The sequence below is a fragment of the Notolepis coatsorum genome (assembly GCF_963971535.1).
Source record: "Notolepis coatsorum genome assembly, chromosome: 14".
Taxonomy (NCBI): domain Eukaryota; kingdom Metazoa; phylum Chordata; class Actinopteri; order Aulopiformes; family Paralepididae; genus Notolepis; species Notolepis coatsorum.
In genome coordinates, this window is record NC_140178.1 from 65,802,597 (window position 1) to 65,863,544 (window position 60,948).

General features: G+C 44.4%; 5 protein-coding genes across 5 annotated transcripts; 2 read left to right on the forward strand and 3 right to left on the reverse strand.

Moving 5' to 3' along the window:
- Positions 1-8,640: 8,640 nt before the first annotated feature.
- LOC311240932 (protein VCF1) lies at positions 8,641-11,531 on the reverse strand. Its single transcript, XM_084329554.1, has 3 exons — positions 10,908-11,531; positions 10,525-10,642; positions 8,641-10,079 (listed from the first exon to the last, which is right to left on the reverse strand). The coding sequence occupies exons 1-3, from the start codon at positions 10,922-10,924 to the stop codon at positions 9,828-9,830; spliced, it is 387 nt and encodes a 128-aa protein (XP_084185680.1). The 5' UTR covers positions 10,925-11,531; the 3' UTR covers positions 8,641-9,827.
- Positions 11,532-12,114: 583 nt separating this feature from the next.
- hid1a (HID1 domain containing a) lies at positions 12,115-46,289 on the forward strand. Its single transcript, XM_084328161.1, has 19 exons — positions 12,115-12,233; positions 13,063-13,212; positions 17,433-17,603; positions 19,204-19,323; positions 22,634-22,740; positions 22,859-22,972; positions 24,914-25,121; positions 26,187-26,243; positions 34,993-35,133; positions 35,499-35,589; positions 35,830-35,981; positions 37,322-37,400; positions 37,607-37,771; positions 37,904-38,131; positions 41,911-42,062; positions 42,164-42,250; positions 42,409-42,500; positions 44,363-44,521; positions 44,831-46,289. The coding sequence occupies exons 1-19, from the start codon at positions 12,168-12,170 to the stop codon at positions 44,892-44,894; spliced, it is 2,403 nt and encodes an 800-aa protein (XP_084184287.1). The 5' UTR covers positions 12,115-12,167; the 3' UTR covers positions 44,895-46,289.
- Positions 46,290-48,042: 1,753 nt separating this feature from the next.
- LOC311240549 (proton channel OTOP2-like) lies at positions 48,043-51,067 on the reverse strand (the record flags this gene model as incomplete). The annotated part of the gene is made up of 7 exons (XM_084329127.1): positions 48,043-48,213; positions 48,334-49,127; positions 49,245-49,357; positions 49,432-49,490; positions 49,575-49,711; positions 49,804-50,198; positions 51,015-51,067. The coding sequence occupies 7 exons, from the start codon at positions 51,065-51,067 to the stop codon at positions 48,043-48,045; spliced, it is 1,722 nt and encodes a 573-aa protein (XP_084185253.1).
- Positions 51,068-53,873: 2,806 nt separating this feature from the next.
- On the forward strand, positions 53,874-55,331 carry amn (amnion associated transmembrane protein; the record flags this gene model as incomplete). The annotated part of the gene is made up of 1 exon (XM_084328530.1): positions 53,874-55,331. The coding sequence occupies exon 1, from the start codon at positions 53,886-53,888 to the stop codon at positions 55,329-55,331; it is 1,446 nt and encodes a 481-aa protein (XP_084184656.1). The 5' UTR covers positions 53,874-53,885.
- Positions 55,332-55,546: 215 nt separating this feature from the next.
- On the reverse strand, positions 55,547-60,547 carry LOC311240929 (tripartite motif-containing protein 16-like protein). The gene is made up of 6 exons (XM_084329550.1): positions 59,945-60,547; positions 57,770-57,865; positions 57,388-57,621; positions 56,849-57,014; positions 56,580-56,654; positions 55,547-56,451 (listed from the first exon to the last, which is right to left on the reverse strand). Exons 1-6 carry the CDS (start codon positions 60,404-60,406, stop codon positions 55,844-55,846), a joined length of 1,641 nt encoding a protein of 546 aa, XP_084185676.1. The 5' UTR covers positions 60,407-60,547; the 3' UTR covers positions 55,547-55,843.
- Positions 60,548-60,948: the final 401 nt, after the last annotated feature.

The following is a 60,948-nucleotide window of genomic DNA, read 5'->3' on the forward strand; positions in this document are numbered from 1 at the left end:
CGCTTCACTGAAGGCACGCGGCCCGCAGCCAAAGGGAACAAATCAGAGCCTGTATCCCGCTGGTGTTGGGGGGGGGAGTGACCGGAGAACGTGCTAGACACAGCTAGACAGCGAAGTTTTTTTAGGGCGTGCTCATCTAATGTAGCCGATCCCTCGGCCGCCAAGGCTGTCGGCCTTGTGATCACCTGTTGTCTTTGTGCCCAGGGTACCTCAAGCGGGGGAAACATGGCCGATGGTCGGGGGCCTCGCCGCAGCCGCTGGCGAGGCCGCACCCTCACCTCTGGCTGCGCGGTGTGAGGCGGTGTGGGCCCTAGGTCAAATACCGCCCGCGCTCCTGCGGAAAGACCAAAAAGTCCCTCTACGGAGAGGGGAGCCCTGAGGAGGGGAAACCTTCTCTCCTCCTCAAGGGGAAACTGCTCCAACCAAAGATGTCTGTGAACAAGCGTTGACAGCATCCTAGCCCTCCCTGCGGTTATAGCTTGCGGCTAGGTCAAAAGCTGAATAACCTCAAAACCTTGCGCGATGTTTTGACGTCGGCTGGCCCTAAGGCCCCACCACCCGACACCATTTTTGACAGAAAAAACAGCAAATTGAACAATGTTACCAGTCGCTGCTAATTCTATACCGCGGCGGTATAGGCTTACCAGCCCACCAGCCACCTGGACATATGCTGACAAACTGGAGACACAAATGGCACAAAACGACACAAGAGGATTATGGCAGGGACTGAAGACAATAACTGACTATAAAGTCAGCGCCCCCTCAATGGGGAGCGACGACGCCTCCCTCGCGGACAAGCTCAACACCTTCTACGCTCGGTTTGGTGTAGACAGTGGCGCTGCTGGCTCTCCGGCTAGTGACGTCACTGGCGCGCCGGCTGTTGTGGAGGGGGGGGGGGCAACCGCGAGGGGGGGGGGACGCTCTCTCGTTGTCGGAACACAGTGTGAGAAGAGCATTTATGCAGGTGAACACCAGGAAGGCTGCTGGCCCAGATGGCATAACAGGACGTATACTCAAGACCTGTGCCAACCAGCTGGCCCCTGTGTTCACCGCCATATTTAATCAATCACTGGCGGAGTCAGTGGTCCCTGCCTGCTTCAAGATGTCTACCATCATCCCTGTGCCGAAGAAACCCTCCCCAGCATGTCCAAATGACTACAGACCGGTGGCACTCACCTCTGTGGTCATGAAATGTTTCGAGAGGCTGGTCAAGGACCACATTTGTGCCTCCCTCCCCAGTGATATGGACCCTATGCAATTTGCATACAGGACAAACAGGTCCACCGACGACGCGGTCTCCCAGGTACTGCACAGCACCCTCTCGCACCTTGACCGTCAGAAGGGGGGCTATGTGAGACTGTTGTTCATTGACTACAGCTCAGCGTTCAACACCATAGTCCCCACCAGACTGGTGGACAAGCTGATCGAGCTAGGTCTGAGCTCCGCCCTGAGCGCCTGGGTACTGGACTTTCTGAGCGAAAGACCCCAGGCGGTCAGGGTGGGCGGTCAGACCTCCAACACCATCACCCTGAGCATCGGGTCCCCCCAGGGCTGTGTTCTGAGCCCCCTGCTGTACTCACTCTACACACACGACTGTGTGGCCAAGTTCAGCTCCAACTCCATAGTGAAGTTCGCAGATGACACGGTGGTGGTGGGGCTGATCTCGGACAACGACGAGAAGGCCTACCGGGAGGAGGTTGAGGTACTGGAACGCTGGTGCCAGGACAACAGCCTGCTCCTGAACATTGGCAAAACCAAGGAACTGATCGTGGATTATAGGAGAGGACAGCAGGAGACACACACACCACTGATGATAAACGGGGCTACCGTGGACAGGGTGAGCAGCTTCAAGTACCTGGGGGTCCACATCTCAGAGGACCTGACATGGTCAACACACATAGACACAGTAGTAAAGAAGGCGAAACAGCGTCTCTACCACCTGAGACAGTTAAGGAAGTTCAGAGTATCGGGGAAGATACTCCAGTCCTTCTACTCAGGAGCTGTAGAGAGCATCCTGACCGGAAACATCACTGCCTGGTATGGAAACAGCACGGCACAGGACAAGAAGGCCCTACAGAAAGTGGTGCGCTCAGCCGAGCGTACCACGGGTATTGCACTACCCCCCCTGCAGGTTCTATACAACAAGAGGTGCAAATCCAGAGCCTGCAGGATAATGAAAGACCCTCACCACCCCAATAACAGCCTGTTTCAGCTGCTGAGGTCAGGCAGACGCCTGCGAACCCCAGCTACTAGGACAGAGCGGCTTAGGCTCAGCTTCTTCCCCCAGGCCATCAGAGCCATGAACAATGAACATTGAGTGCTCAGAACATTGAACTGTCCACACACAAGCACACATGAACACACACACGACACGCACACTGTGCACGCTCACACACGAGCAGCCACTTAACACTTTAACATGAGCGGGCACACACTCATGTCGCACACACGCACACTTATGGCCAAAGGAAAGGACACTTTAAATTAGAATAACAGGAACAGTGTATTGCACTACCAAAGCTAACTAGCATGTCACACATGCTCTGTAAATAACTATGTACAGATACCGAGATCTCACTCCATGTTACCTGCTACCTGTTACTGCACAATGTTGTTTCTTCTTTTGATTCTATTATATGTACCACTGTATTGCACATTGTTGCGGGCAAGACCACCCGCATTTCATTGTATACCTGTATGCCGTGACAATTAAAACTCTTGACTTGACTTGACTTGACTTGACCTGCCGGGCCGACTCACCTCATGGCGTCGGCCGGGCGGGACACCGTTCCACCATGTCAGAGGCAAAGGACTGATGCCACCTGCTTCACTAAGCACGGAACACCAGTGGTGGCTGCAGACCAAAATCTACTACTAGTGAAGCACTGCCTCACTAGTAGACATGCAGCAACCTCCACTGTGGTGTGCACCCATGAAGGGATAATGAATAAATGAACGAAAACTCTATTAACATATTGGAGAATGGGCTAGCCCATACACACAATCGTTAAGGGGATGCAGACCAGAGAAAAAACGCCAGTCCCGTACACACCAGGGACCCCCATTTTCAATTCATAGATTCACAAAAAGCACACCTGCCCTGAGCCTCAGCCCATCCACCCATGTAAATGGTAAACAAGCCCCCGTTAAAACCACCAATATTAGACACAGATGGACCGTCAGCATGAATGGTTAAGAGGAGGGAAGACCTTTTAGTAAGACAGCCCTCAGCGGGGAACAAAGGAACGGCGTCCCAGCATTGTAGCATTAGTATTAGCCGCATGCTCTAGGATAGTTGGAAAAACACCCAAAAAAGAGTCATGACGACCATGTTTTCCCAAATATCCTGCCCCTCGCGCCAATACATCACTCGGTAGTCTCACGGGACAACGAGCAGTATTACTCATGCTAGTATCAATGCCTGACAGCGCAGGCCGTACCTGTGCACGACTTAGCTCGACTGCTAACCGTCGTGCGACGTCCCTCAGTCCGCTGTCACGAGACGAGGAAAACCCAGGACAGGCCCGTTGCGCTGTTTAGGATGTGCCGAGAAGATTCCAGGGGCTGGTGAACTTCTGGCGAATACCCAATATTGTGTAAATTCTCCCTGCGTTTCATAACAGCTAGTTCACGGAGTGCACTGCTACTTCCGTGTTGGAAACAAAAAGAGGAAGGTGGAGTGTGACCATGTCTGGCGTCATATAGTGGGACGCGGGGGTGTGGCCTGGTCACGTGCATGTGGGTGCATTTGTTTGTTTCGTGAGCACATTAAGTGCTAGGAGATAAGAGTTATCTCATAATGGCGAAGAGCGAGACGCGATTGCCAGTATGATAATATAACTGCAGGCTTCAGATAATTGTAGTTGAGTAAAAAATATGGATATTTATCTTTGAAATGTAGTGGAGTGAAAGTATAGCGGCCCATACAATGGAAATACTATGGCAAAGTACAAGTACCTCACAGATGTACTAGAAATGGGTACCATATACTTAAGTAAAAGTACTCAGCTTCTTTCCACCAGAGAGAGAGAGGCAGGAAAACTAGGTTGGATGTCATGGACTTGGTTTTCTCTCAACAAAGGCGTGCTCAACGGGTGGTGGGGGGCTGACATGATAGATGTCTTTAATATCTCCTGGCTGCTTAGTTAGCGTCCTCCAGGATTTGTTGTTATTAAGATCTAGGTCTTATTATGATGACCACCCCTTTCATCGTCTCCCACACAGCACCAGGCGTCAGTCCAGGCAGTCAAAATAAACATCAAGTCTCCCCCTTGTATTCCGCTGATGTGGCACTTGTTGATGGTGCCAGCGTGTCTCCCACCCTCCACAAATTAACATGGGACTTTTACCATGTATGGTGAGAGAGAAAAAAGACCCATCCCGTTTGGTCACCTGTTGAATCAGTTTGACTTCCCGGCTCGTAGGGATCAAGCAATTGAACAGTCTATAGCAAAACACCTGTAACTACAGACCTTACATTAACACACATTAGACTGAACAGTAAATTACAAAAGTGCATGTTTATGTAAGTGGTGTAATATGATTTTAATGATAAGTATTTCCATTACCAAAGAGACCCGAGAGAGAGAGAGAGAGAGAGAGAGAGAGAGAGAGAGAGAGAGAGAGAGAGAGAGAGAGAGAGAGAGAGAGAGAGAGAGAGAGAGAGAGAGAGAGAGAGAGAGAGAGAGATTACAGGTGGGATTACAGGAGTCGGTCTCTCATCATGGCTGAAAGAAAGAATTAGAATATTTCATTGTACTTCCATTTCTTTGCAAACAACAATCACCTACAGTACACTCTCCTAATGTGTCTAAGTAGCCTAAAGCTGTAATACAGGCATGCATTTGGAGGGGACCCATGTTTTATTAATTTGCACATGAGCTCAGCTATTGATGGCACTGGCTGCCCATGGGTTCAATTAGGATAATACAGGGAGAGGGGCAGATATGGGCGGCTATTTAAGTGAGGGGTATATCTCTTCCTGACAGTTATGGTCCAAATGCAACAAATGGCACCTCGGTGGCTGTGAGAGGCGCCATATGAGTCCTCTCCTGATGAAACACACTAGTGTGGCAGGTCAACCGTGTGGAGACGATACCAGGCTGAGCCGCGTAGCCTGTTCTTGCTGGGCTAACAACACGGCCCTGAGAGCAGCCTATTCCCATTCACGTAATAGGGCTCATTTAGAAAACAGTGGTATGATGGTGCACTGAGTGCACGGTCTAGCCAGCCGACCATAAAGAGTCCCACTCAGCGTGACTCTCTCTCTAAACTATTGCACTTCTGGCTCTCCTGCTCTGTCTAGATTGAAAGAGCCGAGGCCCTGACAGTTGAACGGAGCAAAAGCAAAAGTAAACAAGTAATACAAATACACACATGTATCGTATGGTCGGATATGTTCAACCTTAGCGAGACCATCTCACGTGGCGCCATAAAAGGAGGAATGGTTGTGAGCGGCAGACGGGACAAAGAAATGCTCTCAGCCTTCTACTCTTCTGGGCTGAACTTTTATTGTGATTGATTGGGGCCTTGACTGTGGCTTCGCTGTGCTAAGAAAACAGCCCACTGTACATTGGCCCCGGTGCACATTGTGTGAAATTGAATAGGGAGGCCATAAAATGGAGCTGGAGACACTGACCCAAGCACACTGAGCTTGTGGGCTATCTGAGGCACCCTGGACAGCCGGTTCATAGCAGCATAACACTGCAGACAGAGCTCTATAGAGAGTGGTGGGTGGACTGTTTGCTTTCTTTACCCCGGGGAAATGGTGACTGCCTTTCAGCCGCTATAGGACAGCATGTTAAGCCTACAGTCACTTAGATAACCTGGTCTTTCTCTCCACACCTCAGCAGCCTACAACAAGTCTAGTGGATAGACTTCCTGTCTAAAACACATCTATCTGAGTAGTCAACGTGGCTGTGGTATTAATGGTTTAGCTGTTTGTCCAAGGAAAGAGAGAATGGAAGGAGACCTGCATACGTGGAAGAAAACATTCCATCTAAATAGTCTCATCTCAAAGCTTGACCTACTGAGTACTTTATCATTCTGACCCACTCACCCTGCCCTCTCCTTGTTAGCATGCCATAGCTTTCGCTATTCCCTGCGCCAGCCATGCCAGGGCAATAGGGCACTGCTAATGTGCTTGGTGGGTCATTAATTCTTGGGATGGGAAGAGGCAGAGCAGGCAGACTTTTGCTGTTTGGTAGTGGGTGGAAGGAGGGGGTGCAGAGCAGATGTTTGTGTTGGCCAGTGAGGGAAGCCAGGGTACAGTATGCCAGTCCAATCACCATATCCATGCCCGGCAACAGCTGCCCAAACACATTTTAGCCTGGCAAAGAGAGAGGGAGAGGGACTGGATCAACTTTAGCCCATGATTAGTAACGCTTCCCTCAGTCCTTCAACCCAGAATAAGATAAATTATTTAAATTACAAGTCCTGGGTACTGAGGAATGTTAGTGATCTGAAGCCAGTCTGCCTTTTAAGCCAAAGTGAAACTTGTCATGTGACATGAATAGTGATCCTAGACCAGAATGGCTATTCTTCGAGGCATGTGGGCCTAGATACTTGTTAGACACTGATAAATGAAAATCATTTTCAAAAGCAAGTTTGTCTGCCACATCATGGTAACATTGTCCTGTGCAGCACTATGCTTTTTCCATCGTAGAGAGATGGGAATCTTAGCAGGAGGGACAGAAAGAGAAGGAGCCATAGACTGTAACCCAGATTTTTTGCTGGCGATGGTAAAAATATAACAATGTATGCGCATACATAGACCCCAGAACAAGGACAGTTCATTTAACTCTCTCCTGCCTCTCTGCTCAACTGATACAAGCCATTCATCACCGCCCACCATCATATCTGTGTGCTGCATGGAAAGGATAGTGCATGTGTGCGTGTGCACACACACAAGCATGCGTGTGTGCAGGCATGTATATGGAAACAGATTGTAGTTCCATATCTCCGGTGAAGTCTTGATCGTGTGGTATAATGTTAATCCCCAGGCATTCATGAGCCCAGATTGGGATCAAGGCCTTACGGTCAGCATCTAGCCAACTCTCAGACTATGCTGCCATCTACTGATTACCCCATGAACATCATTTGCTATACCAAAATAGTATGCAAGTGATTTGTGTATTTCAAGACCTTGTACTTTTATCATTGCAGCTCAAGGTGTGACCAACTACCAGCTTCTGTGGCTCCTCTCTTCATCCCTTTGTCCTGCGGACTGACATCCCAATGGACCATATTCACAGTGGCCATTTTGTGCCTTAATATAAGATAAGTTATTCCTTTATTGATCCCCTTGTGGAAATTCAGGAACAAGGTGGAAAGGAACCGAACCTGAGCATGACATAAGTGCAAAATGGCCACCGTGCGAATATGGTCAATGGTGTCATCTCTTTCCTGAATTATTGATGTCACCTACGGCTGGTCCCATGGTGTGTATCTGTGACCTACCACTGGTCCCATGGTGTCTCCATCACCTACCACTGGTCCCATGGTGTGTCTCCATCACCTACCACTGGTCCCATGGTGTGTCTCCGTCACCTACCACTGGTCCCATGGTGTGCATCTGTGACCTACCACTGGTCCCATGGTGTCTCCATCACCTACCTCTGGTCCCATGGTGTGTCTCCGTTGTTCAACACCAGTTTGTTATGTGATGTCTCATGACTGCAGTGAGCTGACCACCAGACATTCCACACTATAAACTTAGCCTTGTGCAGCCTGACTGTCTGAAGACAGACTTTACACTAAAGTCCCTCTGTTTGTTTTCCAGGCACTGGTTTTCTTGTTCCACTCAAAACTCAATAATACATTATTTCTAAGAGTCCTAATCATTTTCAGCCAAATAAAAGAGTAATCTTTCCTTGAATAAAGCTCTGGGTGTGTTTAGCTGGTAATTCAATTAGCTACTTGGTTGCAAGCTTTTGTCACATGCCTAAATTAATTAGCACTTTCAAATGGAGGCCTGAGCCTTACATGGAATGTAATGCTTGCGTTCCAAATTCAAAGCCCTATTCAAAACAGGCCTATCATATGAGATATTGTGTGCTGCACAAAAGAAAGCTCACTTTCCTTGGCACTAATCTACCATTTCGAAATGTTGTTTCTCTATGTTTGGTAGCTGAATTTCCAGTAATAATGAGAAGGCATGTAGGAGCTGTCATAGTACAGATAGATAACTAATCATGTTTTTTATCACTGGCCCATTCATCAACTCTTAACTTAGTACAGGTTGTGTGTGTGTGGGGGGGGGGGGGGTGGAGGATTCAAGGGAGGCTAGTAATAAGGACTTGCAGTAGAAGGTAGCAGTGGATTACGTGTGGTGCATTAATGTAAGTAATCTGTTACCTTGTGCCTGTGACAAGACAAGGACATGTAGTGTGCTAATTAAAGGAACCTTTCATTTCTCCTCCCTCAGACACAGGTCATATCTCATTAAGAATGGTCTGAGTGCATGGGGAGTCATTCATTACCATCCAACTGGAAGAAAAGGGGGGGGTGGAAGGGATCCCGTTATTATCATGTAAAAATAGCAACACAGTCACTAATGTAAAACCAGTCAATGGGATACTTAATAAAATAATGTGTGTGTGCTACCAACATGTGTGTGTACAAATATAGTAAGTATAACAGTTAATTCTTCAAAAACATCCATCTTTATTTTCAAATGTAGGTGAATTTACAAAAAAAGAAAAAAAAATTATAACTTCAATGGCAGGTAAATGTCATGTACACCCCTAAATACAAAAAAATATATCATCATAAAAATAAACCACATCTTCAAAATGCTTTTGATTTCAGATAACACACCAAATACAGTCATTAGAGTAGGACTGTTGCGCATGTTCCCCCACAGCAGTCAGCAATGTAACAAATCCCACTTAAAAAGATAAGGAAGAGAAATGCACAGCCTTGTGGTCAGTGCTTATACCTGGATGTTCAGTGCACAGGGACAATCATACGGCAACCATCATAAGTTAATGCACCAGCAGGAATCGAAAGGCTTGCTTGCACCGAGGACATTTTAGTGGCTTCAGCCATATTGCAACCAAGGGCTGAGGGAATGTATTTTCCTCCCGACAATAGGGTATTTGGTCCTCTCTGTTCTACATGTGGGGCACAGGACAGACATGAGTAAATTTCCATACATGCTGACTTGTCACATCAAAGCCACCTCCATATTAGAGAGCAGAAAACTGATTTGATTCAACTTCCTACTTCAATCAAATGTGGGAAGCCAATAGCTAGCCCGTAACAATGTGGAAGCAAATATATAATCCAAGTGCAAATCCTCCCAGAGACTGAACCATGTGCTCATAATACGCAGTTCATATTCAGCATATAACCCAACACCAGTTACCCTATGAAGAGACTAAACAAGTCATAATGACCGGCCTAACATTGTTGCATTTCTGCAAGCCCTGTAGTAATGTTTTCCCACAACCAGGCATGGATTCATCATCAACAATCAGTCACTATGAGGCTCTTTGAGCAGCATGTAAACCAGACTGGCCAGAAAACAAGTGGGTCACAAAAAATGTTTCAAGTCGATCACACAGTTATTATTGCTAACATATGATTATCACTTTCTTTAATTCTAATAATGAACCAATAACCAACCTCAGCTACTAGGCCACAGACTAGTCTCCTTCCACAGATATGCAGAGAAGACAGGGCTGTGAGATATCATGAGAGCAGGAGATGAGGAGTGGGGGGAGGGGGGGTGGAGCCGAGTGATATCACCCACCATGTGATGTTCTGGCATGCTTTAGGGGCTTTAGTCCTCTGGCAGCACACAGAGGCATACTGCTGAGGAGGAATCATGTGTCTCCAAGCTGGCCTCTGCTCTGCAGGCTCTGGAAGTGGGCTTCCCTCAAGAGGCGATTGATCTGATGGTAGGAGACCGGGTTGGTGGGGCCAGCCGGCTCTGTGGAGTGGGCTGAGCTGAGGGGACTGCAGGTGCCAGGAGCCAGAGGGCCCGCCACGCTGTCCACAGCACACTGACTGCTGCCGCTGCTGCTTCCAACTGCATGCTCTGGACTGCTGATCCCACTGCTCTCACTGTTGGATGACTGGAACAGGACAGACCCAAGCACAAAATATTAACCACATCTTCATTCATTATTTAGCTAGCTACCGCTTCCTTATCGTGACTTCTGATGACAAACACGTCACTGTTTCCAAGTAGTCTTAAGGTGGCAGTATACTGAAAACGAATGTGAATTTCCCCCGAAATAGAAACAGTTGTATATGTTGCCGCCGATATATTTGCATGGCTCTGCAGCCTAGACGTTGCCACAGGAAACGGTGTGCGGAGCATCCAATCAGTTGGGCTGGCGAGCAGGTGCACACTGTGGTGGCTGAAGCCAATGTGGAGCTTTGTATTCTCCGCAAATGTGTCATATTGCTCCAACTACCCTTCTGAAGTTAATTTCCGCAATGATTATACTGTCACCAAGGTTTGGATATGGACACAGGAGACTGACAAAGCAATAATGAGACACTATTATCTCTTACCTCAGAGTCCCAGGCATCTCGGCCGGGCTCAGGGGAGAGTGGGTGATTTCTACTCAGTCTCTTGGCTTGGGGCACCAGTTGGCCATTCTCCTCATCACCACCACTGCGCTGGCGTTTCCTTTCAGGATAAGGAGAACAACACACATAAAATCAGGAAAACATACACAAAGCACTCAACTAAAACAAATCAAATCATAAAACAAATCATAGAATAGGCCTTACTACCTGCTTTAAAAATACAAATACAATACAAAATAACCCAGTAGTTACCAAAACCATCACCAGTACTGTATGCGTATGGTCTGATTTTAATATTTTGCTATGGCTGGTTCAAGTTGTATTTATCAAATATAACGCTAGTGCTAAGATGACAACAAGCTCACCTGTTTTCAGTCAACATATGACAACGTCAAATTCATCAATGTTGATGAACACGCTTTCTATAAGTATCCAAATCAGACTGGAAGCCCACAGATTGACGTTGTCGGCGTCAGTGACTGGTGGTCGGTTCCGTTAGGATCAGTTGTTGGCCTATTCAGTTGAGTCAGCGAGCTGGCTAGTTAGCAAACTAGCAACGTTAAGCGAGGAGTGAACAATACACCTTTCACAATTTGTGTTATCCTGAAAATAAGTTAATTAATCAGACTTCCGGGTAACTAACTATTGAATGTGTGGTGAGGACAAAAATACAACTGGGCGTTGTGTAGCTAACAGGCAACCGATCTGTAACACGGCTAACGTTAGCTCAATGCTATCTCGAGCTGCTGCTGGCTAGCCAACCCTTTCGATCCCTTTAAAATACGCCGAAGCAATGATAGCGAACGTTAGGCGAGCGTAGTTTGCTATGTAACTGTTGTTAACGACAAAACACGCGTGGAAGAAAAAGTCAACTAGCGGGTGTCTGTCAGAAAGCGAGTTACTGTCACTACAACCGTCTCTAACCAGGCTAGCTCCTCTCAGCGACCTGAACCAGTGCAGCAGTGACAACCAACCATATTGTTTACATGTTACTGCGACTGCGCAGTCATACGGTGGCGTGCCGCTGCGCACACAGTCGCAAAGACAAAACGAGTTACGGTTGCTCTAATAATCAAATACAAATAATATGAGCATATATTCATACAAATATAACCTCAACGATTAACATTTTACATTAGCGAATTTGTTGGTGGTCAATCAGCTCCAATGTCCTGCCATGTGTCTATTCTGCCACAAGATGTCACTGTTTACAATAACATAATTTAGCATTTTCACCAAATTGTAACAAACTGGCGATTGTAAATATTGGCAATATGAATTAATATACCACATTTTGTGTACTAGTGTGAAGGGACAATCAGCTGCCTATTAGGCCCGCAGTAACCGGCTATATGTACATTTTATATTTATTTATAATATAATATTCAAATATTAGGGGGAATCTATACAATTCCATCGATCATGTCATAGTGAATCAGTGCATTGCGGGTATCAAAGGAAGGGATACATGTAACAGATATCATATTGATATTTTAGAACCCGGAAGTTTATAGTCTGTAGTGCACTGTATGTAAAAACGCCCCCGCAAATGACTCCAGCGAAGGAAGCAGGCGAGATTAGCAGGGATTCACAGCGGCAGCCCCAGTATATCAAGGAAAATAAAAATGGGCAACACCGACTCTAAATTGAATTTCAGGAAAGCAGTGATACAATTGACAACCAAAACACAGGTAGGCTATTTAAAAGCAATATAATAAATTATTATCAGTGACGAAAAGCTCACCAGATGGTGTATTGCGAGAACATCACCGAGGAGATGGATAGAGCAAACGCTACCTCTAAACGCAGCTGTATTGGTTTCACGTTAGGCATAGCCTGTTTACTGCCAGCTAAATTGTTATCAATAAATAACACGTGTAACTGATCAATATAGCAAATAAATAAAATAAGGATTGCTGCACCCTTTTCCATAATAGGCTATGCTACTGTCATTTGCATTGTTGTTTTCATAAATGGGCCTATTCTATAATTAATAAGTCGTCTATGATGCTAGTCAGTTTATGTTACACGACCCCTAGCTATGTTCGTTTTAACCATTACATTTACGATTGCGCAGCTAAATCAATTGATTGATGACGTAGGTACCATATAAACAATGCTTCCAGATGCAGCAGGTGGACTGTGCTGAGATTAGAGCCTGCCAGATCAGGTTACAGTTGTTGTCTAGTTACACGACTAGGCTTTTTTAGTCTATGGGCTGTGATGTTAGACCAGAAACAAAACAGGCAGTTCATTAATATGATGAAATGGACAAGCTAACTGACATTTAAGAAATCTGTCTATTACCTCACAATTACAATTGTCTTGTTTTACTGTTACATTTGCACTCTGGTTGGAAACCAAACTTATTTTCGTTGTACTGTACTTGTGCTGTATAATGACAATAAATTATGAATCTAATCTAATAAAAAAAATCTGATTCACGTAAATTGAGCGATTTTGGTCCAAAATCATCAATATGGGAGACAGAGATTCTAATGTAAACCTTATTCTCTCCAGCCTGTGGAGGCAACAGACGATGCCTTCTGGGACCAGTTCTGGGCAGACACTGCCACCACGGTGCAAGACGTTTTTGCTCTGGTGCCATCTGCAGAGATTAGAGCTGTTAGAGAGGAGTCCCCATCAAATCTGGCAACCCTGTGCTATAAGGTACAGTATGATATCGCTGTCTGGGCTGCGGTCAGCTGTAAGGAGTTACAGTATATGATAATATAAACCTGTCTGTTTTTGGTAAGAAGGAGATCACCTAATACTGTATGGCAAAACAAGTGTGTTGTGAGGCATAGTAATGGAATACTGTTGTTATGAAACAATGCAGGACCCACTCCCCCTCATGAGAGCCTGGCTGGCAGAGTCTTCTGTCAGCAAATCAGAACAGAGTGCTCTCATATGTAGGAAAGAAGCAAAGCAAACTCGCCTCCCTTCCCTTTTCCCTTCCCGTCTCCTCCTTTCTGCTTCCTTTTGAAGCCGCCTATCAGAAACTAAACAGACATAGTACCGGGGTTCACAGCTCCCTAATGAAACATGCAGGTGGAGCAAAACATAGCCCTGGAAGCCGATTCAAGGGTTTGTTTATGTGCTTTAGACATGACTTGCAGTCTGCTTTTTATTAAAAAGTTGTAACTGATTATCATTCATTAGTCTTTGTTAATGTAATCTCTGTGGGTATGTGTGTGAGAGAGAGAGAGAGAGAGAGAGAGAGAGAGAGAGAGAGAGAGAGAGAGAGAGAGAGAGAGAGAGAGAGAGAGAGAGAGAGAGAGAGAGAGAGAGAGAGAGAGAGAGAGAGAGAAGGTTTCTGACAAGGTTCTTATACTATATTACACTAATCACACTGGGCTTATTTTAGAGAGAAAGAGAGAGAAAGAGAGGAAGTGTGTGTGTGTGTGTGTCTCTTACTTTTGAAACAGCACTGTGCAATACTACACCTACTGTAGACCTCAGTATATTTTTACTGTATTTATTTACTGTATATTTTATTCCATTTTTTTCCATCTACTCTTATCTTAGGCAATTTGATTTGTTTTATTATTTTTATTCGTGACCTGTTCTGTCTAAATGTTTAATGTTGAGCAATTTGCAGTGTAAAATTTCCCTCTGCATAATAAAAGTATTTCTATTCTATTCTATGTGTGTGTGTGTGTGTGTCTAAACTGCACTATCACTGTCTTCATCTGTCTATTCCAGGTCAAAACGTGATTGATTGATTGATTGAAAATTGTATTAACAGATTGCAGAATGGGTACAATACAGTACAGCTCAATACACACAATTGTTAAGGGGTTGCAGACCAGAGAAAGACTTTTGTCTTGTTTACATCAGGGTCCCCCATTTTCAATTCATCATAACATATATGACATACATGACATACAGATAGACAGTACTGCTACTATACATTTATGACATACCAGATTTACAAATACAGTACTGTTTGTGATACAAAAAAAGTCTAAAAAAAGAGAGTATATACATTTGACGAAGAAACTGTACATTGGAGGAGGTTGGGGGGGTGGGGGGGGGGGAACTGTACATTGGAGGTGGTTGGGTGGGTGGGGTGGGTGACTAGGCGGGGTGGGGGGTAACTGTACATTGGATTATCCACGAAACCTTACTTGGTCCCAAGAAAAGAGTCTCGTGTATAATTGGGTTAGGACATTTACTGTACATTGGAGGGGGTTGGGTTAGGACATTTACAGGGGCCAGTTTCGAATAGCAGTCTCCTGTAGGTGCTCTTTGAGAGTGGTTTTGAAAGTGGGTAGTGATTCGCATTCCTTTACAGCTGTGGGTACTGGGTAGGGCGTTCCACATTGATGTGGCATAATTGCAAAATGTGTTTTGTCCCTTGTTTGAGCCGAATCTGGGTTTCACATCCCCTTAACAATTGTGTGTATTGAGCTGTACTGTATTGTACCCATTCTGCAATCTGTTAATAAAATGTTCAATCAATCAATCAATCAATCAATCAATCAATCACATGATTTGTGGAGCTCCCTCTGGTGTTGTGGTCGTGGTATTCACTGACCTTTGGGAAGTAATTTGACATGTACATGGGTACCTTAATAGTTGTGTAATGTATCTTGTAGACCAGGCCCATTGCAAGTTGCTGTACTCTGTCGTCTACTCTAAGCCATCCTAGGTTGTAAAGTGGGCAGGGGTGAGGTGGGTTCTAGGAGTAAGGTCAAGCAGTAGTCTGACCAGTTTGTTTTGTGATGTTTGTAATTTTGTTTTTAGCGCCTTTGAGGTGCTTTGGTAGTACCATGAGGTGCAAGCATAGTCGTAGTACCCTTGAATGAGTGCTCCTGCCAGAGTCTTCAGGGTATTCTTGTTTACCAGAGAGGAGATCCGGTACAAGAATTAGGGATGTCAAGGCGGCTGGGTGGCGCAGCGGACTAAGAGCTCGTCACCAATGCGAGAGACACTGGTATCGAATCCGGCTGTCAGCGGTGCCTCCGGCTTGGCCGGCCGTCATACTGGCTCAATTGGCAGAGTCAGCGGGCGGGAAGCCGGTGGGTGGGTCCGGGTCGTTGTAAACAGCGACTCCTACAGTTCGGTCGGGGCGCCTGCACAGCGAGGGAAGGATCTGGAGGGAGGTAGTGTGATTTTCCACACGTTACACTCTTCCAGTGAGAGTCGGCGCTGCCAGGTGAAAAGAAGTGGTGGGCTGGGTACACATGTGTCGGAGGAAGCATGTGATAGTCTCCGCCCTCCCAGACTGACGGTAGGGGGTAGAGTGCGCAACGACCAGGAAGGGGATTGGGAATTGGCATAACGACTAACATTGGGAGGGGAGAAAAACGGAAAAAGAAGGGGGAAAAAAGATAATTAAAAAAATCTAGTTCGTTGGTTGACTTTTTTTTATTACATTGGATGCCATTTTGTCACAGGAAAGATTTGCCTCTAGGATGGAACCTAGGTATGTAATTTCATCTTTCCTTGTGACAATATTGTCACCCACTGTAACTAAGAAGCCGTCGGTCTTGCTGAGTTTGTTATTTGAACCGAAGAGAATGGACTCTGTTTTACCCAGGTGTAATGATAGTTTGTTATCAGCGAGCCAGGTGCAGATTTTGCCTAGTTCCGAGCTGAGTGTTTTTTCAACCTGTAACTTGTTCTTGTCAGAGACCAGCAGGGCTGAGTCGTCCGCGAACAGGAACAAGTTGCAGTCACAAGCTGACGACATGTAATTTGCATAAATTAGGAACAGTAGCGGACCTAGTATGCTTCCTTGTGGAACACCACAGCTCACTGTGAGGGGGGGGATAGGGTACCGTTTACCTCCACCATCTGTTCTCTCCCCTCCAGGTAGGATTGCATCCATCTTACTGATTGACAAGCTAAAAGCAATTGGTTTTGATAGTCTATCAGAATGTAGTGATTGACAGTGTCGAAGGCCTTTTGTAAGTCCAGCATGACCATGCCGCAGTATTTGCCCGCGTCCACCTCTTGTTTGATGTGGTCGTTCAAATAGAGATGTTCTGAAGCCAGATTGGAATTTGTAGATTCGATTTTTCTCCGCAAGGTACTTTTCGACCTGTTCGTATACTATTTTTTCCATGACTTTCGAGATGGAGGTGAGAATAGAAACAGGGCGGTAGTTGCCTGGGTCTAATTTGCTGCCCTTTTTGTGCAGGGGGGTTACTCTCGCAATTTTGAAGTCTTTGGATACGTGTCCCTGTTTTATGGAGAGGTTTATTATGTGTGTGATGACTGGGGTGATGGCGGCTGCTGAGTCTCTGAGGAATTTGGAGCGGATATTGTCATGGCCAGTGGCCTTGTTTGGTTGGAGGGCGCTCAGTTTTTTGAGTACCTCAGCTGTTCTTACCATTTCAAGTTTGAAGTTGTCTTTGTGGACCCCTAGGTTTTTGTAGTATGCTACTATGTGTTCTACCCCAAAATGCCCTGAGTGGGAGGGTAGTTTATTAACCAGTGTTGTGGCTATGTTTGTAAATAATATGTTTAGGTATTTGGCCACATCCAGTTTGTCTGTGATGAGTGTTTTCTGTCTTTATGTTTATGTTTGTAAATCTGGTTTTAAGCTTTTTGCTGCAGCCTAGTTGGTTGTTGAGTAATTTCCAAAGTTTGCAGGGTTTGTTTTTGTTTTCCTCGGTTTTGTCATTGATGAAATTTGTTTTTTTTCTTATAATATGCCACAAAATGACATTTTCACTCGAGACAACAGTTTTGCATTTGCACAAATAAGAAGTACATTTACTGTATAAATCCATGCATATGTGTCTATGTTTACAGAATCTCTCTCTCTCTCTCTCTCTCTCTCTCTCTCTCTCTCTCTCTCTCTCTCTCTCTCTCTCTCTGGGAATGCTTCTGTAATTTAAATACACATTCATGCCCCCACACCTCTCTCTCTCCATCAGGCTGTAGAGAAGCTGGTGCAGGGGGCGGAGTCCGGTTGCTCAACCGAAAGAGAGAAGCAAGTGGTGCTGAACTGTTCTCGCATGCTGACCCGTATCCTGCCCTATATCTTCGAGGACCAAGACTGGAGGGGCTTTTTCTGGTCCACTGTGCCTGGTGCTGGCCGGGCTGGGGTGAGTGGGCGTAGTAAGATAAGCCCAGTGTGATCAGATAATGCAATTGTGTGATGGACGCCAAGAGGTTAGAGAAGCAGGCTTGTGGCCAGGAGGTCGGCCGTTCGAACCCCCCAGCTGAGTTGCTTCCGGGGGGTGTGAATAAGTCAAACATACTGTACATATGCACACACACACACACCGTCCAAATTACATCTTGAATTATGCCAAAAAAAACACTAACGGCCTCATATCTCTATAGCCTCATATTTCCACACACACACACACACACACACACACACACACACACACACACACACACACACACACACACACACACACACACACACACACACACACACACACACACACACACACACACACACACCTTATCTTGACCTCTGAGTAGATGTCTCTTGCACACAGTGCACAGTATGATTGTCCCTTACAATGTTAGACAGACTTCATTATTATTTAATCTTTTTGTAAAACTGCAGAATAGTGCAGTCATGCATTAATATTAATATATTAATAAGAGTCTCAGGTATCCCTTAATTCTAGGGCTGTAATGATTCTGTGGGGTTTCAAAGCTTCTTCTGTTGATGAAGACAGATGCGTCACTCGTTTTGGTAATTCGTTTCCTCATTCCAGTAGTCAGTAGAATTCAAAGAAAGCTTTTTACCCCTCTCCCTATAGAGAAGGAAGTACAGGAAATAAAATCCAACAAAATGATTGGAATTGTTGTTCAGTCATTCAGTTCCAGCCATTACCTGTAATATGTGTTCACTATTCAATCATATAATCATTTTGTTTCTCTGGATAGGAGAGACTAGAACAGGGGTTTCCAGCCAGTAGATGACAAGCTACTGCTGGCTAACGACAGATTGTCTCTGTTACTAGCTAGCTCACCAGAAACCAGGCTATTCAACAGGCTGTAATGTGACTCTTGTGCACACTCAAAATGTAAATTTTCACCTCATTCTTTATTTGCTTCACACAACCAAAAGAGAAAAGGGAACACATCTAAAGTAGCATCACACAGATGGTGCCACAAAAGAAACGAAGAAGCAGCACTTATTATTTCCACCAACATATTTCTTCCTCAACAACTGACTAAAAAAGCCATGTGCCAAGAGGTTGGTAGATGTTCACCTTACAGAATATTATGACTGAGATAAGATTCCAAACAACAGTGGCTCAGGAGGTAGAGCAGTTGTCTGGTAATCTGGAGGTTCCCGGTTCAATTCCCGCTCCTCCCGGGCAGCGTGACGAAGTGTCCTTGAGCAAGACACTTAACCCCTAATTGCTCCTGATGAGCAGGTTGGCACCTTGCATGGTTGCCTCCACCGTCAGTGTGTGAATGTGTGAGTGAATGGGTAAAATGTGAGGAACAAATTGTAAAGCGCTTTGGATAAAGCGCTATATAAATGCAGCCATTTACCATTTACAATCTAAATTGAACTCAATCTAGTCTCACACTGGTGCTGCTAGAAGCCAATCAATAATGGTAAGAAGAATCGTAGGAATAATTTAAGACTATTTGAACTACATCCCTGGAATAGACAGATCTAAATCCATGTCTAATCTCAATCCTGGGCACGACCCGTTCTGTCCCTCGCAGATGGATGACTTGGATGATGATGATGATGGCGCTCGACCACTGGCTGAATCTCTGCTGCTGGCCATCGCTGACCTGCTCTTCTGTCCTGACTTTACTGTGCACAGCCATAAGAAAGGCCCTGTGAGTGTCCAGCATGATGTCATCACGTTTATCAGTTCATCGCCATCCACTGACACGTAAAAGGGATATTTCACCTCAGTTTTGCCTCTATGTACATCTACAAGTAAGTTAGCAACAACTGCTGTCCCTGTCAGTTCACTGTCAACACCACCATTTCCCCCAGGTGTCACTTCCATTTGTTGTGAGGACCAAGTCTTAATATCATACATCTGACATATAAACAAACTACCACTGTGCAGATTTCAATAAAATAGACAATTCTGAGTCAAAGGTATGTGTTTGTTTTTGGCATTTGATGTGTATTTACATATGTATTACCTTTGTATGTTTGGGGAGTGGTTACTCATGGTTACGTGCTGCCTTGATTCTAAACATTATGTGAAAAGTTGAGAGATTGTCAAACTACACTTAAGTGAGAAATAGTTCCTTTACTGACATTTGATGATTTGGAAATCACAACATTAACTAAGAAAACAAGTACATTTGACACAAGCCAAAGGTACACAATATATATAAAAATATATTAAACAGAATAATATTGCGATATGGTTTGTTTATACTTCAGAAGTATGATATTTAAAAATGTATGGAAGTGAAGTGACACCTGGGAGGACTGGTGGTGTTGACAGCCTACGACAGGTACAGCAGTGGTCACTAGTTGACTTGTAGATGACTTTAGAGGGAACACTGCTATCTTACTTGTAGATTATTTTAGTAGGACTGCTAGTTTACTAGTAGATAACTTTTAGATAGAGGTAAGACGGCAGATTATTGACAAATTATATTAAAGTGAAATATCCCTTTAAACTGTTCTGGCAGGTTATTGGATTATATTTCAAAAGTCATGCATGGACTCTTCCTTTTCTTTTCTTTTTTTACTCCAAATACTGTTTCCTTCTTCCTTCCTTCCTTCCTAGTGTAAGGCAGACCAACCTGACCTGTCAATCAAGTCTGTGTCTGAAGAGAGATTTTAGAAAGAGATTCTCACGGGCAATGTGTTGCTTCTCACCAAGGAAACTATAAAAGAAGGAAGTGTGTAAAAATATACAAGCTATCTGAGGAAATTATACTGTACATCAACCAATATATCAAAAGTTAGCTAGTTAACCATGCAACAAATTGCATATGATTCTGACATCCGAGGTAATAACCTGTTTAAAAGGTCATAAACGTCGGCCAAGCTGAAAGTTTCCACACTTGGCACCAATGTGCACTCATGCGCTACACAGTGACGTGATGACCCTTCCTTCTTTTATAGTTTCCTTGTTTTTCACCACGAAGAGCTCCTTGTTGCTTAGTAATGATATGGAATGTAGCATGGGGAAGACAGTGATCGTGTGGCTGTATCCTTCCTGTGGAACTAGCATCCTTTCTTTACCATCCTGCACAGACATCAGAAACTACTTACATACTGAATACAGGCATCAGTATTTTCAGGTGTATCAGGTACACATCTTTAGGACTAGACAGGTAGTATAGACAAAAACACCATTGCCATTCGGAACACATTACAAAATGTAAGTGAAAACAAATAAATGAAAAACATGGAAAGTTAAGATTTCCAAAGGTTTAGGTGTTCTAACTAGGATTTTATATAATTTTAAATGCGATATGTCGACCATGAACAATAAGGTGGAATAAGAACATAATTTAGCAGTTGAAAATCTACATGGTCTTCATTGCCAGCCTGATGGAATGAGGACTCTGTTAACACATTGGTTGCCAACAACGAGATTTCTCGTTATTGGCCGCCATGCGTTGGTTGCCAATAACGAGATTTCTCGTTATTTAATCGTTATTTATTTTATTAGCGATATCCATTCATTTTCCATCCGTCCAGCCTGACGTTATCATTGGGAATGGCTCTGAGCTCGAAAAGGGCAAATACCGCCCCCTATCGTCTCCCGAATGGTAATGCACATCATTGGATTGGATTGAGTGAAAAAGTGCATCAGAGAAAAACTCCGGTCCAGGGTTTTCCCATCTCTGGCAAGCAGTGTCGTGTTACCAGATTGACTGAGGACCCTCAGAGCAGCGTCGATTATGCGTTTCGGACTATAACGTTGGATCAATAAACACAATCAATATTTGGAATGGCGATCAGGAATTGGATTCATCTTTTTTCAGAACATCTGATTTGAGGTAAGGAATCTATGTTACCAGTTTTGGGTTAATCAGAGTTGTTTTTCACAGGATTCACAACGTGTGTGTGTGTCGTTAGGCGCTGAGCGCGGCACGAATAAATTATTCTTCAGCCCGCTTTTGTATTGTGCATAAGAACACAAATACTCTCGATAATCTAGCGTTTATTTGAAAACAATTCATAAATCAGCCGGAAAATGACAATGTGTTTTGTGTATTCCAGTAAATGGCTATTTTCGCGGATTTCTCTGGAATGACTAGAAATCTCAAACTATACTTGTATTCAAAACGGTATAAAACGGAAATGTACTGATGAAAAAACAATCTGTTTCGTACATGTTGACTGCAAGCAAGTCATTGATAAGCGACGGGTGTATTAGACACATAGCCATAATTTAAGATATAGTTGAATCGCTCGCAAATGTGCTTGTCCTCCCATTGATTAATGTGCTGGCATCCAAGCGATAAATCGTCATATCCGGCTGGCAACCAATGTGTTAAGCTAGGAAACCCATATTTATTTTTATATTACTTATACCATGGCCTGGGTGAATAATCGTTTCTGATTGGCCGGTAGGTGTGTGTTAAAACCGTTTAATGCACACGTAGTTCGGCTCAAGATTAATCACAGTTTTAAATGAATCCGCTACCCAACCTTCACTTCATAACCTTCATCATGGCACACGCCGTCCGCGTCACAACTGTCCCAAGCAAGTTTAGCTCAAATCCCCATCGTTTTCATTGGCTTACATGTCGTGACCTCACACAGCGCCATCTCACCATTTCAAAGAGGACAAAATATGCAGCAGCATCCCCTGGTTGGTTATATATTTTTTATGAATGATGATATTTGAGGAGCCTAATAATAGGAACTTTCATTCCACATTTTTGTATTTGTGCCTGTTTTACAAGGAACATATAAAAAACGTCATACTCCTTGCTGTTTTACAGAGGCTGTCAGTGGACCCTGTCAGTAGCACTGATGATGAGAGCTAACCTTACACGTTAATAGTATATAGTGTCTGTGGGGCAATGTTTACAACACTGGCTGACCAGGTAGGATGTGCTTCATCCAAGTTTCATCCAAATCGGATCAGAAATGTAGGAGTTATGGCTGGCATGGACCGTGCGCACGGTTTAATTACATTTCTGATCTTGTGATGTCCAGGACTCTGTGGAAGACATGCAGTCCATTGACAGCTGTGAGTATATCTGGGAGGCAGGGGTGGGCTTTGCCCAATCACCCCCACTCAACTACATCCACGACCTGAATAGGTGAGTCTATGCCATATTCGGATGTCTATGTAAGGAGATCAAAGATTCTCTGTTATCTCAGTTTGATGATGCTTTTGTTCCATGCCTCTTGTCACACACCTCTCCTTTCCATCTCCAGGACAGAGTTGCTGAGGCTGTTGCTAACGTGCTTCTCTGAGGCCATGTACCTGCCGCCCTCAGACAGCAACGTCCTCAACCCCTGGGTTACCTTCTTCAGCTCCACAGAAAATAGGTGACACACACACACACACACACACACACAGACTTGCACACATTTTGAATGCTTTATTTTAATCCACCCTTTCAGGTGTATATATTTTGGAATGTTCTCTTGGAACTTTTGAATTTGAGTGGCCTGTTGCCATTATTATCATCATCAGCTCTCTTTTTTTTATTGTCCAATCATGACTGAGGACCAAGAAAAGAGGGCGGGGTTTGAGATAGGCCAATTATACATAAATAAGATTGAAATATTCCAACATCAACAACAGGTTCATGTATCATCTCCACCACACAGCCTGGCTCTGTAATCACAGCTATAACCGAACAGAACACACACACACACACACACACACACACACACACACACACACACACACACACACACACAACACACAACACACAACACACAACACACAACACACACACACACACACACACACACACACACACACACACACACACACACACACACACAATAGGCCCTCTGTCTCCTACTGTACTCAGTCCCCCAGTGGTCAGAGGCCAAACGAGTTGAGACCGGGAACGAGATGAAGTGAGGGCCACCTCTGGCAGCTAGGGTGGTATTGTTTGACAGTGTCAAACTTGAGTGCTACACTCTGAGTGCATAGTAGTATAGACATAATTAGCATATTAGGTAGTAGTATAGGCATAGTAGTAAACCACATAGTAGTAAAAGATAGTAAGAAGGTTTGGTTATTTTTTATAATTATTTCAGATATTGATTGAAGATTGTGTTTTTAGTTGATTGGGCGGGTTTCAGCTGTCCTGATTGAGGTGGGAAGTTTGTTATGCTATGTTATGTACATGTTATGAATTGAAAATGGGGGACCCTGATGTAAACAAGACAAAAGTCTTTCTCTGGTCTGCATCCCCTTAACAATTGTGTGTATTGAGCCGTACTGTATTGTACCCATTCTGCAATCTGTTAATACAATTTTCAATCAATCAATCAATGGAGCGAGGACAGAGAATATGCTTCGCTTTGATGACTGCACAGGAGCCTGAATAGGACTGGGTCTCAGGCGGCCAGAAGATGCAGAGCGCAGGGGTCTTGAGGGTGTGTAGTTAGAGACCATTGACCGGAGGTAGGTGGTGTAGATTAATCGTCTGGAGGCTATGACTTGGTGCGAGCTCAGCTCATTTATTGACAACTTCAGTATGCAGTAACAGACTGACTCATTCACGTTCAGTGTAACAATATAACTCCAGATCAATGCGCATGCCTTAGAACTACCCCTGTATATCTTATATACTTCCGTATATGACAGGTGGGAGTCGTTCCCCTCGCTGCACGGTGGTACGCCATGTCAAGAATCTTGAAGTGGGCTGACTTTGGTAGATTGGAGTTCAGGCGGGCTGCTGCATTCTGTATGAGTTGAAGGGCCTTGGTGGTGCAAGCCGGTAAACCAGCTAGCAGAGCATTGCAATCGTCAAGGTGAGACATGGCTGTTGATTGCAGGAGGAGTTGGGTGGCTTCTTCTGTCAGGAAGGGGCGGATCCTTCTCACATTGCTCAGGAAGAATTGGCAGGTTCTGGTTGTTGAGGTGATGTGAGCAGAGAAGTTCAGCCGGTCGTCAAGGACCACACCTAGGTCACTACACTATTTATTTAATTTATTTAACCTTTATTTATCTTACCTTCAGTCTCCATCCTCAGTCATGCTGCCTCTGTTCACTCTAACCTGACTTTACCTTCAGTCTCCATCCTCAGGCATGTTGCCTCTGTTTTACTATAACCTGATCTTACCTTGCGTCTCCATCCCCAGACATGCCTTGCCTCTGTTCACTTCACTGCTGAATGTGGTGTGTGCCTATGACCCAGTGGGCTATGGCATCCCGTACAACCACCTGCTTTACCTTCAGTCTCCATCCTCAGGCATGTTGCCTCTGTTTTACTATAACCTGATCTTACCTTGCGTCTCCATCCCCAGACATGCCTTGCCTCTGTTCACTTCACTGCTGAATGTGGTGTGTGCCTATGACCCAGTGGGCTATGGCATCCCGTACAACCACCTGCTCTTCTCCGACTACCGGGAGCAGCTGGTGGAGCAGGCCGTGCAGATTCTCATCGTCACGCTGGAGCACGAGGGAGGGGCGGCCCACAGGCCTACCTCCCCATCTAGCATGGAGGAGCAGGAGGTAAGGAGAACCTTACATTCAGACCACCAGTAATACATATGGAATAAAGGGAAATCCCATTAAGGAGTTATTCCATGTCTTAGTGGCTCAGTAAGATTAGAAAGAGTAGTAAGATTCCCGGCGGTGTGTCGGAAGTGTCGTTGAGCAAGACACTGAACCCGTAACTCTGCTCCTGATGAGGCGGCTACGTAGCGTAGTGGGCAAGGCGCTTGCCACGAAATGCTGGAGACGCTGGGCTCGTCAGTTCGAGCCCAGCGCTCCACATTTGCTTTCAGTTTAGCTGGTCGTCCGTACTAATACACATTGGCCGTATTATGGGGTGGGAAACTGATTGGTGGGGATCGGGCGTTGTGGACAGCGACTCCTACAGGTCGGTTGGTGCGCCTGCGCAGTAGAATCAGGAAGTGTCGGGGGCAGCGTGAGCCTCCCACGCGTTACTCCTCGCCACTGAGAGATCGAGCTGCGCAGGTGAAAAGATGCGACTGCTGTTACCTCAAGTACCGGAGGGGACTTGTGCTATGTATGACTTAGTCCACATTGCAGCCGGCTTGTGGGAGGCAAGAAACAGCGTCCGTGACAGGGGAGGGTTGAATTGGATGATACGAAATTGGGATGGGAGAAAATATAGAAAATGGGAGAAAAAGTGGATCAAAAAAAATCTCTGCTCCTGATGAGCAGGTTGGCACCTTGCATGGCTGCCTCTGCATTGGTGTGTGCATGTGTGAATGAATGGGTGAACGTGAGGCATAAGTTGTAAAGCGATCTGAGTGGTTGGAAGACCAGAGAAGCACTATATACTGTAAATGCAGTCTATTCACCATTTCTCACGGGGCAACGGTGGCCTCAAGGTTAGAGAAGTGGGCGTACAGTATGACTGGAAAGTCACCCGTTTGATCCTCCACTAGCAGGGGAAGCCTCTGCGGGGGGAAGTGAATGAATAATACTCTCGTCACCTTCAATATCTACTGTTGAAGCACCCTTGAGCAAGGCACAAAAAAAAAAACGTATTTATTTAATTTGACTTCATTCATTTTGTTGAAATTATACTATTCCGTCTCTCTGCAGCCCACTGGCCCGGATAACCTGTTTGTGAATTACCTGTCAAGAATTCATAGAGAAGAGGTGAGTCAGTCATATTTCCAGTGGTGGAAGAAGTACACAGTTCCTTTACTTAAAGGGGACATGTACTGCTATTCCTAGCACTACATATGCATTGTTTTATATTTCTAATCAAGTACTCAAAACCATCATTTTCCAGCTTCAAGATTTCAGGCTGTTATGGCCTGGCTCCGCCCATAAGCACTTTGAGTGACAGTCAGCCCACACAGTCTGCGACTGGTACAGAGAGAGATAGAGAGAGAGAGAGAGAGGGGGGGGGGGTGGGAGAGAGAGAGAGAGAGAGAGAGAGAGAGAGGGGCGGGTGGGAGAGAGAGAGAGAGAGAGAGAGAGAGAGAGCTTCTTCCAGAGGAAACCCGACACCTCTGCACACACTCCGGAGGGAGAGAGAGAGAGAGAGAGAGGGGGGGGGGGTGGGAGAGAGAGAGAGAGAGAGAGAGCTTCTTCTAGAGCGAAACCCGACACCTCTGCACACACTCCGGAGAGAGAGAGAGAGAGAGAGAGAGAGACAGAGAGAGAGAGGGAGGGGGGGGACCCGCCGCGCGGCAGCTTGTGGGCCTCCCTTCCTCCCCTCTCCCGTGTGCCGCGCAGCAGGTCCCCCCCCCCCCCCCCCCCCCCCCCCCAAGTGCTCCCTCTCTCTCCATCTCTCTCTCCCTCCAGAGCGCACGCAGAGGCGTCGGGCTCCACTCCGCCTCGCAGCATGAGGAAGTGGCTTCCACTCGCTGTCTAGTCTAGGTAGAATGGGGGCGGGCATTAGCTCCAACCACAGAGCCAATCGCATCATTGTGCGCTACCCAGCGTCCGAATGACGTGACTCAGACGTTCAAATCAAAATGGCCTGATTTACTGGAGGAGGAAAGGGGCTGAGCTGAATCAGAGCAATCCGCCAATATGGTATTTAGACACTAAAACACATTGATACGAACTCCTATTACTATAATACAATGCTAGAGACTGAAAAATGACATTTATAGTACATGTCACCTTTAAGTAAAAGTAGAAATACACAGATAAAATAGTACTTGGGTCCTCCATTCAAAATTCTACTTAAGTAAAAGTAGAGAAGTATTTTCTACTGTACTTAAGTATCAAAAGTAAAAGTACACATTACATTATGACGTTTATGTATTCCAGTGCTTGGGTGCGTCCCATCCTTGATCCACTGACTTCTAAAGCTTATGTTAAAGTAGTATGTGGTCCAGTCATGCTGCTCTGATTAAAGGTTATATTAAAGTAGTATGTGGTCCAGTTATGCTGCTCTGATTAAAGGTTATGTTAAAGTAGTATGTGGTCCAGTCATGCTGCTCTGATTAAAGGTTATGTTAAAGTAGTATGTGGTCCAGTCATGCTGCTCTGATTAAAGGTTATGTTAAAGTAGTACGTGGTCCAGTCATGCTGCTCTGATTAAAGGTTATGTTAAAGTAGTATTGTAGTCCAGTTATGCTGCTCAGATTAAAGGTTATGTTAAAGTAGTATATGTAGGGTGACCACCTGTCCCGTGTCCGATAATGGAATGTTTGTCCCGCGTCCCGCTGCAACAGAACAATGTCCCGCATTTCAAAGATCATGGTAAAAACAATAATAATGTTTTAAATGTTGTTCATTTAATGCCTCGCTCCAATTACCCTCTTATATTTAAAAAAAAATCGGGCGACGTCTGTGTCAAAAACCAATGCGCAGCCGAGCCAAGCAGCTCGAGCTGTCAGCCCGAGCTGTCAGTGTGGCGTGCAGGTGCGTGATGACGCGGTTTTATGTAGACAGTAGCTATCAGTGAAGTGGAGAAAAAAGACCGCCGAAAACGATAAAAGTTTACCTAGCTAAACAAAACGAGAAAATGGAGGCAACTCATAAGAAAACAGATACATACAACAGAGACTGGGAGAAGAAATATACATGGCTGAGATCTGTTTCAGACGATCCCCAAAAGGGCGAGTGCAGGATTTGCCCTCAGAGCTTCACCATCACTGCTCTGGGAGGGACCTGATTTCAATGTTTACTAAGAGAAGTGAGGCTCATTGGCCTTGGCTCATTTTCTGTGAAGAGCATATAAAATAACACGTTTTCATTGGGTGCACAGTTTGCACTATACACTGGACCCGAACGTGTGGAAATTGTAGGTGAAAACAAGTAAACATGGTAAATATGAAGCAAAAAGGTTCACTGTGTACCTTCACTGTCTGCCCCCACCTTGTTTCATTCATACTATTTTACATTTTTTATCACACAAAACAAATAGCACTTGTATTTATAAATGTGATCTAGCAGAGATAAATTGCCAATATTAACCATACTGTTTATGCTGTATTGGTTGTAATTGAGATAACAGTTAACATATGTTAAGTATTAAGTATTTTTACATAAATGGTTATGGCTTTATTGTTTTAAAATCCCAATAATGTTGTGGGTTCACCAGACACACACATATTGGGTGAGTAACCAAAATGCGTACACCACACGAGTATGAATATTACTTATATCAGCATGTACACATCAAATGAAAACAAATAAAGAACTGGCTATTCATCTACTAATCCTATGGAATATTGAATTATTAACACTTCACTGCTAATAATGCTCAGGAAAGGATGGCTGAAAAGCCTTAGCTCCTGCTCTTTCTATTAATGCAGTGATTTTATCAGCTTGGATACCAAGATTGATGGTTAATGATGAAAGTGTGATTTAAATAAAGATGTTGGTGACATAGTGGTGGCTGAGAAGGTGAAGCATCTACAGTTTAATAATATTAATAACAAAATGTGCTATATATAGCCTACCGTCGGCGTCGAATATGAAATAAAGGCATTTAAATGATATTTACTTTTTAAATAATTATTTTTTTAAATCATATATTTCCCCCCTCACATATACGTGTCCCGCATTGTCCCGCAAAAGCAGTGCTGCTGTCCTGCGACTGAACAATTTTGACCTGGTCACCCTAAGTATATGGTCCAGTTCTATATCGTATTAGCTTCCGCTCAGCGTCATCTGCACACATCTCACTCCAGTGATGTGCACTGAATAAAAACTTCACAAATGCACCTTTACATACCAGCATCCGTCTGGCCACACCCCCATCTGCTACCTACATAAGCAGGGGTGGGGCCACACACTCATCTCCTTCTCAAATTTCACCCCAAGAGAGTGCCTGTATACCAATCAGTTGACGTGGGAAAGAAAGTATTTAGCTGAAGAAAGGAAGAACAAGGAGATACGTTGACGTTATATCTTTATTTTCTCTCTCACTATTTTTCGAGAAAATACGGCGATAATGTCTTCGTCACTGGAGTGTCTGGAAGATGATGATCATTCTGACCTCTACCGGCTTTTTCGTATTAGGGGCTCGCGTCGCTGATATACTCCCCACCTGCAGTCCTCCTTGCTGCGGCTGGATAGGTATTGAACCTCCGGTTATACAGCTGGACTGTGGGAGGCACCGGCTGTTGTGAGAAACTGGTTGCTTCCGAGCTGGGTGAGTAATGTTTTGCTTGCAAGCGCCAGTTGTCTGCTAATGCTATGGGGGTTGGCTGACAATTTTACGAAGGCCGGCCCCAGATTGGGGTCCTCTGTTCGGCCTCTTAGGCGACGGACGGAGGGTCCTGGTCTGACGCCCATGATGGTCAAACTAGTGGGCCGCGACCGAGACCTGGTTTGAACCCGGGATTCTCTGGACAAGCGGATGCTTCTCTGTCCCGTGTAGGCCCCATCTTTCACATGAATGTGAGAGTACACCCTAAACACGAGGAAATGTGGGTATGGATCTTCTTTATCGGTAGTTCCATGCTCAAGCCGGCTGCAGCCCGTATGGGATTTGTGCCGACTCCGCTGTATGTCTGGTAAATCACAGTTGAAAACTGTGTTTGACATTTCATTTTCTCTTCTCTCTTAGGATGAGGAGGGTTTCAGGCGGCGGCCTGTCTGAAGTGTGGCTTGTTATGTCGTTGTGTACAGTTCAGGTGATAGCTGCTTAGCTTGCGTGCTAGTTTGTGGCCTACTGTTAGTCAGCTGTTAGCTGCGGCGCTAGCTCCTTGTGTTCACTAGGCTAGGAAACGTTAGCTTGTTGCTATCAGTCAGGAGCGGCTGTTAGCTTAATGCTACACTGTTGAATGTTACTGTGAGTATAACAAGCCTTAAACACTCTGACTACGACGTCATCTTTGACAGAGGATGTTAGTCGACCCTACACCGGGGGCCATGCCAGCGAGGACTTCGTCAACATGGAGAACGGCGGCTGGGTGGCGCAGCGGCCTCGTCACCAACGCAGGAGACGCGGGCCCATTAACCAGTGTTGCAGTCCTCTCGGCCTGCGCTCAGGGTGGAGGTAGGAGTCCTGACCGGACTTTAAACACTTCTTCTTTCCTTCCCTTCTAAATGTTTTGTAATAACGATGTTTCCAAAACGTGTGTTGCTGCAATACATTGAGGATACGACGCATGTTGTGTGTGAATTGTCTTGTCACTGGTATAGCTTCTCTCTACATAGAAAATCGGCGTTGTTTTTTACATGTGTAAAAATTAACTGGTTAGTTGTGATGAGAACATGTGTGTTCATGTAACGTTTGTAACGTGGGTGAACTCACAACTAAGTGGGTTAGGCGCAGCTCAACTGACTTTGTGCCAGTCAGATTCAGGAGCTGTATGGGGAAGGAGTCTTTCCTGTATTCAGCAGCTGTCTATTGGAATAGTCTGCCCAGCGAACTGAAAATCATAGACAATGCCGTAAGATTCAAGTCCAGCCTGAAGACATGGCTCAAAAGGGACTATACTTGACTAGTCAATTAGCTTAAGGCATGTTGTATGAGTCTGTATGTATATAAATGTTAAATGGTATATGTGATGTGTTGTGATGTCACGTTTTGTATGATGCATGTTTTTTAGCATCACTCTCCTCCACCCCACTACAAGGACCACAATGGAAATAAGCTCTGAGCTTTTTGTGTTTTATCCTTGGCAGTATAACCTGACTGTGCTCTTCTGTCACATGTTTATTTTTATATTGTCAAATAAAGTAATTCATTCATGACAATGAACAGCATGTTCACATATTAACAGGGGTACCTGTTCAACCTGGTCGTATCAAGGGTAAGGTAGGAGGGGTGACCCCCCCGGTTTCCCTGGGGCTTCCCCCCCTCCTCTCAGACATGTTGTTTACAATATATTGTGTCACTGTGTTTGTGGGGATACGATGTAACCCTCAGCTTAAGCTGCTGGGGTTGTGCTTCCACTTGAGAAACGATTATTTTCCTAGGGAAAAGGTTGTTTGGTCACTATCATGTGTGCTTAGCAAGGCCTGTGGCCAATACGTAATCAAGGACTTATGTCTCTCTCATTATGAAAAACGGCGTTCCTCTGTAGTAAGAGTGTACTTTTGCCATTTTTTGTTGTGATGAAGGGTTGTGTGTGTCGTTGAGATCTACAACTGGGTTAGGTTTTGGCCCACAGAAGCACATGTGTAAGTCTGGTACCGGGGCTCTTAAAGGGGCCCTCTCTGTTCTGTGTTTTTTCCTTAGTAAAAATCAGATAGTAGGTTAGCACATGAGCTATGTGAAGCTGTTAAATGCTTCATGTAGCATGCTATGACTGGGTCATGGCTCTACTTTGTCATTACATCGTATTAGGGGTGAGGGGTCGTAAAGGGGTGAACTGGTAAACCTTTCCTCCCCTTTTCTGATTGGTCAGGGGTTAAAACCCCGTCCTTCAGGGTTCCTGTCACGTTGCTGTTCGGCACGTTACAGGGTATGGGGGGGGGGGGGGGGGGGAGTTTCCTGGTCCCACGCCCTGAACGATTGGGCGTGTGCACCGCGGAAATTCCCCCGCCATAGAGTACGTCACTGAGCGCGTTTCTATTGGTAAGACTTCCGTGAGTTGTTCAGGTTCCATGTTATGTATCTGTTATAGGGAGTTGTCAGAGCCTCCTCCTCACGAAGCTCCTCCTCAGGGAGAAGTGCCTTCTGTGAGTTCGGACCCTCCTTCCCAGTGAGGGAGCCTCCTCCTCAGATTGTCAAGGTGAGTAGAACTTCAAAAAGGAGTTCTGCTCTATTGTATGTGTATTCGATTCAATTCGATTATTGAGTGTGTATTGGTTCAGAGCCTCCTCCTCGGAGAGTCCTAACCCAAGTGTTACATAGCTCAATGTTGCAATATTTCTTTTCAATCTATACAGCTCGCGTGGGAAGTCTCTCTGTGGGTTCCCTGACTGGGTTTAGGGTTTCCCTGACTCCTCGCCTTACAGGTCTGTTTCCCCCCGTCATAGGGGTACGTCGCTCACTGTCCCCTCTTATAAAGTGTGGTTGACGGGGTGGTGTTTCCCTCAGCCGCGTCGCATGGGACCCATGTCCGTATTATTTTTTCTGAAAAATGTAAAAATTAAAAAAGCGGCTTCTTGTCGTTCCCCAGGCGGCTTGGAGGAACGGTATCTGGTGTCTTGTTAGACTATCCATTGATGTGTTTTTGGTCTCGACGTGTACATAGTGCTGGCTCTGGGTGTTTTTGATAGGAATCACGCATGAGGCTGGTGCGCCTTGGTTGCTCGTTATTAAAACAGCGTTTTTATAGGGCAACTGGGATGGAGTTTTTCTCTTCCGAGCGCCAGTTTACTAGGTTTGTCTCGACGAATTCTCATTCATATCTGGGGGATGTTAACGGAATAGATCAAAGCATAGGTAGAGGGGTCTCACGCCCTTGGGGTGGGCCACTGAGCTCGGTACGAATAGGACCGTCTGGGTGGCGCCCTCTATAATGTTTTAGATCGACACGCGTACCTACCCCCTCTCCTGGAGTGGGGATGTCGGCGTGATTAGGGCACGGGACTGGTTCTGGTCACGCTGGTCCAGGTCAGTTAACCCGTTGTCCGCCGGGGACGCAGATCTTCTGTTCTGGTACCCTGAGGGACTTGTGCTTTTTTCAGGGGGAAAAATGCCGGGTCGGCCCGGGTGTCACAGGGTTGGGCGTTATGGAGACACTGTTGTTGGTACATGTTGTACCTTGTGCTGTCATGAAGGGGCTTGGTTCTCCATTCTTTTTGCCCCTCTCTTCTCCCGCTTACGCATGGCTGAGAGGAGGCTGTTGAGGTGGTCTTTATAGAACTCCTCTGGCATCCCTGTGTGCTTCCCGGTCCGCCGGGCCCGGTCCGAAGTTGTTTTCGTCGACCCGTAGGCCTGGGATAACCCCTTTTTGAAAACTGAAACACTTGTACTGCGGTATAGCCAGTGTATACCCGCAGGTGTGTTTGAGTTTTTTCCTGAGGGGTTATAGGAACAACCACCGCATGTTGAACCAAGAGGGTGGTTGATTCCCTGGTGTGTTGGAGCGGAGTCAACTCCCGGGTTACCCGGTTCATGACGTCTGCCAATCGTGTCAGCCTTCTCTGCCTCGGCCCCTCTAGAGTGTCTGGGATTTTTTGGTGGAGGCTTTGACATGGTGCTCAAACAATGCCAGCATACGCCCCTTCCGCCGGGGTGCTGTTTTCAGTTGACCCCTTTGGCGCCTGTCTCGTCCGCAGCGCTCCAGGCTCGGGTCAAGTGCCTGCTGCCTGGATTGAGGGATCGGCCTCTTCTGGAGGTCGTCTCCCCGGTGCGCTGCCTGCTCCCGCTGTAGTGTAGCCTCTTGAGTGCTTCGAGTTACAGCCATGCTGACTGCCTGAGTATGCCAGGGTCAGTGTGCCAGGCGGCGTGCTAGTGGGGGGAAGGGCCTGCTCTTGGATGGGCCCTGTCCGAATACGCTGGCGATGTGGGGGGCGGTGTCGCTAGTGACCGCCTGGTGAGGTCTTGATGCTGTGGAATCATTGGCCTCTCCGGGCCCCCCTTTTTCCGGGGGGATCCAGTCCCTTCTGGGTCTGGGTCTTCCTTTGCGCTCCGCTGCTACGGCCTTGCCACGGGGTTGAGTTTGCTCTTGACCCCGTGATTTTGGGGGCGGTAACAAGGTTTGTTCCTTCCGTTCGTTCCCTGGTGGCATGCGGGTTGTGCGTGTGCGTAGTCGTGGGGTCAAGCCACGGTCTGCTCACCCTGTGCGTTGAGTTGCTCGAGTTCCTCTTCGCACGGTCGGATCAGTCTCCCTCCCGTCTTCCAATAGGGAGGGTATCCCTCCATTAGGGAGGGTCGGGGGGCTCGGTCCTCCCCGGTTCTGATGGTTGTGGGGGGCCTCAGCGGGGTACATTTGTCGAGCTTCAGCTCCCGCTCAGCTCCCGTTGTGCAGATGACGCTGAGCGGAAGCTAATACGATATAGAACGATAACTATGAGAATTAGTGACGCTCAGCGTCTAGACGCCACTGCGGCCCTTGATCTTACCTTGTGGTGAAATGATTGAGAAGGAAATGAGTGTGTGGCCCCACCCCTGCTTATGTAGGTAGCAGATGGGGGTGTGGCCAGACGGATGCTGGTATGTAAAGGTGCATTTGTGAAGTTTTTATTCAGTGCACATCACTGGAGTGAGATGTGTGCAGATGACGCTGAGCGTCACTAATACTCATATAACTACGGTTATATTCATAACCTATCGTTATGCTGCTCTGATTACATCATCTTGAAGTTGACAGGCTTTCATTACAATATTCCCTTTGAAATGTAATGGAATAAAAGTACAAAGTTCCATAAAATGAAAATAGTCAAGTAAATAGAGTAATTGTACTTAGGTACTGTACTTGAGTAAAAATAAATACTCAGTGACTTTCCACCACTGCATATTTCCTATGTGATACATGGAGATCTGCAATTGAAAGAGCCCTCGTCTTAAGCCATTCTTGTGTCTCCCGACCTGCAGGACTATGACTTTGTACTGAAGGGCCTGGCTCGTCTGCTGACCAACCCCCTGACTCAGACCTACCTGCCCAACTCCACCAAGAAGATTCAGTTCCACCAGGAGCTGCTGGTGCTCTTCTGGAAACTCTGTGATTTCAATAAGGTTGGGGACGTCTCATAATAAAATAAAATAAACGTTTTTAATTAATCAATTCTTAATTTTTTATAAGGATATAGCGTTACATCACAGTATCTTCATATTATATTGCAGGGTAATGGGAACTGTGATACATCATCAGAATTAATTAATTTAAACATATTAACATAACTAACATTTCAGATATCTTTTCATGAAAAGATCTGACGTAATACACTTTAGCATTTATTTAGACAACGTAATTGTACATCATGACTCACAATATAAAAAAATCCGATGATATTGCCTAGCCGTGATCCCTATTGTTCTATTCCCGATGGCTTCAGATAGATGTTCTATTAAAACCCAATGCAACCCCTCACTGTTCACAGAGGTTCCTGTTCTTTGTGCTCAAGAGCAGCGATGTTCTGGACATTCTGGTGCCGATTCTCTTCTACTTGAATGATGCCAGGGCTGACCAGTGTGAGTAAAGTCCATGTTTGCGTTGCAGATATTTATTCTATTAAATAAAACGCTAAAACCCTTCAAGGCCCCTGCTAAGCATGTGTCTTCTTCTCTCCCTGTCTCTCTTGTGTGTGTGTGTGTGTGTGTGTGTGTGTGTGTGTGTGTGTGTGTGTGTGTGTGTGTGTGTGTGTGTGTGTGTGTGTGTGTGTGTGTGTGTGTGTGTGTGTGTGTGTGTGTGTGTGTGTTTCCTGTCTGCAGCCCGTGTTGGACTCATGCACATTGGTGTGTTTATCTTGCTGCTGCTGAGTGGGGAGAGGAACTTCGGCGTGCGTCTGAACAAGCCCTACTCCATCCACGTGACTATGGACATCCCAGTGTTCACGGGGACCCATGCAGACCTGCTCATAGTGGTAAAACACAGACACAGGCCTTAACACTTTGAGTGCCAGCGACGAGGTAGCTCGTTAGTTCATACCAACCGCTGAGTGCCAGCCGACGAGATATCTCGTTTTTAATAGTTATTTTTTTTATTAGCGATTTCCATTCATATTTCATCAATCTAGCCTCACGTTACCAGTGGGGATCTGTCTGAACTCGAATAGGGAAAATACCGCCCCCTATAGTCTCCCGGATGGTAATGCACGCATTGGAATGGACTCAATGAAAATGGATGAGAAAAGAAAAATCCGGAATCCACATTTTACTTCTCAGGCAAGTAACCCGAGCCGATCTGACTCATTGTGGATACTCAGAACAGCGTGGAATATATATTTCCAGTACCCAGCGTTGGATCAATAAAGGCGATCGATATTTGGAATGGCGATCAGGAATTGGAAGAATCTTTTTGGAGAACATCTGATCTGAGGTAAGGAATCTATTTTACCAGTATTGGGATAATCAGAGCTATTTTCACCTATATATCAGCGTGTGCCATATGTGTGTATGTGTGTGTGTGCGATCAGGAAATAAGAGAATAGATTTTTCAGCCCGCTTCTATAGCGTGCATAAGTACACATATACTATCGATAATCTAGCGTTTATTTGAAAACTATTCATAAATAGGCCGAAATATTACAACGTGTTTTGTGTATTCCACTAAAGGGCGATTATCACAATCTTCTGAAATCTTCTGGAAGTTTCAAGAAACGAGCGTTTTTCAAAATGGTATAAAACGGAAATGAACCGATTCAAAAACAATCCGTTTCGACAATGTTGACTGCAAACAAGTCATTGATAAGCGACGGCCACATTAGACACAATTTAAGATAATGTATGCGTTCGCAAATATGAGAGCTCTATCATTGAAGTGGGTGGCGGCATTCAACGGGGTAAATAGGAAACGGAGGCCGGCACCGAAAGTGTTAATGAATACCAACGGTCTCTGCTGTGATTTGTCTAGTGACTAAATACAGATATAGATAGACAGGTTTCCCCCCCACTCCCCCCCCCCTCTAATGTACAGTTTCTTCCCCTTCGGATTTCTATATATTTTTTATGATGTTCTCTTTTTCTTACACAGTATCGTATATTTGTATGTCATAAATGTCTTGAATTGAAAATGGAGGACCCTTATGTAAACAAGACGAAAGTATTTTTCTGGTCTTCAATCCAGTTGTTTGTATTGAGCTCTACTGTATTGTACCCATTCTGCAATCTGTTAATAAAGTTTTCAATCAATCAATCAATCAATCAATCAATCAATCAGGTTGATATATCTGATACTGTTAATGTCTTTCTTCTCATGTTGCAGGTGTTCCATAAGATCATCACCAGTGGTCACCAGCGTCTCCAGCCTCTGTTCGACTGCCTGCTCACCATCATCGTGAACGGTGAGTAACATGGATCCCCTCGACTGGTCAGTGAGCATCCTTTTCTTTTGCCGTCGACATCAACCACTCACAGTGCAGAACGAGTAGCCCACAAAGAAATTGATTATGGTCGTATTTAATTTTTCATGGATATTTACTGTATTTGGATTTTCTTGAGGTTGAGTTTATAGTTGTCCTGCTGCCGTTGTTCCTCTTCCTCCCCTTAGTGTCCCCGTATCTGAAGAGCCTGTCCATGGTCGCTGCTAACAAACTGCTCCACCTGCTGGAGGCCTTCTCCACCAACTGGTTCCTCTTCTCCACAGTCCAGAACCACCACTTGGTTTTCTTCCTGCTCGAGGCCTTCAACAACATCATTCAATACCAATTTGACGGTGAGAGGAAGCTGACATGTTGTTGACGGCACACAATGTTTCAATGTTTCAGCTCCAATAAGCATTAGATAACTCTCTTGTAGAACTGTTGTTCGGTCCCTATGAGTCTGCTTTTTTCTCCCTTATCTCCAGGAAATTGCAACCTGGTGTATGCCATCATCCGCAAGCGTAACGTGTTCCACCAGTTGGTCAACCTGCCCTCTGACCTTGCCTCCATCCAGAAGGGCTTGCAGAGGAAGAAGAAGTCGCCAGATGTCATCTCCCGCACCAGCTCCCAGGAGACTGTCTCCATGGAGGGCTCCCACCCTGCCGTGCCTGCAGAACCTGGCACACTGAAGACCAGTCTGGTTGCCATTCCAGGTACACAACCTTCTATTTAAATGATTGGATTAACCTTAGTTTTGTATTATGGTGATAGGATTTATAGGCATACATCAGCTGCCACCCTGAAGTCCTTGGATTGGGTTAATTCTGCCTTTAGATTATTACTGGTGATCCTTATTGTCCCCATCATTGTATCCTGTATGGAAATATTGGTTGGTCTTCTCTGTATAAGAGACATGATAGGCACTGGTATTTATTTATATACAAAGCCCTCATTGGGAATTTTCCATTGTACATCACTACAATGTTGGAATGGTCAGCTGGTTCCTATCATGTTATAGGTTCCTTGTGTTAACTCTGAACATGGGAAGACTGCTTGTTTTTGTGCCCCATATATCATGAAATTAGCTGCAGTGCATGCATATTCAAGATGGATGCTTTTATTCTGTTCAAACATTTTAGATCTTCCTCTGTTTGTAATTATTTTAATGAATTATCCCTATAGACTGGTTTCCTGACAGTGTGTGCTCACATCCACGGGACATAAAGGAACATAGTCCTGGTCAGAACAACGGGACTACAATATCTTTGCATTTGTTAGCCATGCTAGGGATCCAAACAATCAATCCATGCCAAAGCTAGATATGTAAAAGGTGAAAGACTCACACTCACAGCCATGCTGATTTGGCGAAATTATGATAAATAGTTGATGAATAGTTTATTTGAAATGACATCCAACCGTTTTAGTACTACTTTTAATCAGGGGAGTGCCATTGTTTCTCCATAGAGCCCCGGTGTACTTTCTTAGCGCCGCAGCTCAGTTTTATTTTTATTTTACCTTTATTTTACCACGTAGTCACTTGAGATCAATGATCTCTTTTTCAAGCAAGACCTGGTCAAAATGGCAGCAAAACTAAAACAAACATACAAATACACAAAACACAGACATAAAAGGCAAAGTGGGGCAATGGGATACATTTGAGCTGCAGCAAAGCTGGGCTTGGGGGATATTGGAGAGTAGGGTAAAAAGGTAGAAAGAGGAGGGAAGGTGAGGCTTTGCAGGAGGTTGCTGGGGAGAGAAGGTCCAGTTAAAAAATATAAAATATAACCACAGTATGCAGTGAAGCATCGACATTCTCCCATCTCATTCTTTAAAATGCCCTTAATTTGAACTTTAAAATCAGATATGGTAGTGAGGGCCTGCCGTTTTTTTAAAGTCTATTACAGGCAGAGGGAGCCGAGAACATGAAGGCCCTTTTCCCAAACTCTGTGCGGGTTCTGGGTACTGAGGCATATAAATAGTCCTGGGATCCAGGGCTCGAGACTAACGATGTCCCGTCGTCCCGGGGACGATCAAATATTGATTTGGGACGAACAGAAATCTTTGCTGGGACGCATCCGGGACGGAGAGGATTTTTTTTCACAGGAAATGTCAATTGGACGACTGTCAGTGCGCGCATATATTGCTGTCAAATGGTTAATGTCTCGTGCTGACTAAGTTCACTGAAGTCTAAACGTAGCGTGATTTGCCAAATCCAATGACTATCTCCGCTTCCCAACGCAGCAATACGCTCATCCAGCATCAAGTTCCTACCCACCTCTCCTCCGGTACAGTACGCGCTGTGCACCGTACGATTGCAACGGTGCGGAACCTTTTTTTGCGGAACTTAAATCCCCACGTAATTTATCAACAACACTGCGGTCTGCTGTGAGCATTATAAAACAAACGTGTGTTTAACCGACCGTGAATTAAAGTGTCAATGCTGTTTGTCATTTTAACAGCAGATACTTTCTTAAATGCCATCCTCCCAACAGAGCAGTGTGACGGGGAGCTCTGATGGGTTCGATTGCTGGTGTTAGCATTAGCTGAAGAGCTAGTTTTAGCTTAACGTTACCTTGGCTAAAGTTGGGACTATTCATAATCCAGCAATAATGGCTGCAGACCTGCAAGCAAAGTACAGCAAGTTGGCAAAGGAGTATTCCAACGTAAATCACATTTTCACCAGTAAAGTTAGTCTTTCCATCTGCAGCTACATGCTAGCTAACCTAGCTCATGTTAGCGTCGTCACTGAACCACCTCGCGTACACAATTAATGACATGTTGCGGACAGCCATATCGGTGACAATGTTTAGCTTTTAGTGCCAAATGATAAGATAAGATAAGATAAGATAAGATAAGATATTCCTTTATTGATCCCCTTGGGGAAATTCAGGCATCATAGCAGCATGGGGGGGAGGGGGGGAGGGGTACAGGTAGTAAAACAACACAGTATACAGGTAGTAAAAGACAACACAGGCAGTGTAAACAAATTGATCAATATGGTCAATATAATTTACTATCTGACTAGCTGAGGAATATTCACATTATTCACAGTGTCACATGAGGTGCAGTATGCAAGAGGTAGTGTTATAATAATTTACTATCTACTGAGTATACATTAATCAAAGTACCAGGGTAGTCTACTTTGTCCCCCTTGGGTTCCTATAAGTCCCAGGTCAATGTCTGGTAGCAGTCGCTGTCGCTGCCCCCTGTTGTGGGGCCTGGAGGCTGCTAGTCGCTGCCCACTGTTGTGGAGCCTGATGGCCGCTGGTATGAAGGACTGTCCGAGGCGGTTAGTTGAGTTAGATAAGAGTCTGAGGCGGAGTCTCAAAAGAGAATGTTGAATATTTATTGTGCAAAAATCACAACAGAATAGATCCTCTCCAACGGAGCCTTGTAGCTGAGTAGGGTATATCTGCAGAGCCACTTGGTAACGAGTGCAACACCGTGTAATGTCCGTGTGGATCGTTGGAGTAGGGTATATCTGCAGTGCTGCAGCCCCATACTCAGTGTATAGATTTGTATTAGTATCATAATCAATCACCTGTTGTTGAATAAATACCATTACTTTCTAGTTATTACTAAAAAACAGTATATATAAAACAGTAGCTGTATAAAAAAAAAAAAAAAAAAAAAAAAGTATAATTTATATAATTTCATTAAAAAAAAAATGTATGCACTGGTATTTTTGGGACGGTTACATTCACTTTGGGACGGTTAAAATTGTATTTCGGGACGGTTCTGGGACGGTGGTGAAAAAAGTTAGTCTGGAGCCCTGCTGGGATCGTAAGCTGTAAAATGGGTTTGATGTGATGGTGAGGTGTGAACCGAGGTAAAAAGGGAGCGGACCAATAATTGCTTTATAAATGAAGGTGTACCAATGAAGCAGTCTACGGGCAGTCAAGGACGGCCAGTTAACTTTAGCATACAGTGTGCAATGATGGGTAAGTGATCTATATCCGGTAATAAATCTTACCATGGTAAACAGTGTCCAACATGTGTAGTGAGGTGGAGCAGGCATTCATGTATAAAACATCACCATAGTCTAATACTGGTAAAAAAAAGTGGCAGCAACCAGTTTCTTTGTGATTGATTGAATGAAAATTGTATTAACAGATTGCAGAATGGGTACAATACAGTACGGCTCAATACACACAATTGTTAAGGGGATGCAGACCAGAGAAAGACTTTCGTCTTGTTTACATCAGGGTCCCCCATTTTCAATTCATAATGAATTGTAAGTAAGGGTGAAACTTGCTCCGTGCAATCCATTCTTTGTGGATCTAGCCCCATGTGTTTACAAACGGGACACCCTGTCTACACTGTTTACTCCATCAACAATTCATTTTAGTTTTTAATCTTTTAATAGCATCTTTAATTGTACTTACTCAACATCAATGAGGGTCACCCTCAGTGGTTTCCGGGTTCAAATAAAGATTTGAAATCTTTAGTTCTTGCCTGTACTACACATGGTTCTGACTGTGGATTTCTGCAGGCATCGATAAGCTGACAGAACAATCACAGGTATCAGAGGATGGGACCATGGTGTCAGTTTCGAAGATAGTCTCCTCACACACTCCACAATCAGAACAAAGTGCCATCGCAGGAGCCAGTGACACAGAGTCAAATTCAGGCAGAGACAATGAAGTAAGTGTGTGCATGTGTGTGTATGCGTGTGTGTGTGTGTGGCAGTGGTTTGTGTGCTACCACACATGTATGTAAGCAAATACTTTTTTTTGTCATTCCAGGATGTTTTCTACACAGAAGCTGAAATGGAGAGAAGGCATTTGTCAAGTGCATCTTCAGCATCCTACTGGGCCCCGACACCAGAGTGGGTGAGTCATTTTTGTCAATCTATCATTCAGGGTTTTGTTTTGTTTTTGATACGTTTCACAACAAACGGACAGCAACAGTGATTGGAGGGTCAAGAAAAGAGGGCTGGGTTTTAGATACAGTAGGTCCATTGACAAGATGTGCCTTTGTTTTGTTCTAGGTCCTCTCCTGGAAGTGTAAACTACCCCTGCAGACTATTATGCGCCTGCTGCAGGTGTTAGTCCCCCAGGTGGAGAAGATCTGTATCGACAAGTAAGTGATAACAACCTCTCATCTGCTTTGTCTGCAGTGGTTAAGGATGCATTAGGTCAGGAGATGCCTTTGAAACGGCAGTTGCCGCTGACCTTTTCAAAGCGCTGCAAAGCAAAGCTTTATGTGATATAAGCAGAAGTGATTCAGAGAAATTCATTGTCTCTGTGTTTTGGGAGTTTAACTAACCACAATCTAAACAGGATTCTGTGCTGTACCTCGTGGTACACAAAGAACAGAATGCTTGTCATCTGCAGGCGGACGCCAGTTGCCATCTTTAGAGGATCACTTACAGCTATTTGCATTAAGACATTTCTAATCAAGGAATTGTTATCGCTGACACCTCACAGCAAAACAAAGGAGATGATTGTGGACTTTAGGAGGTCGGGGGTCAGGGACTACAGCCCCCTCAGCATCGACGGGGCACCGGTTGAGAGAGTGAACAGTTTTAAGTACCTCGGAGCCCACATATCCGAGGACTTGACATGGACCACACACATTGACAGTGTTGTGAAGAAGGCACGACACCGCCTCTACTTCCTCAGGCGCCTAAGGAAGTTCCAAGTCAGTCAGAAGATCCTTAAGAACTTCTACTCATGTACAATAGAGAGCATCCTGACTGGCAACATCACCTCCTGGTTTGGGAATAGCACTGCACAAGACCGAAGCAGACTGCAGAGAGTGACACGTTCAGCCGAACGCACAATTGGAGGGGGGCTTCCCACCCTCCAGAACATTTACAACAAGCGGTGCAGGGGTAAGGCTAAGAGAATCATCAAGGACTTTAGCCACCCAAACAACTGCCTCTTTGAACTGCTGCGGTCAGGCAAGCGATACCGGAGTCTCATGGCGAGCACAGAAAGACTCAGAAGAAGCTTCTATCCCCAGGCCATCAGGCTGCTCAACGAACAATAAACACTATACAACAACCATCAAATGCACACAGCACATACATCCACACGCACACACTCACTTTAAACAAACAACACACTGCAGCACCCACTCTCCACACTTTAGATCACCTAAACACACTTTATATTGATTGGTTTTTTATTTTAAGGATTTGCACTACAACTCGTACACCTTACTGTAAATTATACCTAAATTGTACCTCATGCACCAATGTGAAAATTGTAGCCGATACCGATAACGGATATTAATATTGCTCTTCTGGCCGATACCGATATTTACCGATGTCGATATCTCTGTATAGAAAACACTTTTTTATGATAATCAAATAGAGCTATTTTCCAAAACGCATATTTTTTTTTACTTTTGTAACTTATTTTCAGAAATGACTGATATTTTGAAACTATTTAAGGCCAAAACATGTAAAAAGAAAAAGAAAAAATTACATTTTTCTTTTTTTTTAATATCGGCCCTATCTTGATATCGGACCGATACCGATGTGTAAAAAAACTGCCATATCGGCCGATATTATATCGGCGGCCGATATATTGTGCATCACTAACCTCATCCCATTTCTGCTTTGCACTATATAGTATTGTATATTAGTACATTGCATAGTATATTGTATGGTAACTCAGTTACTTCTATTCTGCATCGAACATTGTACATATGTCTATACTGAACACTGTGACTTCTATTTTTACTTCTATTTTACATGCTATACTATTTTATTTCATACTTATCTTGTCTAGCACAGTCTCTGGAGCGTAACAGTAAGAAGCATTTTGTATAAAAGTATTCTGTACTTCTGTATGACAACTATTAAAGAAACTTGAAACTTGAAGTCCTGGGGTCAAACCCGACTGGGGAGGGGGGCATTTTCAAATTAAGAAAAACCCACACAGGGGGTCGGACATTTACATTTTCTTTCCTACATGTATACCATTTCTCTCTAGGGGCTTGACGGATGAGTCAGAGATCCTAAAATTCCTCCAGCACGGCACGCTGGTGGGCCTCCTGCCGGTGCCCCATCCCATCCTCATCAGGAAGTACCAGGCCAACGCCGGCACGGCCATGTGGTTCCGCACCTATATGTGGGGTGTAGTTTACCTGCGGTGAGTCAAGCCCTCTAGCTGTTATATTAAACAAATGGTAAACAAATGTCCATTTGAATGAACATTAACCCTTTCACTGCCTCACTGCCACACGACAGAAGGTTAACCCTTTACTATCACACAACCGACGGTCACCGGGTTAACCTTCTGTCATGTGGCAGTGAAAGGGTTAACCGGCTGTCGTGTGGCAGTGAAAGGGTTAACCTTCTGTGTATTGTCACAGTGAAAGGGTTAACCGTTTTGGTAGTGCAGCAGTGAAAGGGTTAAGTTGACACGTTAACATTATTTTTTATTTGTAAATCTTTACAGCAACGTGGACCCTCCTATCTGGTATGACACTGACGTCCGCCTCTTTGAGATCCAGCGGATGTAGATGGGAGGTTTGTTGACTGAAAACAGGACTGGTTAGCCCTGGACATCCCATTCCCTTCGGTTTCCAGACTTTTTCCCCTAGACCTCACTGTGTTCAACTTGCCTCTTAATAGTCATACTACGCTAGACCCCTTGCACCGCAAAACTGGGAAGTAGTGTCGTGAGGATGATTGGGGTAGGGATGCCTCTCAGATGGAGGCCTAGTCCACACGTACACAGGTATTTTTGAAACCGGGGGGGGGGGTTTCCTCAGTTAATTTCTTTTGTAATCCCGTCCACACAGACAGTGTTTTAGAAAATCTCTGTCCTCACAACAACACGCTCGCATTACCTGGTCGGGAGGCTGCAGGGAGCTCGCCACGGTCCTGATTGCAGAGAAAATACAAACATCAGTATAGTGGGGACAGGGCCATTAGTCATGTTAGCATTTTCCCTAAGCTCCGGTTTCGCTAGTCCATGGGAATACTCAAAAAGGTCCTGTTTCAGTGGCCTAAAACACAGTTTGCACATAGACGAAAGGCCAAACCACGTAGAAAAAGGTAACATTTTGTTTAAAAAAAATACCAGTTTACGTGTGGACAAGGATGATTGAATCATTAATATTGTTTGTAAACAATGGTGTTTGTTCATCTTCTGCAAGACCACAGAATGTCTGTCAAAGCACTGAGACAACTGGAGCGTTTGTTCAATGTTTTGCCTATTTTCCAGTGTAGCATTCACTGGAAAGGTTTCATTTTAAGACGTCCTCAGACATTGTACTAATGACAGAGTATAGAGATATGGTGCTTTCTAATAGAAGCTTATGACATATCTTTGACTGAACTTAGACATGTTTTTCATAAGTATTTGCCATGCTTTTAAAGTTAACTTGCCCTCCTCCCATCTCCTGTTATGTATAGTTGCAATTTCTGTATGTGACAATGTAACTCTGCAGGACTTTGAATTTAGACATACAGTATTTAAGAACACTATCCAGACTGTATGCTTTTATGTATATTAGATTGTCTTAAATTTGGCTCCCGCTTTGTATGCTGTATATACTGTGCTTAATGTTTTCTCTTAAATTATCCTGAAAATATAATATATTCAAAAGCAGTGGTTGTTTTGTGATATATACCTTAGTGTGTAAAGCATAGCCAAGCCAGGATTGTTAATGAAAATTTTGCTTTTGAAAACTGTTCCTTAGAGCAGTTGATTGCAGTATACCACTTAGTAACACTAGCAGTATAAGTTCAAGTTTCAATTTTGTTTATTGGTCACAAAAAAATACAGAATTTGTATTTAGCATGGGTAATGGAGTTTCAGTGTATTCACTTTTACACAGTGAACAGTGAATGGTGCTATGCCTATGCTCCTGAGAAACATTAGAAAGTTTAGCCCCAAACCACTCACTACAGTCAGGGATTCAACTTTTTAATAATTTCCAACATTACTATTAAAATAAAATACACCAATTTGTCCATTGTAATGTTGGAAATTATTAAAAAGTTTAATCCCTGGCTGTAGTGAGTGGTTTGGGGCTAAACTTTTTTTATTAGTAATCAGTTCATTCATACCTCGACAGTGATTGGCCGACATTGGCTCCATCCATTGTGATATCGGACATCTAATCTTTCAGTTGTCTAGCTTTTGGAGAAATGGTGCAGATACCGAGTGAACTGCCCTGGAGCACAGAACTCTTGAATTCTTAAAATGGGTGGCATTCCCCTTTTAAGGTTACACTTTGTTAATGAAAGTTCTTTGCACACAGTACATAGGCAGCCTAACTGCTAAATAAAACTCAAAACAATACAAAACAAGGACAATACCAAACAAAGTAGTGCCTTGCTGTGGTTTTGCCAATAATCAGGGTTACCACTTGGTGAGGTTTATTTTCATGCTGGCAATTAAATGCTTTTGTAAGAAATGAGTCACATTTTCCATTGGTAGATCTTGTATTTTTGAGGGACACCTTTAAAGACATTGCCCCCATTATGTGCACAAGTATTTCATTTTGAGTGCTCAAGTGAGGAAAATGCAATCCTATGACATTGCATCGACAGTTCCAACAAAATCTTAGTGCAATTCATTGAGGTCATGGGATTACTTTTGCCTTTACTTGGGGGCTTATTATGGGCAATATGAGGAAAAGGGTCTACTTTTGTATAACAACCTTAAAAGTCAACAACCAAAAGTAGAATACTCTTAACAGATTCCTACCAGCTCAGTGGCATACATCACCCACTGGTTATGATTTGTGTCCATTCAGTACTTGTTGCTTCAAGCATTTAGACTGTAAGCAACACGGTCTGTGACAAGACAACATTATACATTGATGTTAGAGCAAGTTCTAAACACATTATGACCAATTTATGGAACAGGATGCAGTACTTTTGAGGAGACAGGATTGTTTGGGAAATAAATAAATTCAAGAAGATTAAATGAGTTACTGATGTTTATTTCACAAACGTAACAACTAGAATATTCAAAATTTACAACAGATTTGGTTCTAGTTTACAAAAGACTTAAGGAACATGCCAACTTTTTGGGAAATTCACTTATTTGCCATCTACCCTGGAGTTAGACAGCAGATACATACCCTTTTCTTTTCTGTGCATGCATTAGGCTTAGGGAACAGCCGCACCGTTAGCCTAGCTTAGCGTCATTCACTGGAAGTAGGTGTGCCAGTGTAGCCTAGTTCCCAACAGACACGAAATACACTCCAAAAACAACACCAAAACATTCCTTTACCACGTGGAGAAAAAATTTAATAAAAAATTTGAAATTTGTTTTTTTTAAGCAGATATATACTCTGAAATCTTTTTTGCCGAACCACTGCTGCCTGGGCGCAGTGATTTCATCACCTCAAAAGCCCTGCTGCTTTTTGAAAAACATGTTTACAGGAAAGTTGTTGGGAACTAGGCTACACTGGCACACCTACTTCCAGTGAATGACGCTAAGCTAGGCTAACGGTGCGGCTGTTCTCTAAGCCTAATGCATGCACAGAGAAGAAAATGGTATGTATTGTCTAACTCCAGGGTAGATGGCAAATAAGCTAATTTACCAAAAAGTTGGCACGTTCTTTTAAATAAACATAAAAAATTTAAATAAAAGTAATAAAATGTTTTAAAAAGCACTACAAGTTTTACTTCCCTTGCTATGGGGGCCATCTAAGTGTTCATGTATACCTCAAAGAGACTGGCAACTGAGTGCATACGATAGAAGATTCCAAAAGGCAGTCCAATATTCACAACAGCAGCCCACATGGTGAATTTGTAGAACTTTGTCTCAATGTAGTGGTCAAACTGTGGACGAGCACCGAATGCAGGCATAATCCAGAGCTGTCAATACAAAAAGATGTGATCAGGACAATTAACGACAGATAAGACTGCCTAAAAAGTGAAATGACAATCTTGAAAGAGAAATCGGTAATGTAGTGAAATATCAGATATGAGACTTACAATAATGTTGGCTAGCAATAAAAACACACAGACTTCTTTCACCACCCTCCTCTTCCAATTGATTCCTTGCTGTATTAACAGGAAGTTCCTGGGTATATCATCGATGCTCGTCATCTCCGTGCGACTTTGGAATGCATGAGCATTTGTGTGCAGTGCTGCTGCCTGCATCACATGGAAGGGCTCCCGATGTAGACCTTCAATGATGAAGAAGTTCTGCAGGCAAAGCTGGACCACAGTGAGAACTGCCCAGGCCAGGTTGGAGGCATTCAGGTAGCCCTTTGCTCCGGTTGCCACCACAGCCACAATGGTAAAGTAGCTTATGATAAACTGGCCCAAGGAAGCTCCCACCAGCAGCCCTACATCCAGGCTGCGTGTGGGGTTCTTCTCCGACACATGGTCCCGATGGTCCAGCTTGAAGACTACACAGCCAACCAGAGTCGAGACCGACATCAAGCTCACAATCACTACATTCATGATGAAGTGTATCAGCAGTGCATGGTCTCTCTCTTCCTGTGTCTCCGTTACTATTACCTCATACACGATGAAGGTTGCCAGACCAGTCACCACTAAGAGAGTTCCAGCTACAGGGCCCAGACACACATCCTTGAGACGGAATTTGACATCGTGGTGGCCATGGTCATCTACTAGGCGACCCACATTTTTCCACATGACGTAAGCCATGGCAGAGGCGAAGAGACTGTACTCGATGTTGAAGGGGTACAGGTAGTAGTAGGCATTCTTGAATGTGCTACACATTGAGTGACTACACTTGCACTTGCCGGCTCCATAACTGGCTGATATGGGAAGAAATAAGCTTTAGTTAGGAAGTAATTTTTATTATTAGAGCAGTTGCCACCACCAGAATGAGACTTTACTGGTGAGGTGACTGAATGACAAGTGAACTGGGCTACCTTTGTACATGACACTGGCATTCCCAGGGACATTAGTTTGATGAACAGACTCTTCAGCGACCAGGGCCATCCACACCACCAGATTGGTGGCAAGGAGAACAGTCAGCCCACACCTTAGATGGAAACAATATCAGTTTGCTGCAAGGTCAAATTAAATACACAAATCTCAATTTTTGTTTGACTTTACCGAGTAAAATCCTTGTGTAGCTGCACACAGTCCTTTGCATGAACCCATAGGAAATATGTCTGGAATAGAAAAGTTGTACAAGTTTATAGAGGCATTCTCATCAGATTCAAACTTCAAGCATTGTTTTCTTATAGGGCACCAACCTGGACAAATAAGAACACAGCTTGCACAACGGGGAAGGCGACCTTGACAGCAGAGCCACAGTGGAGGTAGCCTATGTAGTTGGCAATCTTGAACATATCCATGACCAGGCTGAGGATGCCGAACAGTACAAGTCCACCTGGAAATAACCATTCAAGTTCACAAGTTGCAGTCAGTCATTACCTCCCCAAACTAACGCCCATCTCAGAAGAAAACAAGAGCCAGCCTCACCGCGGAGCCACACGGGACCAGCATGGCCGTCTTTGAACACCACCGCTTGTTCCTTCTTGGCGTTGCAGACGGTGTAAATCATCATCCAAAGCATGGTAACCAGGAGGAGGATGATGAGAAATATCTGCCGGTGGACAGCGGTGATGGCTACGCTGTTAAAGGCACTGCCACTAACCAGAGCGCAGCCCAGGATCAGGATGTTGACACAGATGATGCCTGACAGCAGCAGCCCACCACCGTTGTGCTCCCTCTCCCTCACCGTCTCCACACTGAAGTCGATGGGGGGGCTCGACACGTGATGAATACTTTCCATTTGAGCTGCGGTTTCGATGTTGGATGGGTGGGCCTCCACAACCTCCTTCGCCACAACCTCCTTCGCGTCATTAGGAGTCTTCCTGAAAAGTCAACGTTCATAAAGCATGAATACAAACAAACGCATACAGAGGCATACAGGCTTATAGATTATTATTAAAAAAGGGACACTTCACCAAAAATACAGATTTATTTTGCACATGATCTCACACACGCATCCAAAAACTCCAAAAAGTTTTGCACACATTAATTTAGTTTGACAGTTGTGTAAAGTTTGAATATGACCACCAGTGATGTCATTAGACATTGGACCTCATTCACCAACATTGTCTTTAAGTTTTCTCTTACGATAACCTGTACGAAAATTTTAAGTGGAGCCATGACTAAATGATCTTTTGTCTCAAGTCCAAGTGAAATTATGAGGTAGCAGTCCCTATAAGACAAGGTGTTGCGTTAATCACAGCTCAATTAAATGGTGAGGTAGCAGTCCCTACAAGACAAGGTGTTGCGTTAATTACAGCTCAATGAAATGGTGAGGTAGCAGTCACTATAAGTATAAGACAAGATATTGACATTATTTCCCCATCTATATGGTGCTGTAATTGCCACAACACAATGATTTAATGTTCCTGAGGACATCACTGGTGGCCATATTCAAACAAGTTTACTCAATAAATCAAATTAAATGAATGTGCAAAATAAGCATCGTTTTGTGGCGAAGCGCCCCTTCCAAGTGTAAAATCACTGATAAACTCTAAACAAACAGCTGTGGGACACCGTCCGGAGTGTGGGGGGGGGGGGGGGGGGATAGGAATTGTTCAAATGTCATTTGTTTTAGAAAAAGCCTAGTTCAGAAATGGCTGAAGAGACTTGAGCCAATATAAAGTCTGTACACTTACCTGGAGAGGAGTTTGTTGCAGGTGCTGAATATCTGTCGCGTTACAGTTTTCATGTCCATTCAGAAACACTGCGAAATGCTATAGTAACAACGGTAGCCAATAGAGTCGACTCACCCAATGTGTCGAGACATAAACTAGGATTAAGAGATCAATTGTATTTACGGCGAGCAAAGGAAACTAGGAAAAGCCTACAATGCAAGCGGAACGTCGCGCACAGCAGACGGTTAAGTAGATGGCGGGAAACAGGTGAAATCACGCACTAATTAGGCTGCAGCAGGACGTAGGAGCCGAGGTTTGTTTGGGTTTGATTGATTGATTGATTGAAAACTTTATTAACAGATTGCAGAATGGCTGAATGGGTACAGTACGAGTACAGTACAGCTCAATACATACAATTGTTAAGGGGATGCAGACCAGAGAAAGACTTTCGTCTTGTTGTTTACATCAGGGTCCCCCATTTTCAATCCATCATAACATATATGACATACATGAGATAGTACTGCTACATCTATACATTTATGACATACCAGATTTGCAAATACAGTACTGTTTGTGATACGAAAAGAGTCCAGAAAAGAGAGTATATACATTTGACGTAGAAACTGTACATTGGAGGAGGTTGGGATAGGTGGGGGGGGGGGGTACTGTACATTGGAGGTGGTTGGGTGGGTGTGGGGGGGGGGGGGGGGTTGGGTAGGAGGGGTGGGTGGAGGACACTGTACAACTGTACAAGCAAAACTGTACATTGGAATATTGACAAGACCATACTTGGTCATTTACTGTACATTGGAGGGGGTTGGGTTGGGACATTTACAGGGGCCAGTTTCGAATTGCAGTCTCCCGTAGGTGTTTTTTTTAGAGTTTTTGAAAGTGGGTAGTGATTCACATGCATTCCTTTACAGCTGTGGGTAGGGCGTTCCACATTGATGTGGCATAATTGCGAAACGTGTTTAGTCCCACTCCCTTGTTTGAGCCGAATCTGGGTTTAACATGATTTGTGGAGCTCCCTCTGGTGTTGTGATCGTGGTATTCACTGACATTTGGGAAGTATTTTGACATGTACATGGGTACCTTGGTCGTGTAGTGTATCTTGTAGACCAGGCCCATTGCAAGTTGCTGTACTCTGTCGTCTACTCTAAGCCATCCTAGGTTGTCAAAGTGGGCAGGGGTGAGGTGGGTTCTAGGAGTAAGGTCAAGCAGTAGTCTGACCAGTTTGTTTTGAGATGTTTGTAATTTTGTTTTTAGCGCCTTTGAGGTGCTTTGGTACCATGAGGTGCAAGCATAGTCGTAGTACCCTTGAATGAGTGCTCCTGCCAGAGTCTTCAGGGTATTCTTGTTTACCAGTGAGGAGATCCGGTACAAGAATCGAGTTTGTTGGTTGACTTTTTTTATTACATTGGATGCCATTTTGTCACCGGAAAGATTTGCCTCTACGATGGAACCCAGGTAGGTAATTTCTTCTTTCCTTGTGACAATATTGTCACCCACTGTAACTGAGAAGCCGTCGGTCTTGCTGAGTTTGTTATTTGAACCGAAGAGAATGGACTCTGTTTTGCCCATGTGTAATGATAGTTTGTTATCAGCGAGCCATATGCAGATTTTGCCTAGTTCTGAGCTGAGGGTTTTTTCAACCTTGGATACTTGGGTACTTGGAAAGAGATAGCTTTCTTGTTTTAACAATGGTTGTCATTGTGCTGTGGAGATTCAGAATAGAAATGGTGACTGAAGCAGCGCAAGGATTGTTGGGTATTGTTGTCTGTGGTGTAAATATTGTGTATATTGAAAGAAGGGTCTGAATTCTGGATCATAGGGTAATTCAAGATAGTCAATTTGGTGGGGGTTTGATAGGGAAGTTAAGTAAATTATTAGGTTTTGTTTTAGTTGTTTATTTCTTTATTATTTATGACATGTAATATATATATAATAATATAATATAGAATTTAGATAATAAATTGCATGTGAAATAAAACACAACAGTAGGTGGCGGTATTGCTCCATCTGTATATTAAATAAATAAGAATAAGAAATAGCCTATTCTTGCCGCACTGTCAGCACTGCTTATGATTTAGGCAAGTTTAGCTGCGTTGGACTCAAACAAAATCCTTATCTAAACACACTTTCTTAAATTACTCGTGGACTACATTGCATTTCAGAAGATAATAACCATAACCGTAAATGTCCAAACCCCCCCCACCCCCTCCTAATGTACAGTCTCCTCCCCACTGTATGTATATATTCTCTCCCCACCGTATGTATATTTCTCTCCCACCCCCTCCTAATGTACAGTCCTTACCCCATCATATGTGTCAGGATCTATGGGTAACAGTAGGCCTACTGTATATTTGAATATCGTATATGTCACAAATGTAACAGTACTAAATACCTGTATGTCATGTATGTCCCTATGCCATAAATGTCATGTATGTTGTCTATGTCATAAATGTCACTATGAATTGAAAATGGGGGACCCTGATGTAAACAAGACAAACGTCTTTCTCTGGTCTGCATCCCCTTAACAATTGTGTGTATTGAGCTGTACTGTATTGTACGCATTCTGCAATCTGTTAAATAAAGTTTTCATTCATGCATTCATTCATAATTGTGCCAAACAGATTGAATTCTTCCCTAATACACACACACTGTAAAATTTTAATTTGCCCTTTGAAAGCATTTTGGTGCATGTTTTTTTGTTATTGCAGAAATAGGAATACCGGTAGTTAATATTTGACTGGTGACCTGGTGGTTGTAAAGTTAAATGTTTTCCAGAGCTCAACTTTAATGAACTGGAAACCCGTGCACTCATGTGACAGCCACACAGTTGGACACAAAGGTCACTTTAATGTTACTTCACTCTTGTCACAAACACTCAGGATGCTGAAAACTCCAGACATGCTCCTTGTCTTCTGTCTTGTTGGGGCAGCAGATGCCCTGTACAAGCAGTGGATCCCTGACACCAACTATGAAAATAAGACCAACTGGGACAACGGTTTTGTTCCATGTGGAAAGGACAGGATTCAGTTCCCCGCCCAGAGGAGAGTGTCTGTGTTCGTGGAGACCACCCACTCCCTCCAGGAGATGAGGCTGCCGGTCAATGGCGAGTTCATCCTGAACTCGGGGGCTGGCTTCTATGTCGGGGGAGGCCAGGAACCTGGCTGCGGGGTAGGTGCTAACACCCAGTTCAAGGATTCAGAATCTCTTCAGTGGTTTAACCCAGTTCTGTGGCAGGCAGCTGTGTCCCTGCATGACATGGATAATGGACAGTCTCTGTTCTCAGTCCATGAGGAGAGCGTCCCCTGCCAGTATGACGACGTTGGGTTCAGAGCAGGTTCCTCGTTCAGAGTGGATACCAGTGGAAATCAGCCTAGCATCTCTGTCCAGAGTATTTCTGTACTGGGGAAGACATTTACCAGCAGAGACCAGTTCTCCAGCTACCGTGGTTCGCACTCGGGTCGACTGCAGTTCCATGGATCATCAACCGTCAATGTTGGAAGTTCAGGGTGCAACGATCCATCTGGCTGTGACTGTGGGAACTCTGTGAACCGTGACAGGATCTGTGGCAGCGTAACATGTCCCTCTCTGACATGTAAGAAGCCTCTCCTTCCTGTCGGACACTGCTGCGATGTGTGCGGTGCTATTGTCACCGTCCATTACACTCAGGGTTTCAACCTAGAGGTCTACCGGCAACACCTCCTGCTCCTCATCCAGCCGTTACACAAGTCCATCCAGTTGGGAATGTCGAAGGTCTTCAAATCACAGCGGTTCATGGGAATAGTCCCTCTTGGTGTCTCAGTCGAGATCCAGGTAGTGCTATTGGACAGGGAGACGGGCCCACAGTCAGGTATGGTGGCAGAGAGTGTGGCCCGTCAAATAGTGAAGGATGCCCAATCTCAAGGCCCACACCAGGGTATTATTGGGGCAGAGTTCCAGGCCTCCTCCGGGAGCAGCAGCAACGATAATACAGGGAGCAGTGCTGGGGTGGTGGCCGGAGCCGTGTTTGGGGCTCTAATCCTTGTGGTACTTATTGGCGTCCTCGTCGTCCTGCTACGTAAAGGTGTTGTCCAAATGCCCAAAATCTCCATGCCTTCCATGCCCTCAATGCCGTCGCGGAGCAGCTTGAAGAAAAACTGTGATATCGGCGAGCTCGGTGGGCCCATGGACCACGGCTTTGATAATCCCATGTTTGACAAACCCACCCTGATGCCTGATTTGCCCAGTCTGTATGGGACTGGAACAAATGATTCAATCTCTATGACTCAGTCAGGTGTGCACTATGTTAACCCAGTTTATGATGAGAATGAAACTGATTTTAATGTCTAAGATTTACTGTAATGATGTATTTGGAAATGCCACTGATTTCCACAGTGTTTTTATTTGATATCATGGAAAAGGTTGATGGCTTTAGAGTCACCTCATTACTAATAAATACTTTTAGAAATTTAGAATAACTCTAATAAATGTAGCAATTTCAACATTATATAAAATAGTTGACTGATTTTTTACATGTTTTATGACTGAATGTAAGCCTACCTGAAACAATTTGGCCAAGTATTAAATATGTTTTTGCATAATTTGTACAAGATTACAGATTATTAAAACCACAATACATTTTGAATATCCCATGATCACCCTTATTCTTTATGTACATGTTACACACTCGCCACTAGATGGTGGCAAATGTAATCATAGCATTTCATGGACAGTGAAATTATATTTCTTAAGTTTTGTATAGAAAAACCCACCAAATCGTACCTTGTTAATTATACAGTATTTTTATATAGAAAACTCAACAAACTTTCATAATCTACTATTCTTCCTTAAACAGGCCCACACTACTGGTATTCTGTGGTGTTAGGGGATGGCATAATTGTGCTGGGTTGCACAGTGCTATCCTGTACAAGGGATGCATTAGCATTAACCAATGCAACCATATTGTCCTTTTTTGACAGCCAAGCAGCAGCGTACAAGGGTTCCATGAAATCAGCCCTGTACTTGTGGAGCGGCGTTATAGGGCCGGTCACGTCATAGAAGGCAATAGAGCCTTTGTGAAAGTCAATGTATAATCCAATTCTCGTGATCCCAGTGGCTTCCAGGGGAATCTCCACGTCAGCATGCCAAACGGAGAAACCTTTCCTGTTCCTTCCCAGACACCAGGAGAAGTCATTCCCAGTGATGCAGCTGCCACTACGCTCATCTTTACGGTCGATGCTCTTGTACGTGACCCCTATATGGGCCCCCTCACCACTCAGCTCTGCCTCAATGTAATGCCTTCCCAGGTAAAGGCTGTCTGAGGTCATTGCCTGGCGCCAGTACGTAAAGCGGACAGGGTTGTCTGGGTAGCTGTGCTGCCAGGGGCTGGTGTTGGTCACCTTTCTGTTAGCCTCTGTCAGTCGCAGAAAATTATGAGTGGTGTCTGGGTCAAAGGTCAGACTGTTTGTATCTGTGGTGGAAACACAATTGTAGTTACAATACATTGTTGTATGATTTAAATGCCAAAGCTCTATTTAAAGTGTGAGAAACATTTATAAAGTAATTGATTTTCACTACTACACTAAGCAGAACCCTTACATTTCAAGAAGTCCTCTCGAGTTTCAGGGTCAGAAAGAGTTTCTGGCATCTCGGTTTGGACCTTGGTTTTAATAACTGGTTGATCAGAGAGAGAGAGAGAGAGAGAGAGAGAGAGAGAGAGAGAGAGAGAGAGAGAGAGAGAGAGAGAGAGAGAGAGAGAGAGAGAGAGAGAGAGAGAGAGAGAGAGGGAGGTAATCCATTAATAAAACACTTGGATCTTCACTCATATGGGAGATAGGTGGTAGTATTCATACAGTTAGTACACCCACCACTGATCCCCTTGAGTCTTTCCCTGTAGCAGGACAGGATTTGGTCTCTCAGCTCCTGGGTGGCATCAGTCACCATTTGGCTGAAAGAGGCTAGATGGTCCGTGAGGCTGATGTATACTCCAGGCAGACAGACGTCCGCCACCCCTTTCTCCCATGCTGTGTACTCCTTTAATCAACAGCAGTGGTAGGTCACACTAATGTACAATAACTTTTAAATGGGAAATACTTATCATAACCTTCATAATGAATGAAACCCTTTCACAGCATGCTGCTGTCTTTCACTGATCCAGCACTATTTCATATTATATAAGTGTTCTAAAGGAATTTTTCACAGATACTGTATGATTATCCTGTATACACTGTCAACACTCCAAACTCCAAATAAACTTGCTGCCTCACGGAATGTCTCACGGTAGCCTACTTATCCATGAGATCATATGAGGCTAAGCCAGGTTGACATTGACAATGTCTTGTGATGTGACTATGAACTACAGGATGACTCTCTGTATTTTAATTTTTTATATATATATATTTTTTACCTGTAGGAAGTCAACGTTAGCCTTGTTCCGGTACAACTTCTCTATCTGGGCCATGGTTTTCTTCAGCTCTGCCCTCCTCTGCTCCAGATGTGCCTGTATGCCCTCTGCCTGTCTGAGAGCCTGTCTCTGCGCACTGTCCAGTACCTCCACCGCCCCCCTTCTGGCCTCCTCCACGGCCGCCTGCAGCATGCCAAACTGCTGCTCCATCACAACGCGGACCCCCGCCACGGAACGCTGATGGAAAGAGATGGAGAAAGAACATGGAAAGATTGAGAACATGAAGATGATTATACGAAGAAAAAAGCATCTTGAGAAGCTGCATTGAACCAGATTTGTTCATACCAGAGACAGCAGTTGTATTGTATATAGGATACATACATACCTCTATAGATGCATTATTGCTCTGTAGTTTATCAGTTGCCTTTTCGGCTGCCGAGACAGTCTGGGAAATCTGTCCTTGTTTCCTCTGCAGCTCTGTCTACATAGAATCATACACACATATACAATAGGTCAGATTACATGCATACAATAGGTGTGCTATACCTTTTGGACAAAGCACATTCCAAAAGGCATTCTCAATCAAATAATCTCATGACTGAAATAAACCACATACAGATACTTTTCCAATCACTTGAAATTATGTCACTAATTTCACTCAGACTTCATTTTATCTTTGTTATTTTCCCTTCTATGAAGGGTATATAGATGTTGTGCTGGTAAGATACTAATTTGTTTGACTTGTGTGTGAGTGTATTGACTTTGACACTGTAACTCTACTTTGATATATTCTACTGTATGGTCCAATGTATGTTTATATAGTATATTGGCATTGTTACTATCACTGTTATTCTTTTTTTCTTGATCCACTTTTTCTCCCATTTTTCTATATTTTTCTCCCATCCCAATTTCGTAACATCCAATCCAACCCTCCCCTGTCACGAACGCTGTTTCTTGCCTCCCACAAGCCGGCTGCAATGTGGACTAAGTCATACATAGCACAAGTCCCCTCCGGTACTTGAGGTAACAGCAGTCGCATCTTTTCACCTGCGCAGCTCGATCTCTCAGTGGCGAGGAGTAACGCGTGGGAGGCTCACGCTGCCCCCGACACTTCCTGATTCTACTGCGCAGGCGCACCAACCGACCTGTAGGAGTCGCTGTCCACAACGCCCGATCCCCACCCATCAGTTTCCCACCCCCTAATACGGCCAATGTGTATTAGTACGGACGACCAGCTAAACTGAAAGCAAATGTGGAGCGCTGGGCTCGAACAGGCAAGCCCAGCGTCTCCAGATTTCGTGGCGAGCGCCTTGCCCACTACGCCACGTAGCCGCCCCACTATCAATGTTATTCTATGAATCAATGTCCGCTTGATGTTTAACGCCTGTTATTTTATAGTTGTCCAGGGACTATGGTTGAAAACTAGCCTTCTCAGTTAAATTTGACGTTTTTTTTTATGTGCATTGTCCCTGTCAAATAAACAAATACACTAGACATCTGGTTTTCAAATAGTAGGCCTACCATGTGGACAAATGCCAGAGGATGACCAGCATACTCCATGGGAACATTTAGCTCTTTTTCTAGTATTTGCTTTGAGGAATTCAGTTGGTTGTAAAGACGACTGCCATGGTCTCGTAACTTGTAAATGTTTCACACAATTTCTTTGTCTGAGACTTAATAGGCTCTTTTCAAGGCTGCCATTTTGACATCTCATGGCAGAGTAAACATAGTTGTAATTAATAACATGAATTATGGTTCTGTTTCCATTTAGGTGTGTCACAACCATTCCAGTGAGACAGCTTGTACAATACCAGGGGCCTGTCCCTGGCACACCTAAATGGAAAGCGACCATAATTCATAATTCATCAATTACACCTGTGTTTACCTGTGTTTACACCTGTGTATGTCAAAATGGCTGCTATGAAATGGGCCTATTACTTTGTCATCTTTGACAAATCAAATCAATGTGTTCTGATTTTTGTACTGTGTATAATACTGTACTGTGTGTGTGTTGCATGAATGTCCCTGTGTACGTGCATATGCATGTGCACAAATGTCCATGTTTGTATTAGTGTTTGTATTAGGGTGTAAAGTACTTGAGTAATTGTACTTTGTTACAATACTTAAGTACTGTTTTTGGTGATTTGTACTTTAATCGAGTAAAGTACAAAAACTTGTGCAAGACTAGAAAGTGGGGATCTTTGATTAAACACCTGCTATCAAAAGAATACAGTCAGAAAAAAAGTTTTTACTTAAAGTTTTTAGTACTTAAGTACATTTTAAAGTAGAAACCTTTTTAACTTTTACTCAAGTGTGTTTTTAGCCAGATACTCTGACTTTTACTTGAGTAAGATTTTGAGACGGTACCCATACTTTCACTTAAGTATAATTTCTGGGTACTTTTTACTCCCCTGAGTGTGTGTGTGTGTGTGTGTGTGTGTGTGTGTGTGTGTGTGTGTGTGTGTGTGTGTGTGTGTGTGTGTGTGTGTGTGTGTGTGTGTGTGTGTGTGTGTGTGTGTGTGTGTGTGTGTGTGTGTGTGTGTGTGTGTGAAAGACAGACCTCAATCTGCCTGCGGGCCTCCCCTACAGAGGCTGTTGCATGCCCCCGGTGCTCCTCCTGGCTCTCACACTCCCGACACACACAGCATCTGTCCACCAGACAGAAGAGCTCCAGCGGGAGCCCGTGAGCCTCGCACGTCTGACACTCTATGTCCTGCAGGGGCTCCACCAGGCGATGGTTCTGGAACTTGGCTTTCTCCAGGTGGGGTCGGAGGTGGGCCTCACAGTATGACACCAGACAGGTGAGGCAGGACTTCGTGGCCTTGCTGGGGTTCTCGATGCAGGAGTCACACAGCACATCTTCTGGGTTCAGTGTATCAGAACACTGGGTGTTATGCTCCTCAGATGCAGCCGTGTTGACGGCATCTGCCGCTTCTTTGTTTGCCTGGGAGTTGTCTTGGTTTTCAGAGGGTGGATGGTTCTCATTGTTGTCCTCCATGTCGTTGGTACTGGGGGTCTCCATGTCTGTGAATGAGATCTATAGCGTAGTTTCTGCCATGTCACTGTGATTGCTCCTTGGGTAAACAAGCCTTCCATTCATTCAAGAGCTGAACTGGTGGTGCCATTGGTTAGCCTGCTATACAGTATGTCCTCAACTCACTGACACAGCTTTTCCCCCCTCTTATCAAAATCCAAGGATTCTCATGAACACACAAGGAAGGAATTGAGGACCGCGCCTAAAGACTCTCTTCGACTCATCCGGCAACAGCTAGCCTTCTCTTATTTCAGCCCTCCCCTGTTTCCCCCCCTCTCTCTCCCTTCTGTATTCTACATCTGAAGCTTAAGGCCTAGTTTAGCTGGATAACAGAGAGGAAGGGGAATGACCAGTGTCCCGTGACCCAACCAAGAAGGAGGAATGTGCAATTTTTCATCAACTGTAAACGAGGGATTTGTTGTCTACTGTATATTTGAGTTACAATAAGTGGGGTTAAAGGCCTAATCCTCACTCTAAATATAAAGGGTAGTTCCACAACTGAAAACCAATATAAGGGACTGGATTATGTT

What these genes read in the sequence shown, in the direction of transcription:
- LOC311240932 (XM_084329554.1), bottom strand. An exon ending in GAGATGCCTGGGACTCTGAG is followed by an intron (nt 10,080 to 10,524) that starts GTAAGAGATAAT and finishes GTCCTGTTCCAG; the next exon opens with TCATCCAACAGTGAGAGCAG.
- hid1a (XM_084328161.1), top strand. Translation starts at nt 12,168, where the DNA reads ATGGGCAACACCGACTCTAAATTGAATTTCAGGAAAGCAGTGATACAA. An exon ending in TGGCAACCCTGTGCTATAAG is followed by an intron (nt 13,213 to 17,432) that starts GTACAGTATGAT and finishes TCTCTCCATCAG; the next exon opens with GCTGTAGAGAAGCTGGTGCA. An exon ending in TGATGCCAGGGCTGACCAGT is followed by an intron (nt 35,590 to 35,829) that starts GTGAGTAAAGTC and finishes TCCTGTCTGCAG; the next exon opens with CCCGTGTTGGACTCATGCAC.
- LOC311240929 (XM_084329550.1), bottom strand. Translation starts at nt 60,406, where the DNA reads ATGGAGACCCCCAGTACCAACGACATGGAGGACAACAATGAGAACCAT. An exon ending in AGGCCCGCAGGCAGATTGAG is followed by an intron (nt 57,866 to 59,944) that starts GTCTGTCTTTCA and finishes GATTCTATGTAG; the next exon opens with ACAGAGCTGCAGAGGAAACA. An exon ending in CTAACGTTGACTTCCTACAG is followed by an intron (nt 57,015 to 57,387) that starts GTAAAAAATATA and finishes TGTTGATTAAAG; the next exon opens with GAGTACACAGCATGGGAGAA.